This window comes from Pristiophorus japonicus, chromosome 6 (genome assembly GCF_044704955.1).
Source record: "Pristiophorus japonicus isolate sPriJap1 chromosome 6, sPriJap1.hap1, whole genome shotgun sequence".
NCBI lineage: Eukaryota > Metazoa > Chordata > Chondrichthyes > Pristiophoridae > Pristiophorus > Pristiophorus japonicus.
Window position 1 is genome coordinate 96,163,957 of NC_091982.1, and position 72,089 is coordinate 96,236,045.

Here is a 72,089-nt window from a genome sequence, read left to right on the forward strand (position 1 = left end):
AAGGAAAAATTTGCTGGGCTATGGGGAAAGACCAATGGAGTGGGACTGATTGGACAGTTCCTTCAAAGGCCTGGCACAGGCCTCCTTCTGTGCTCTCTCATTCAATGATTGATTTTATGATTCATTCTGGCCATCTATAGTCCCAAAATAGTGGATGCACCAAAAATGGTAATTACAGAACACTTAACACAAACTCTCCTGGCAAACTAGGACAGTAAAACATTAAACAACAAAACATTTCCAAATTAACCTCAAAATGCTGCTATTAAACTTCCTAAAGGTTTTTTAAAAAAAAACACTTCTATAAAGGCTCTGTGCCTCAATGCGAGGAGTATTCGGAATAAGGTGGACGAATTAACTGCGCAGATAGCAGTTAACAGGTATGATGTAATTGGCATCACGGAGACATGGCTCCAGGGTGATCAAGGCTGGGAACTCAACATCCAGAGATATTCAACATTTAGGAAGGATAGACAGAAAGGAAAAGGAGGCGGGGTGGCGTTGCTGGTTAAAGAGGAAATTAATGTAATTGTAAGGAAGGACATTAGCTTGGATGATGTGGAATCGGTATGGGTGGAGCTACGGAATAGCAAAGGGCAGAAATGCTAGTGGGAATTGTGTGCAGGCCACCAAATAGTGGTAGTGAGGTTAGGGACAGCATCAAACAAGAAATAAGGGATGTGTGCAATAAAGGTACAGCAGAAATCATGGGCGACTTCAATCTACATATTGATTGGGCTAACCTAACGGGTAGCAATGCGGTGGAGGAGGATTTCCTGGAGTGTTTTAGGGATGATTTTCTCGACCAATATGTCGAGGAACCAACCAGAGAGCTGGCCATTCTAGACTGGGTGATGTGTAATGAGAAAGGACTAATTAGCAATCTTGATGTGCGAGGGCCCTTGGGGAAGAGTGACCATAATATGATAGAATTCTTTATTAAGATGGAGAGTGACAAAGTTAATTCAGAAACTAGGGTCCTGAACTTAAGGAAAGGTAACTTTGATGGTATGAGGCGCGAATTGGCTAGGTTAGACTGGCAAATGATACTTAAAGGGTTGACAGTGGATAGAAAATGGCAAACCTTTAAAGATCATATGGACGAACTTCAACAATTGTACATCCCTGTCTGGAGTAAAAATGAAACGGCGAAGGTGGCTCAACCGTGGCTAACAAGGGAAATTAAGGATAGTGTTAAATCCAAGGAAGAGGCATACAAATTAGCCAGAAAAAGTAGCAAGCCGGAGGACTGAGCTAATGTAACACCATTTTTTTAAAAGGGAGGGAGAGAGAAAGCGGGTAATTATAGATTGGTTAGCCTGATATCAGTAGTGGGGAAAATGTTGGAATCAATCATTAAGGATGAAATAGCAGCGCATTTGAAAAGCAGTGACAGGATCGGTCCAAGTCAGCATGGATTTATGAAGGGGCAATCATGCTTGACAAACCTTCTGGAATTTTTTGAGGATGTAACTAGTAGAGTGGATAAGAGAGAACCAGTGGATGTGGTGTATTTGGATTTTCAAAAGGCTTTTGACAAGGTCCCACACAAGATTGATGTGCAAAATCAAAGCACATGGTACTGGGGGTAATATACCGACGTGGATAGAGAACTGGTAGCAGACAGGAAGCAGAGAGTCGGGATAAACGGGTCCTTTTCAGAATGGCAGGCAGCGACTATCTACATTCATGATTTAGATGAAGCAATTGAGTGTAATATCTCCAAGTTTGCAGATGACACTAAACTAGGTGGCGGTGTGAGCTGTGAGGGAGACGCTAGGAGGCTGCAGGGTGACTTGGACAGGTTAGGTGAGTGGGCAAATGCATGGATATTTTTGTGGATAAATGTCAGGTTATCCACTTTGGGGGCAAAAACGCGAAGACAGAATATTATCTGAATGGCGACAGATTAGGAAAAGGGGAGGTGCAACGAGACCTGGATGTCATGGTTCATCAGTCATTGAAAATTGGCATACAGGTACAGCAGGCGGTGAAGGCGGCAAATAGTATGTTGGCCTTCATAGCTAGGGGATTTGAGTATAGGAGCAGGGAGGTCTTACTGCAGTTGCACAGGGCCTTGGTGAGGCCTCACCTGGAATGTTGTGTTCAGTTTTGGTCTCCTAATCTGAGGAAGGACGTTCTTATTATTGAGGGAGTGCAGCAAAGGTTCACCAGATTGATTCCCAGGATGGCAGGACTGACACATGAGGAGAGACTGGATCAACTGGGCCTTGATACATTGGAGTTTAGAAGGATATGAGGGGATCTCATAGAAACATATAAGATTCTGACGGGACGGGACAGGTTAGATGTGGATAGAATGTTTCCGATGTTGGGAAAGTCCAGAACCAGGGGACACAGTCTTAGGATAAGGGGGAGACCATTTAGGACTGAGATGAGGAGAAACTTCTTCACTCAGAGAGTTGTTAACCTGTAGAATTCCCTGCCGCAGAGAGTTGTTGATGCCAGTTCATTGGATATATTCAAGAGGGAGTTAGATATTGCCCTTACGGCTAAGGGAATCAAGGGATATGGAGAGAAAGCAGGAAACAGGTACTGAGGGAATGATCAGCCATGATCTTATTGAATAGTGGTGCAGGCTCGAAGGTGCGAATGGCCTACTCCTGCACCTATTTTCTATGTTCCTATGTAAACAGTTGACTCCAATGGCTCTGTGTGGCTGTCTCAACGACATCATTGGGCCCTAATTTTAATATAAGTAACTGCAAACTGGAGGGTGCTTCTGGCAACAGTATAAAATCTCACCAGAAAATTGAATGGGACACTAAGTGGGTAGAAATCTGGTGTGACACATCTCCACCCATTTTTTGATCAGTTATGCCTACTTTATGCCCGTCTGGCTCATAAAAGGGCAGGATTAGGTTTTAAATAATACTGGATATAAGTTGTTCAGGAAAGATAGGGAAAGAAAGAAAGGAGTTGGGGTGGCAGTGTTGTTTAAGGAGAATGTTACAGTGCTGGAGAGAGAGGATGTCCTGGAGGGGTCAAGGACAGAATCTATTTGGTTAGAGTTAAGAAATAATAGAGGTGCTATTATTCCACTAAGTGTATTTTATAGGCCACCAACTCGTGGGAAGAATATAAAGGAGCAAATATGCAGGAAAATGACAGCGAGGTGCAAGAACTATAGAGTAGTAATAATGGGGGACTTCAACTATCCTAATATAGACTGGGTTAGTAATAGTGTAAAGGACAGAGAGGGGGAAGAATTTCTGAAGTGTGCTCAGGAGAACTTTTTTGATCAGTATGTTTCCGACCCAACGAGGAAGGAGGCATTGCTGGATCTGGTTCTGGGAAACGAGATGAGTCAAGTGGAGCAAGTGTTAATAGAGGAACATTTGGGGAACAATGATCATAAAGTTTAAATTAGCTATGGAAAAGGACAGGGAGCAATCTAGAGTAAAAATATTTATTTGGAGAAAGGCAGATTTCAGTGGGTTAAGAACAGATAAATTGGAATCAAAGATTGGCAGGCAAAGCTGTTATTGAAAAGTGGGCTGCTTTTAAAGAGGAGATGGTTTGAGTACAGTCGAGATACATTCCCACAAGGGGGAAAGATAGGGCAACTAAAGCCAGAGCTCCTTGGATGACGAAAGAGAGAGAGAGTGAGGTGAAGCAGAAAAAGTGCGCATATGACAGATGTCAGATTGAGATTACAAGTGGGAATCAGGCTGAATATAGAAAGTTCAAAGGGAAATGAAAAAGAAAATAGTAGGGGCAAAGAGAGAGTATGAGAATAGATTGGCAGCCAACATAAAAGGGAATTCAAAAGTCTTCTATGGGCATATCATCATCATCATAGGCAGTTCCTCGAAATGAGGATGACTTGCTTACACGCCGAAAAGGGATAAGTTCACGGGTGTTTCAATGAAGGACCTAATAAGAACTGCATCTTGAAGGGTGGAAGATGCCTGTGCGTGGATTTTTTTAACGTGTGGTGGCCATTGCACCCCAGCCACCACACGGGCTTGACAGAGCTAGGTCTTGGTCCAGTGGCAAGGATTAACCAAGACGACTGGAGACCAGCTCTGCTGCACAGACCTAGTGCGCACATATATCGCAGTGTGGGCATATAACTAATAAACAGGTGGTAAGAGGGGTGAGGTCAATTAGGGATTAGAAATCTACGCATGCAGGCAGAGGGCATGGCTGAGGCACTAAATGAGTACTTTGCATCTGTCTTCACCAAGAAAGAAGATGCTGCCAAAGTAATTGTGAAAGAGGAGGTAGTGGAGATACTGGATGAGATAAGATTTGATAAAGAGGAGGTACTAGAAAGGCTGTCTGAACTTAAATTTGATAGGTCACCAGAACCAGATGGGATGCATCCTAGGACGCAGAGCGAGGTTAAGGAGGAAAATGCGGAGGTACCCGCCATAATCTTCCAATCTTCCTTAGATACGGGGGTGGTGCTAGAGGACTGGAGAATTGCAAATGTTACACACTTGTTCAAAAAAGGGTGTAAGGATAAACCCAGCAACTACAGGTCAGTCTGTTTAACTTTGGTAGTGGGAAGCTTTAGGAAACAATATTCAGGGACAAAGTTAACTGTCACTTGGACAAATGTGGGTTAATTAAGGAAAGCCAGCACAGAGTTGTTAAAGGTAAATCATGTTTAACTTACTTGATCGTGTTTTTAATGAGGTAACAGAGAGAGTTGATGAGGGCATTGAGGTTGATGTGGTGTATATGGATTTCCAAAAGGCATTTGATAAAGTGCCACATAATAGACTTGCCAGCAAAGTTGAAGCCAAGAGAATAAAAGGGAGCATGCACACAAAATTACAGGAGGACATCAATAAACTTGTAGAATTGGCAAATAATTGGCAAATGAAGTTCAACACATATAAATGCGAGGTAGTGCATTTTGGTAGGAAGAATAGGGAGGTCACTTATTACTTGGAAGGTGCGAGTCTAGGTGGAGTAGAGGAACAAAGGGATCTTGGAGTACAAATGCACCGATCACTAAAAGTTGCACCACAAGTTAGCAAAGCCATAAAAATAGCAAACCAAGTATGAGGGTTTACTTCTAGAGGGTTAGAATTGAAAAGTAGGGAAGTTATGCTAAACCTGTATCGAACCTTGGTTAGACCAACTTGGGGCTGGATTTGGGGCTGGGCGTCCCAGCCCGGGAACAGTTTGCGACTCAGTCAGCAAAATTCATCAGCTGGGCCCTGAGTGTGGGGCGGAGTGCTAAGGGAGGTGTTCTTTTAGGGTGCAAGACCAGCTGAGCAACTGAAAGTCTGTTGCTAAAGAGCAGGCCTTGGAGTGCCATAAGATAGGCTTCTGTGGCAAAAAAAAATCGCATCTAAAAACACAACAAACATTCCCAATACTTTAAACACCCCACAATCAGCTACATCACAAAAATAAAAATAAACAAACGAATCAAACTTACCTCATTCACCAATTCATATATTAGGCACTTTTGGGCCTTAATAAAGCAAAGCCAGGGTCAGATGTCTTGGAGTTAAACAGTGCTCAGTCTCACTGCCACCGGAACAGCCACGGTGCACTAGGGGGCGCTAGAGAGTAAGCGTACCACGAATTTCACCACACAGTAGTCCCATGCTGGCTTGACGCTTCCGGACGGTGCTGCTCTGCACTCCCGCAAAGCCGGCAACAAATTTTCCGGTGCAGTGCAGGGGGCTGGCCGCCTGCCCGGAAACCAATCCTGCCGCAATTGATGCCCCTCTGGGGTGCTAATTGGGACGGCAGAAGACCGAAAATGCAACCCTTAGAGTACTGCATGCAGTTCTGGTCGCCTTATTATAAAAAGGATGTAGAGGCACTGGAGAGGGTGCAGAGAATATTTACAAGGATAATACCAGAAATGCGAGGGTATAGATATCAGGAAAGGATTTACTGGCTGGGTCTCTTTTCTCTAGAAAAAAGAAGGCTGAGGGGTGACATAACAGAGGTCTTTAAAATTAGCAAAGTTTTTGATGGAGTGGATACAAAGAGAATGTTTCCACTTGAGGGGAAGAGCATAACTAAAGGCCTTCATATAAGATAGTCACCAAGAAATCGAAGAGGGAATTCAGGAGAAAGTGGTGAGAATGTGAAACTCGCTACCACAGGGAGTGGTTGGAATGAATAGTATAGATGCATTTAAGGGGAGGCTGAACTAGCATATGAGGGAGAAAGGAATAGAGGGTTATGCTGATAGAATTAGATGTGGAAAGACAGGAGGAGGCTCGAGTGGAGCATAATCGCCAGCCTGGACGAGTTGGGTCGAACGGCCTGTTGCTGTGCTTTCTAACCTATGTAATCCTATGAAATCCTGTCTAAGTGACAGAAAGCAGAGAGTAGTGGTGAAAGGTTGTTTTTCAGACTGGAGGAAGGTATACAGTGGTGTTTGCCAGGGGTCGGTACTAAAACCACTGCTTCTTTTGATATATATTAATGACTTGGACGTAGGTGTACAGGGCACAATTTCAAAATTTTCAGGTGACACAAAACTTAGGAGCAGAGTAAACAGTGAGGAGGATAGTGATAGACTTCAAGAAGACATAGATAGACTGGTGAAATGGGCGGACGTGTGGCAAATTAAATTTAACGCAGAAAAATGCAAAATAATACACTTTGGTAGGGAGAACGAGAAGAGGCAATATAAACCAAAGGTACAATCCTAAAGTGGGTGCATGAAGAGAGAGACCTGGGGGTATATGTGCACAAATCATTGAAGGTGGCAGGGCAGGTTGAGAAAGCAGTTAAAAAAGTATATCGGATACCGGGCTTCATAAATAGAGGCATAGAGTACAAAAACAAGGAAGTTATGATGAACCTTTATAAAATAGTGGTTCGGTCTCAACTGGAATATTGTGTCCAATTCTGGGCACCGCACTTTAGGAAGGTTGTGAAGACCTGAGGGAGGGTGCAAAATGATTCCAGGGATGAGGGACTTCAGTTACGTGGATAGACTAGAGAAGTTGGAGTTGTTCTTGTCATGTATGTACTTTTGGATCACTAGCCATTAGATGGCATCACTGTTGGAGGCCATTGGGCTGCACGCACGTGTGTGCAGCACAATGATAAAAGACCAGCCATTTTGTATATTAGTCACTTTGGGCCTTAATAAAGCAGAGCCAAGATCATACCTCTTGGAGCTAACAGTGCTCAGTTTAACAGTTATTGCATACACAACATTTGGCGACAAGGCAACAAGAACCTTTGCATGCAAAAATGAGCACAATTGGATCGTTGGAGCGATTTCTGGAAGTAGAAGATTGGGCAGACTTTGTGAGTCATTTGGCCAACAAAATTGAGAAGGTCGGGGACACAGATCGGCGCCGGGCAGTGTTCCTCACGGTTTGCGTTCCAAAAATTTATGGTCTGATAAAGAATCTACTCCTGCCTGTGAGTCTAACAAAAAAGACATATGAAGAATTGTGTACACTGGTACAGGACCACTTAAGCCAGACAAAGGCATCATCATCTCGAGATACAGATTTTACACGCACGTTCGCTCAGAGGGCCAGAATACGGTGGAATTCGCTGCCGACCTGAGACGTCTAGCGGGACCGTGTAAGTTCGGGGCTGTGTTGGCAGACATGCTGCATAATCGGCATCAACCACAAGGTGATCCTGTGTAAACTATTGGCGGTGGAGACGTTGGACTTCAACAGGGCCATCACGATCGCTCAGTCATGCATGACGACGGATAGAAGTCGAAAGTAGATATCAGTGATAAATCGAAACTCGGCAAGTACTGATTCGGCGTTGGGCAGAGCGGCACATGGCAGGGCTTACCCGACTGTGTACGCGAAACCGGTGGCTGCCCTAAGTCTGCCAGCAGGAATGCATCTGATTTCTCTGTGTTGGCATTCTGGAGGAAATCACTGGCACCAGCAGTGCCGATTTAAGCAATATAGTTGCAAAGGCTGTCTGAGAGTGGGGCATCTCCAGGACAAGTGTCCGCAGATGAGCAAGCGTGCTGTGACACACCACGTGGAGGATGATGGTCAGACTAACGCAGATCTGGATACATAATCCGAGATACCAGAGGAGGAAGTGTATGGACTGTACTCGTTCCTAACTAAGAGCAAACCGATAATGATAAACGTGAAATCTAATAGGGTGCCGGTATCAATGGAACTGGACATAGAGGTGTGTCAATCAATAATGAGCCAGAGGGCATTCGACAAGCTGTGAGATACTAAGGCCGTGAGACCCAGGCTGAGTCCAGTCAATGCCAAGTTGCGCACGAACACCAAAGAACTCATTACGGTGATTGGCAGTGCCAAAAGTGTCGTATGATGGTGCGGTTCACGAGTTATTGCTGTGGATTGTCCCAGGCAATGGCCCAACGCTGTGCGGCAGGAACTGGCTTGAAAAAATCAGATGCGATTGGAACGACATCAAGACGTTGTCGTCGGAGAAAGATACATGTGCTCAAGTACTGAGCAAGATCCCCTCGCTGTTTGAACCAGGCATCGGCAACTTCACGGGAGCCAAGGTGCAGATCCACGTCGACTCGGATGCAAGACCCATCCATCATAAAGCTCGCGCAGTTCCGTATATGCTGAGGGAGAAGATCGAAATCGAACTAGACAGATTCCAGCATAAAGGGATTATATCACCGGTTGAATTTAATGAATGGGCCAGCCCCATTGTTCCTGTGCTAAAAAGTGATGGTACAGTCAGAATCTGAGAAGACTACAAGGCTCCAATCAATAGGGTTTCGAAACAGGATCAGAACCCGTTTCCAAAAGCTGATCACTTGTTTGCAACGCTAGCCGGGGGGAAGTCGTTCACCAAACTGGACTTGACGTCGGCCTACATGACACAGGAGCTGGTCGAGACGTCGAAGAGACTTACGTGCATTAACACGCATAAAGGACTGTTTATTTATCAAAGGTGCCCTTTTGGAATTCGCTCGGCAGCAGCATATTTCAGAGGAATATGGAGAGTCTACTGAAGTTCCCAGATCCGTTGTGTTCCAAGATGACATCCTGATCGCAGGTCGTGACTCCAAGGAACATCTGAACAACCTGGAAGAGGTTCTACATCGTCTGGACAAAGTGGGACTCAGGCTGAAATGCTCAAAGTGCGTCTTCATGGCACCAGAGGTCAAATTCCTGGGGAGGAAAATTGCTGCTGACGGCATCAGGCCCACAGACGCGAAAACCAAGGCCATCAAGAATGCACCCAAGCCGCAGAATGTGACGGAGCTGCTTTCATTCCTGGGTCTACTCAACTACTTCGGTAACTTTCTACCTAAATTGAGCACCGTATTAGAACCACTGCACATGCTGCTGAGAAAAGGCGAGAACTGGGTGTGGGGTGCGTCTCAAGACAGAGCTTTTGAGAAAGCCACTAATCTGCTTTGCTCTAACAAGCCGCTGGTACATTATGACCCATGTAAACGTTTAGTATTGGCCTGTGATGCTTCGTCATATGCAGTTGGTTGCGAAGTCCAACAAGCTAATGAGTCGGGTAAACTTCAACCAGTCGCTTATGCTTCAAAAAGTATGTTTAAGGTGGAAAGAGCCTACAGCAAGATAGAGAAAGAAGCACTAGCCTATGTGTATGGGGTTAAAAAGATGCATCAGTACCTGTTTGGTCTTCGGTTTGAACTGGCGACAGATCACAGGCCACTCATTTCACTGTTCTCTGAAAACAAAGGTATCAATACCAATGCTTCATCCCACATCCAGAGGTGGGTGCTGACATTATCCGCTTATGTTTCTATAGGTATGTAAAGAGAAAAAGATTAGTAAAGACAAACGTAGGTCCCCTGCAGTCAGAATTAGGGGAAGTCATAACGGGGAACAAAGAAATGGCAGACCAATTGAACAAGTACTTTGGTTCAGTATTCACTAAGGAGGACACAAACAACCTTCCGGATATAAAAGGGGTCAGAGGGTCTAGTAAGGAGGAGGAACTGAGGGAAATCTTTATTAGTCGGGAAATTGTGTTGGGGAAATTGATGGGATTGAAGGCCGATAAATCCCCAGGGCCTGATGGACTGCATCCCAGAGTACTTAAGGAGGTGGCCTTGGAAATAGCGGATGCATTGACAGTCATTTTCCAACATTCCATTGACTCTGGATCAGTTCCTATGGAGTGGAGGGTAGCCAATGTAACCCCACTTTTTTAAAAAAGGAGGGAGAGAGAAAGCAGGGAATTATAGACCGGTCAGCCTGACCTCAGTAGTGGGTAAAATGATGGAATCAATTATTAAGGATGTCATAGCAGCGCATTTGGAAAATGGTGACATGATAGGTCCAAGTCAGCATGGATTTGTGAAAGGGAGATCATGCTTGACAAATCTTCTGGAATTTTTTGAGTATGTTTCCAATAAAGTGGACAAAGGAGTACCAGTTGATGTGGTATATTTGGACTTTCAGAAGGCTTTCGACAAGGTCCCACACAGGAGATTAATGTGCAAAGTTAAAGCACATGGGATTAGGGATAGTGTGCTGACGTGGATTGAGAACTGGTTGTCAGACAGGAAGCAAAGAGTAGGAGTAAATGGGTACTTTTCGGAATGGCAGGCAGTGACTAGTGGGGTACCGCAGGGTTCTGTGCTGGGGCCCCAGCTGTTTACATTGTACATTAATGATTTAGACGAGGGGATTAAATGTAGTATCTCCAAATTTGCGGATGACACTAAGTTGGGTGGCAGTGTGAGCTGCGAGGAGGATGCTATGAGGCTGCAGAGTGACTTGGAAAGGTTAGGTGAGTGGGCAATTGCGTGGCAGATGAAGTATAATGTGGATAAATGTGAGGTTATCCACTTTGGTGGTAAAAACAGAGAGACAGACTATTATCTGAATGGTGACAGATTAGGAAAAGGGAAGGTGCAACGAGACCTGGGTGTCATGGTACATCAGTCATTGAAGGTTGGCATGCAGGTACAGCAGGCGGTTAAGAAAGCAAATGGCATGTTGGCCTTCATAGCGAGGGGATTTGAGTACAGGGTCAGGGAGGTGTTGCTACAGTTGTACAGGGCCTTGGTGAGGCCACACCTGGAGTATTGTGTACAGTTTTGGTCTCCTAACTTGAGGAAGGACATTCTTGCTATTGAGGGAGTGCAGCGAAGATTCACCAGACTGATTCCCGGGATGGTGGGACTGACATATCAAGAAAGACTGGATCAACTGGGCTTGTATTCACTGGAGTTCAGAAGAGTGAGAGGGGACTTCATAGAAACATTTAAAATTCTGACGGGTTTGGACAGGTTGGATGCAGGAAGAATGTTCCCAATGTTGGGGAAGTCCAGAACCAGGGGTCACAGTCTAAGGATAAGGGCTAAGCCATTTAGGACCGAGATAAGGAGAAACTTCTTCACCCAGAGAGTGGTGAACCTGTGGAATTCTCTACCACAGAAAGTAGTTGAGGCCAATTCACTAAATATATTCAAAAGGGAGTTAGATGAAGTCCTTACTACTCGGGGGATCAAGGGGTATGGCGTGAAAGCAGGAAGGGGGTACTGAAGTTTCATGTTCAGCCATGAACTCATTGAATGGCGGTGCAGGCTAGAAGGGCTGAATGGCCTGCTCCTGCACCTATTTTCTATGTTTTTCTATGTCATTCGCCATAGACCTGGCACCGAGAATTGTGCCGATGCTTTGAGCCGTCTGCCGTTGCCCACACCGGAGGTGGAATCGCCACAACCGGCAGACCTATTGTTAGTTATGGATGCTTTTGAGAGTGAAGGAACCCCTGTCACGGCTCAACAAGTTAAGATCTGGACCAGCCAGGACCTGATTTTATCAGTGGTGAAGAGTTGCATCCTCAAAAGTGATTGGTCTGCCATTCTCAAGCAGATGTGCGAGGAGACCAAACCTTACATTCGTCGCAAAGACGAACTGTCTATTCAGTCAGGTTTTACACTGTGGGGCAATCATGTTGTTATGCCCAAGAAAGGGAGAGAGAAATTTGTACGTGAGCTACATAGCACACATCCCGGCATTGTAATGATGAAAGCCATCGCCAGGTCTCATGTATGGTGTCCGGGAATTGACTCTGAGCTGCAATCATGTGTGCATAAGTGCAACACTTGCATGCAGCTCAGCAAACCACCAGCGGAATCGTCGCTGAGTCTGTGGTCGTGGCCGTCCAAACCATGTTCCAGGATCCACATAGTCTTTGCAGGTCCCTTCCTGGGGAAGATGTTGTTAGTTGTGGTGGATGCATATTCAAAGTGGATAGAGTGTATAATCATGTCATCCAGCACATCCACAGCTACCATTGAGAATCTCAGTGTCATGTTCGCGACACGTGGTCTGCCTGACATCGTTGTTAGCGACAACGGATCGTGCTTCACCAGTCAGGAGTTTCAAGAGTTCATGAAACTCAATGGTATCAAGCATGTCAGGTCAGCACTGTTCAAATCTGCAATCAATGGGCAAGCAGAACGTGCTGTCCAAATCATAAAGCAGAGTATGAAGCGAGTAACCCAAGGGTCACTGCAGACCCGCCTGTCATGCATACTGCTTAGTTACAGGACAAGACCACGCATTCTTACCGGGGTCTTGCCTGCTGAACTAATGATGCTATCTCTTGTATACCCTGACTTAAATAATCATGTTGAATAAAGAAGACAAAGTCAGCAAGGGTATCACGATCATCCAGCTGTGTCACATGATATCTCCATAAATGATCCTGTATATGTTCTGAATTAAGGTCAGGGTCCCAAGTGAATCGCTGGTACTATCATGACCAAGGAGCACAACAGAGTATTTATTGTCAAGCTCAAAAATGGGCAAACATACAGGAAACATATGGATCAGACAAAGCTGCGGCACACAGATGAACCGGAACAGTCGAAGGAAGAGACAATTGACGACCAACCAACCTACCCCCAGTCATCAGAGGACTCAGTGGTCATCAGTGAATCGGGACTTTCAATCACTGACATGTTCAATGAAAATGGACTTTCAATTCCTGACATGGCCATTGTCACTCCCACCAGGTCAGCCACCCAGCCACCAGTCACAACAGACTCTGAACACTCACCCAAGGCTGGAGTTGAACTGAGACGGTCAACCCAGGAGCGTAAAACACCGGACCGTCTCAATTTGTAAAAGACTGTGTTAATATCTCAGAGGGGTTTATTGTCATGTATGTACTTTTGGAATCACTATGGCCACTAGATGGTGTCATTGTTGGAGGCCAAGTATAAAAGGCCAGCCATTTTGTATATTAGGCACTTTGGGCCTTAATAAAGCAGATCCAAGATCATACCTCTTGGAGTTAAACAGTACTCAGTCTAACAGTTGTTGCATACACAACAGTTCTCCTTAGAGCAGAGAAGTTTGTGAGGAGATTTGATCGAGGTGTTCAAAATAATGGGGGGTCTGGACAGAGTAGGTAGAAGGAAAATGTTCCCATTGGCAGAAGGGTCGAGAACCAGAGAACACAGATTCAAGGTGATTGGCAAAAAAACAAAGGCGACATCAGGAAAAACTTTTTTACGCAGCGAGTGGTTGGGACCTGGAATGCTCTGCCTGAAAGGGTGGTGGAGATTTAATCGTAGCTTTCAAAATGGAATGGGATATGTACCTGAAGGAAAAAAATTTGCAGGGCTACATGGAAAGGGCGGGGGAGTGGTACTTGCTGAAGTGCTCTTGCAGAGAGCCGGCATGGGCTCGATGGGCTAAATGGCCACTGATACGTCATTACTACACAGTATAAATGCACACGAGGCCCATGCTTCAGAGAAGGTCAATCTGTGACCTGTCCTTTATTCCTTAGCACTCAAGTGATGAAGGTGGGTGGAGCTTCCCCTTTTATGCCTGAAGGTCCAGGTTAGGAGTGTCTCCCACCTAGTGGTCAGTGTTCTCACGGTGTACAACTTAGGTCAGTTTATACATGGGTTACAATGCTGGTTGAATACATGACATCACCTTCCCCCGCAAAGTCTTATTGGGATCACAGGTTGAATCTCTCTGGTGGTTTACGCTCCCTTGTAGAGCGCCTGAGTTGGGGCTCCGGTTGTTGGGCGCTGGCCTGAGTGTCTGCTGTTTGCAGTGCCTCAGGCCTGTCCGGACTGCCCACAGTGACTGGGCTCTCCTCCCTTTGGTTCCGGTGTTCGGTCACCTGTGGTGGAGTGAACTCTATATCGTGTTCTTCCTCTGCTTCTTCTATGGGGTTGCTGAACCTCCTTTTTGTTTGATCCACATGTTTGAGGCAGATTTGTCCATTGGTAAGTTTAACGACCAGAATCCTATTTCCCTCTTTGGCAACCACAGTGCCTGCAAGCCATTTGGGCCCTGCAGCGTAGTTGAGGACAAAAACAGGATCATTTACATCAATACATCGCGCCCTCGCATTCCTGTCATGGTAGTGATATTGTGACTGGCGCCTGCTCTCGACAATTTATTTCATGGTGGGGTGTATAAGGGATAATCGGGTTTTGAGCGTCCTTTTCATTAGTAGCTCTGCGGGTGGAACCCCTGTGAGCGAGTGTGGTCGGGATCTATAGGCCAACAGGAGGCGTGATAAGCGGGTTTGTAGGGAACCCCCTTGGAATCTGAGCATCCCCTGTTTGATTATCTGCACTGCTCGTTCTGCCTGGCCGGCTTGAATGGTGCCGTTCTAACATGGTTAATCCCATTGCTTGCCATGAAGTCCTGGAATTCAGTGCTTGTGAAGCACGGGCCATTGTCGCTGACCAAGATGTCCGGTACACCGTGGGCGGCGAACATTGCCCGTAGACTTTCTACCGTGGCAGAGGATGTGCTTGAATTTAAAATGTCACACTCGATCCATTTGGAGTAGGCGTCTACTACAACCAAAAACATTTTCCCCATGAAAGGACCTGCGTAGTCCACATGGATGCGTGATCAAGGCTTGGCGGGCCATGGCCAGGGGCTAAGGGGGGCTTCCCTGGGCGCATGGCCCAGCTGGGCACACGTGTTGCACCTGCGAACACAAAGTTCCAGATCTGCGTCTATCCCTGGCCACCAAACGTGTGACCTGGCAATTGCCTTCATCGTGACAATGCCTGGGTGCCCATTGTGGAGTTCTCTGATGAACACCTCTCTGCCCATCTGGGGCATGACTACGCGGTTTCCCCACAGTAGGCAATCGGCCTGAATCGAGAGTTCATCCTTGCGCCTGTGAAATGGTTTAAATTTCTCAGGGCATGCCCTGTACGTGGCTGCCCAGTCCCCATTCAGGACACATTTCTTGACTAGAGACAATAACGGGTCTCTATTTGTCCAGACTTTAATCTGACGGGCTGTCACGGGTGAGCCTTCGCTTCCGAAAACTTCAATAGTCATGACCATCTCAGCACCATGCTCGGTAGCCCCCTTAGTGGTGGCTAGTGGGAGCCTGCTGAGTGCATCGGCGCAGTTTTCGGTGCCCGGTCTGTGCCGAATTGTGTAGTCATAGGCAGCTAACGTGAGTGCCCACCTCTGTATGCGGGCCGATGCGTTTGCATTTATGGCCTTGTTGTCGACCAAAAGGGACGTTAGAGGTTTGTGATCTGTCTCCAGCTCAAATTTCCTGCCAAACAGGTACTGGTGCATTTTCTTTACCGCATATACACATTCTTTTCTACCACCCCGTAGCCCCTTTCTGCCTGGGACAGACTCCTGGAGGCATAAGCTACTGGCTGTAACTGACCCTTGGCATTGACATGCTGCAACACACACCCAACACCGTAGGACGACGCATCGCACGTTAACACAAGTTTCTTACATGGAGCATTAACAGATTGTTGGAACATAACAAATTGCGTGCTCTATTAAAAGCCCTTTCCTGGCTGTCCCCCCAGACCCATTCGCGACCTTTGCGTAGGAGCACGTGTAGCGGCTCCAGCAGTGTGCTCAATTTGGGAAGAGAGTTACCAAAATAGTTCAGGAGCTCCAGGAACGAACGCAGCTCCGTCATGTTACGGGGTCTGGGTGCTCTCTGGATCGCTTCTGTCTTGGATGCAGTAGGGCTGATCCCGTCTGCTGCTACCCTCATCCCCAGGAATTCTACCTCTGGAGCTAGGAAGATGCACTTCGCCTTTTTCAGTCGCAGACCTACCCGGTCCAGTCTGCGTAGCACCTCCTCCAGGTTGTGGAGGTGTTCTTCAGTATCGTAACCCGTAATGAGGATGTCGTCCTGAAAAACCACCGTCCCTGAAATCGACTTGAGGAGGCTTTCCATATTTCGTTGGAAGATCGCGGCGGCCGAGCGAATCCCGAACGGACATCTGTTGTACTCAAACAACCCCTTGTGTGTCGTGATGGTGGTCAGCTTCTTCGACTCACTCGCCAGCTCCTGGGTCATGTAAGCTGAGGTCAGGTCCAATTTTGAAAAAAGTTTGCCACCGGATAGTGTCGCAAAGAGGTCCTCCGCTCTTGGTAGCGGGTACTGGTCTTGGAGTGACACCCGATTGATGGTGGCCTTGTAATCGCCACATATCCTGACCGACCAATCCGCCTTGAGCACCGGCACAATCAGGCTCGACTGGCGAGATGATGCCTTCCCTCAACAGGCGGTCCAATTCGCCTTCTATCTTTTCCCGCATCACGTACGGCACCGCTCTGGCCTTGTGGTGTACTGGTCTGGCGTCCGGGTTTATGTGAATCACTACCTTGGCCCCCATGGAAGTGCCAATGTCGGGTTGAAATAATGAGTCAAATTTGTCCAGGCACCTGTGAGCATGATACTCGCTCCACAGAGGAAATTGCATTGACATCGCCCCATTTCCAGTTCATGTAAGCAAGCCAACTCCTCCCCAGTAGTGCGGGACCGTCCCCTGGGACAATCCAGAGTGGCACCCTGTTCTCCGAATCTTTGTGGGTCACGACTACCGTGGCGCTGCCCAGCACCGGAATGATCTGCTTTGTGTAAGTCCGTAGCTGTGCGTCAATCGGCGATAATTTTGGCCTCCTGGCCTTGGATGCCCATAACTTGTTGAACTGTTTGATACCCATCAGGGACTGGCTGGCACCCGTGTCTAACTCCATTGATACTGGGATGCCATTGAGGAGCACTTTCATCATTATCGGTGGCGTCCTGGCGTATGAACTGTATACGTGCTCCACATGAATTCGCTGAACTTCAACTTCCAGCGATTTCCCCCAGTGTCCATTTCTGCAATTTCTGCAGGTATTTTGCTCATCTCTGCAAACTCCGGCTAAAGGTATGCCTCCACGCCTCCAGCATGAGTTGCGGTTTGAAACAAAAGGTCCCTTGCCAGTCGATCGTCCCTGACTGCCCCTGTTATTGTCCTTGAGTGCACCATTAACAGGTGTTGATGGCCCCATTACTGGCCGCATTGTCCCTTGCAATGGCGTGAATCGCTATTCAGCTTGCCATTGTCTCTGTCAAACTCCCTCTCTGGGTTCGACTACATGTTGGGGCATGCCTGACTGCCCTTGTCTGCCTGGAGAACTGTGTGCTGCTTTAACAATGTTGAATCTCTGTCCCAACCATTCCTTATCACAGTACCTCTCGTCTGTTCTGCTAGTGGCCATGCTCGCGTGGTTTAAATCCCAGTTTCTTGTCGCCATTGATACGTCCTTACTACACAGTATAAATGTACACGAGGCCCATGCTTGAGAGAAGGTCAGTCTGTGACCTGTCCTTTATTCCTTAGCACTCAAGTGATGAAGGTGGGTGGAGCTTCCCCTTTTATACCTGAAGGTCCAGGAGTGTCTCCCACCTAGTGGTCAGTGTTCTCACGGTGCACAACTTAGGTCAATTTATACATGGGTTACAATGCTGGTTGAATACATGACAGCCTCCTTCTGTGCTGTAACCATTCTTTGATTCTGTTAATCATCCCAATAGAAAATCTGCGCAAGTGTGTCTTTCCAAAGCGGGACAAAGATTGTATGAGCACTAATGCTCATTGTGAGGGGAGGAGAAGGAGCTGCGTAGATGATGAAACTGCCTGAAATAGCAGTGTGAGAAACTCATCACATTTTTCTGAATTGAAAGTGGTAATGGTGAGGGGACATAATTCTCCCGTATAAGATACCTATGAAGGAAAATCTGCATGTTCCTGAGCACATTACACATATGGAGCACATTACAACTATCACCAATAGCTACACTTCAATCATCCTCTTCCAACCTGGTGTCATCATCATCATAGGTAGTCCCTCGAAATGAGGATGACTTGCTTCCACGTCAAAAAGGGATGAGTTCACAGGTGTTTCAATGAAGGACATAATATTCCAGATCCAGAACTATATCTTGAAAGATGGAAGATGCCTGTGGGTGGATTTTTTTAACGCGTGGTGGCTGTTGCACACCAGCCACCACACGGGCTTGACAGAGCTAGGTCTTGGTCCAGTGGCAAGGATTAATCAAGATGACTGGAGACCAGCTCTGCTGCATGGACTTAGAGCACACACATATCGCAGTGTGAGCTGGCCCATGCTGCCCCTGGGCCCTCGCCTCTTCTGGGACCCAGACTCACGCCTCTCCTGGCCCTCAGTCACTTCCTTCTACAAACTCTTGCCGCTCCTTCGCCCCTCCTGATGTGAAGACCTTCTGAATAACAGAATCTTCAGCTTATTCCAAACATGGATGCATGTAATAATAACCTGTGTCAATAAGGCAAGGCACCTAATAAGGAAGGCGCTTAACCTTCTACCTCCCTCTTGACACGGAAACTTTCTGGATTTAGCCTTATATACTTTACGATCCCCCTCCTCTTCAGGGGTGGAAGCAGCCACAACACCATCTTCCCATAACAGGGTCCTTCAGAATCATTACCCCGGATATGCCTAAATCAAACAAAGAGGAACAGCCAGAACAAACAGCTGTGGAAGGTCCGCAAGCAGCCGCCACCAGACCAAGCTGCCTGCTCTTTGCACAGGCTGCAAATAAATGCATCATTCGTACATTCTGCGATTTCAATTTATTTCTCTTTGGCATTTTAGCCAATCAGGGGATTATGCAAATATTGGTTATTGAGACCAATTTGATGGATTCAATGCCGCGAAACAAAGAACAGTGGTCTGGTGCCTGGTGGATTGGCGAAAACATGAAAAGGATATGTTGAAGCAAAACCAGGAGAAGGCAGATAAACACTCAACAGGCGCTGGAGGGGACGAGACAGATTGTCGCATTTACACATAGTGCATATTATTACATCACCTCAACAGCATCCTCCAGGTCAGCAAACTGGACAATTGCACCTCCCATAATGGGAGGACCAGATATTTTTGATGGGATGTGCTGTGTTACATGTGCTGGCAGTATTCAGTAGAGGCATCAAGATTCTCATTCACGCACTCCTCTTTCAAAAAGAGGCTGCTGTATATTTTCAGAGATAATTAAACAGACAACACTGCTCAGCAAGTTCCTTGTTTGAGCAAATCCCTGCCTGTCGTAGAATTGTGTGCAGTTAGTGTATTGTAATGTCACATGCATAAAATTAATGGATTATCTGTTCACAGTGTATATGCAATAGATATTACCATGCAGTTCAAGACATTTAAATCTGTCAAAACCAAATCTTGTGTGAGAGTATTGAGCTTTTATGTGTTGCTTTGAGCACCAGAGTTTCAAGTCAACTATCTATTATTAAGCATCACAGCGCACAAAAATGACTAAAGCATTCATAAAGCACAGCCCTTTGCAACACTTTAATTCCGTGATGTTATGTCTTTAACTTTATATGAGGTCGCCGAGCCCTCATGACCTCCCATGCTTTTTTTGACCTGGTTCTGTACATTGACATAAGGCAGTTCCAAAGTATAGGTAGGTGCAGAGACTGTAAGTACAGAGACTGTAATTCCCGTATTGGACTGTTCAGTCACCTAAGAACTCACTTTTAGAGTGGAAGCAAGTCTTCCTCGATTTCGAGGGACTGCCTATGATGATGAGGTGGAAAAAAAATCAGGGGATCATTTCTCGGCTGGGTTAATGCCCTTGTGCCCACTGAAATAGACAACTGTCACTACAGAAAGAAATGCTCCCTCAGCTCTGAACTCTTGCATGGGATTTCTTTTTGCTGGTTTCAAGCTTGTTAATGCTAATTGCAGTCTGTTTGTTTTATTACTGATTCCACTGGTGTTGTCCTTGTTCACATCTAATTAAATACCCCAGGGGTTGTTTGTCCTTACAATGAATTGCAGTAAAAGTTACACAAATACTGTTTAGTTTACAAATAAGCAGTATTGACTGTCGTGTATTGTCAGAAAATGCAGAAGGCTGAAAGGGAGTGCAGACTGCAAAGAACCCTCATAGTCCCGGCCATCACACATCTCAGGAGCAATTATCTGAATATCACTCCAGAGCAATGCTTATTCTTACTAGTGAGATAGTTAATGCCTACGTTTTTTCCTGGGGACTTGCACCATTGTAATGGGGCATCTACGGTTGAGGGGCCCTTGAATGACGCAAAAGAAGAAATTATGGAGAAAGCGACTTAAACCATTAATTACACTGCTCTATATTTTCTGGGACTTTTGCGCCCCCCTCTGGTAACCCTCACTGAAAACAAAGGCCATTATCATAACTCCACCCCCTATTAAAATCAATAGTGATCATGATTTTCAGCCAGTTTTCACCGCTGACATCTGGAGCAGGATTTTTGGCTTTTCGCATTTTTGCCCGTTTCCGGACACAATTCGCGGTGGATTCAAAAATTTAGCGGCAGGTTAATGTTAGCGTCAGAGCACACAATTTCAGCAAATGAAAGGTCACGAGGAGCGTTAGCATTAACTCCAGCATTGCACCACACAATTTGTGCGCCGGAGCTGAAAGTTCCGTTGCTAAAAAAAATCAGCCGTTCTGCGCATGCGTAAATTTTTTTTTCTTCCTGCCCTTCTGGTCTGCTGTCCAGTCGCAAACGCTAATGCAGGGCACAGCCGCGCGCATGCACAATACACCTGAGGCTGAATCAGCCATTTTACATTTGGATTTTGATGATGGGGGATGCCGATTCGAGACAGCGTGCCAGGTGATTCAGCCACGAGGCTAATGAAGCTCTAGAGCGGGCTGTGGAGAGAAGATGGCAGGAGTTACATTGTAGGGGTGGATCTAGACCACTGCCATCCATTTTTAAAAGGATTTAGAGGGAAATCACTGAGGAGGTCTCTGCCTCAGACACAGTGATCAGGATTAGCACACAGTGCTGAAAGAAGTTTAATGATCTGACAAGGGTCGTTAGAGTGAGTACAATTTCAATTCATCCACTCCTTCACTACTTCAATTATAAATCGGACACACTATTTGTTCTCATGCTGTTGGGATTTTGGTACCTCTCAGCACTCTGTGGGTTGCCTCCTAAAATGCATGACACATAGGTAGGCTTAGTTCGGCACTCTATTTGCCATGAATGATCTTTACACATTATTAAGATTGCTTTCTAATATCTCATAGGATGGCTCCGTACTTTGATGTCCTCCTGATGAACCACATGCAACTTCCAAGGCCATTAAACAGAGGACTATATAACATTCAGACAGTATGGTACAAGTGCTTTGGTGGCTATCTGTGCCACAAGAGCCGATGGACCCACTTGTAACCATTACCATTTTCACCTTTGCAGGCAAAGAAGTCTCACAATCGCTGCGAGCAGGTGCAGTCAGGCGGTGGTCCGCCTCAGACCCTGCCCCTCACAGAAATCAAGCAGAGAGTGGCAGGCCTCATCGGTGTCACAGGTCGGGCAGCTGCCACTAGGGGTGCTGACCCCCGCTCGGATACTGAGGGTAAGTCCTGCACACTCCCTGGGCTGGGTTGGGGCAATGTCCTGCAGTGTTTCTGGGCTAGGGTTGGGGCAATGTCCTGAACACTCCCAGGGCTGGGTTGGGGCAATGTCCTGCAGTGTCTCTGGATTAGATGTAATGGATTAGAGGCGGTCCTTCAAATGAGCCTGTGCTATGCAACCTTCCTCATATCACCCTGCCCCCTCCCCTGCTGCTAACCACTCGTCTGTTGCTTTCTACTTCCAGATGACCAGCCATAGGTGCAGCAACTCTCAAGGGACCACTCCACGTCAGGCCATCATGTGGAGGAGGAAGAGGAGGAGAATAGCGATGAGCCAATTCCGGCACAGCTTTAAGCCACCACAGTTCCACCACTGGCACTCAGCTCCTCTGAGGGTGACATGATGTTCTCGGGGTTTGACGGCTCCTGGGACCAGTGGTGTGCAGCAACACAGTGTTGGGGTTGAATCCCGCAGGCCAGCTCTCCCGAGGGAGAGTTAGCAAAGTCAGTCTGTTGACAGACAGATAGATGTGGAACTGGACATGGTGGGAATGACCAGGGAGAGCATCCAGGTCAGTCGTCAGCTCCTTGATGTTTTGGGTAGGATTCCCGCCAGCATCGACAGTCTCAAAGCGACCACTACAGAGGTAGGGTCGCAGATGGTCAGTGCGAGCCGTGAAACCTGCTCACACTGCCCACACGAGGCTGGTGGCCTCCAGCAGTGACACTGGAGTCCCGGAGAGTGTGGTGCGAACCCTTGCCGAATATGGCGCATCACAAGCACAAGCTCTGCTTCAGCTTGGGCAGGTGATGCAGTCCATAAACCCTCCTGCCATACTCTCTGCATTCCCCACTGTCACACCCAAACCAAAGCCACCTGTGGCAGGCAACACCGATGAAGAGGCTCGCCAGTCAGAAGCCGGGCCTTCCACCCCACGAGCTATTCAAGTGCGTCTCCAGGTGGCATCTCCATTTTTCTCTCGCCCCACAACACAGCAGCGCTCTGGCAACCTTGCTGCATGCCATCGTGGTGCCACTTTGAGTAGGAGCCGCAAGCAAGGGAGGGGGATAAGGGGAAGGGGGGCAAACGACGATGGGAAAAATAGTGAGGCAGGATATTATGTTGCTGCATTATGTTGTTGATGCTGGATGCATCGTATGTTTAATGTCACAGTATTATTATGATCTGGATTATATTGTTGATAATGTTGTTGAATGATCACACTGCTGGATGCAGCTAATTATTTAAGAACATAAGAATATAAGAAATAGGAACAGGAGTAGGCTATTTGACCCCGCAAGCCTGCTCCGCCAATTAATAAGATCATGGCTGATCTGATCATGGACTCAGCTCCACTTCCCTGCCCACTCCCCATCTCCCTTAATTCCTTTTTCGCTCAAAAATCTGTCTTTCTCCACCTTAAATATATTCAATAACCCAGCCTCCACAGCTCTCTGGGGCAGAGAATTCCACAGATTTGCAACCCTCTGAGAGAAGAAATTCTTCCTCATCTCAGTTTTAAATGGGTAGCCCCTTATTCTGAGACTATGTCCCTTAGTTTTAGTTTCCCCAATGAGTGGAAATATCTTCTCTGCATCCACCTTGTCGAGCCCTCTCATTATCTTATAAGTTTCGATAAGATCACCTCTCATTCTTCTGAACTCCAATGAGTATAGACCCAACCTACTCAACCTATCTTCATAAGTCAACCCCTTCCTCTCCGGAATCAACCTAGTGAAGCTTCTCTGAACAGCCTCCAATTAAGTGTTTCTTATGTTCTTATGTGAGGAGCACCACAGAGCATGTGTTCTGAAATATCATTGGCTTAAAAAGGTATTTGACCAATTGGTCTAGAAAAGCAGGGAGTCAAATTATTCTAAATCCTCGGTAGCAAACAGCAAAATTAATAAATTGCACAGTGGTTTCCTTGTCAGAGTTGAGGGGAGAATTTTTCTTTTCTGCTTTTTCCCCGATGTTAAGATGAACCTGATAAGCAGGGCATTATGCTCCCGGCTCTCATGCATTTTTAATCGCTGCTCTTACAATTAATGGCTCATTGTCTTTGTAAAATTTCAGTCTGTGACAGCAAGGAGAATTTTACCATGACCATGAGCAATATTGACACATCATGATATAAAAATGGACAGATTATATTTTCTTTGAAAGATAAAGGCTCAGGTGCAAGATATATACAGAAAAAGAAAATGAAAAAAACAAAAAGATGCACAGTACAGACCCAGTAGAGAGTCAGGTATTCTGAAAGTACTTGATCAGATATACCAGCTGATCAAATTCCAACTTCCCCTTCAGATCCGTTGCATTGCAAGTAACTCCCAATAATGTAAAGGTTACAGCTTGTTCCTTTCAAACCAGATACTTCGTCCAACTTTAATTAGGGTGAATGATGTCAATGGGGGCACGTTCAGATCTCAGTATTACCTCTCTGAACAGTGTAATGCAGCTTCATACCAAGAAATTACATTCCATGGGCGGACAAGAATAACTGAGACAAATGAAACCGTAAGGTCTTCAAGCAGTAATCTATGTTAGCATTTGAACAGTCGATGGGGTTAATCAGTTACTGTCCCACAAACCGTACACTGGGGGTCATTAAGTAGTTTTTGCTGACCAGTGCATGAATGATTAATTATTGCATGTGCATCATGAGGGACATTCATCCAATAACTGCATGTGCACCATTTCAAGTTCTATGCTCAATGCAGTGTATTCTAATTATTTTTCCAGCAAATTTTGGAGTTAGTTTTCAATGGCACTCTAGACAGAGAAATTTATGGTGTACATCGCCAATCTCAACATTGTAGGAAAATCTGTTTGTTGAAATGTTCCATCGCATGGACATCCAACTGGATGCCCAATCCACCATGAATATATCTCTACCATTGTCTCTTAAAGTGACCACAATCAAGTTTTGTACACTTTAGGGTCCTGTCTAGCTGCCACAGGTGATTTAATCAGGCTGAGTTATTCTGCAGTGGGCTGATGCATTGAAAATATCATCAGGGTTTTATTTACGGACACACATTACTTTGTTCTTTGCAATCAGCAACAGCAATATTAGTCCAGCCAGCAAGATTTATTTCACATAGAATTTACAGCACAGAAACAGGCCATTTGGCTCAGCTGGTCTCTGCAAGTGTTTATGCACCACATGAGCCTCCTCCCACCACACTTCATCTAACCCTCATAATAGAAATCCTTCTATTATTTTCTCCCTCGTGTACTTATCTAGCATCCCATTAAATGCATCTATGCTTTACAAAACTTGGCCATGTGGTTGTAATAGGGAAGAAAGCTGTAGACTGCAGGATATATCAATGGACTAGTCAGGTGGGAAAAAAATTGGCAAATGCAATTCAATCCGGAGAAGTGTGAGGTAATGCATTTGGGAAGGGTTAATGAGGCAAGAGAATACACAATAAATGGTAGGATTCTTTAAGTGTAGAGGAACAGCGGGACCTTGGAGTGCATGTCCACAAATCCCTGAAGATAGCAGGACAGGTAGATAAGGTGGTTAAGAAGGTATATGGGATACATTCCTTTAATAGCTGAGGCATAGAATATAAGAGCAGGGAGGGAGAACTGCATAAAACACTAGTCAGGCCACAGCTAGAGTACTGTATGCAGTTCTGGTCACCACATTATATGGAGTAGTTGAGGCAAATAGAATTATAGAATCATAGAATCATATAAAGTTACAACACAGAGGGAGACCATTTGGTCCACCATGTCCGTGCCAGCCGACAAAGAGCTATCCAGCCTAATCCCACTTTCCAGCTCTTGGTCCATAACCTTGTAGGTTACAGCTCTTCAAGTGCATATCCAGCTACTTTTCAAATGCTATGAGGGTTTCTGCCTCTACCACCCTTTCAGACAGTTTCCAGACCCCACCACCTTCTAGGTGAAAAGATTTCTCTTCAAATCCCCTCTAAACCTGCTACCACTTACATTACATCTATGCCCCTTGGTTATTGACCTCTCTGCTAAGCGAAATAGGTCCTTCCTACCCACATTATCCAGACCCCTCATAATTTTATACACCTCGATTAAATCTCCTCTCAGCCTCCTCTGTTCTGAAGAAAACAACACCAGCCTATCCAAACTTTCCTGATAGCTAAAATTCCCCAGTATAGACAATATCCTCATAAATCTCCTCTGTACCCTCTCTAGTGCAATCACTTCTTTCCTGTAATGTGACCACAAGTGCACATAATACTCTAGCTGTGGCTAACCAGTGTCTTATACAATTCAAGCATAACCTCCCTGCTCTTGTATTCTATGCCTTGGCTAATAAAGGCAAGTACCCCAAATGCTTTTTTTAACCATCTTATCTACCTGGCCGGCTATCTTCAGGGATCTGTGGACATGCACTCCATGGTCCCTCTTTACCTCTACACTTCTCAAGGCCACCTTGAAAAATCAGGGCCACCTACGGTCCAAACTCCCAAGGCCCCATCCCACTGCTGGCCAAGAACGGGGAAACACTCATCAAGGACACCGAGGCAGTCAGGGCCTGCTGGAAGGAGCACTTCGAAGCTCTCCTCAATCGAGATTCTGCCTTTGAACCAAGTGTTTTCGACTCCATCCTGCAGCATGCTACCCGCCATCACCTCAGTGAGACCCCAACTCTCCACGAGTTAGAAAAAGCCATAAGACAGCTTAAAAACAACAAGTCTATGGGTGCGGATGGAATCCATGCTGAGGCACTGAAGTATGGTGGAGGGGCACTGTTGGCGCGAATACATGACCTCATCTCTCTCATCCGGAGGGAGGAGAGCATGGCGGGAGATCGCAGAGATGCAGTGATCGTGACCATCTTTAAAAAGAGAGGACAAGTCCGACTGCGGCAACTATAGAGGAATCTCTCTGCTATCAGCCACTCGGAAAGTTGTCGCTAGAGTCCTCCTCAATCGTCTTCTCCCCGTGGCTGAGGAGCTCCTCCCGGAGTTGCAGTGCGGACTTCGTCCCCTATGGGGCACAACGGACATGATTTTTGCAGCGCGACAGCTGCAGGAAAAATGTAGGGAACAGCGCCAGCCCTTATACATGGCCTTCTTCGACCTTACAAAGGCCTTTGACACTGTCAACCACAAGGGTCTATGGAGCATCCTCCTTCGTTTCGGATGCTCCCAAAAGTTCGTCACCATCCTCCGCCTGCTCCACGACGACATGCAGGCTGTGATCCTTATTAACGGATCCATCACAGACCCAATCCACGTCCGGACCGGGGTCAAACAGGGCTGCGTCATCGCTCCAACCCTCTTTTCAATCTTCCTCGCTGTCATGCTCCACCTTACAGTCAACAAGCTCCCCGCTGGAGTGGAACTAAACTACAGAACCAGTGGGAACTTTTTCAACCTTCGCCGTCTCCAGGCCAGGTCCAAGACCACCCCAACCTCTGTCGTCGAGCTACAGTATGCGGATGACGCCTGCATCTGCACACATACTGAGGCTGAACTTCAGGACATAGTCGACGGATTTACTGAGGCGTACGAAAGCAAGGACCTTACGCTAAACATCAGTAAGACAAAGGTCCTCCACCATCCTGTCCTCACCACACAACACTGCCCCCCAGTCATCAAGATCAATGGCGTGGCCCTGGACAATGTGGACCACTTCCTTTATCTCGGGAGCCTCCTATCATCAAGAGCAGGCACTGACGACGAGATCCAGTGTGCCAGTGCAGCCTTCGGCCATCTGAGGAAATGAGTGTTTGAAGACCAGGCCCTCAAAACTACCATCAAGCTCATGGTCTACAGGGCTGTAGTAACACCCGCCCTCCTGTATGGCTCAGAAACATGGACCATGTACAGTAGATACCTCAAGTCGCTGGAGAACTACCACCAACGATGTCTCCGCAAGATCCTACAAATCCTCTGGAAGGACAGACGCACCAATGTTAGCGTCCCCATCCAGGCTAACATCCCCAGCATTGAAGCACTGACCGCACATGATCAGCTCCACTGGGCAGGCCACATAGTTCGCATGCCAGACACGAGACTCCAAAAGCAAGCGCTCTACTCAGAACTCCTTCACGGCAAACGAGCCGAAGGAGGGCAGAGAAAACATTGCAAGGACACCCTCAAAGCCTCCCTGATAAAGTGCAACGTCCCCACTGACACCTGGGAGACCCTGGCCAAAGGCCGCCCTATGTGGAGGAAGCGCATCCGGGAGGGCGCTGAGCACCTCGAATCTCATCGTCGAGAGCATGCAGAAATCAAGCGTAAGCAGCAAAAAGAGCATGCGGCAAACCTGTCCCACCCACCCTTTCCCTCGATGACTGTTTGTTGCAACTGTGACAGGGACTGTGGTTCTCGTATTGGACTGCACAGCCACCTAAGAACTCAGGCTAAGAGTGGAAGCAAGTCTTCCTCGATTCCGAGGGACTGCCTATGACGATGATGATTCCCTTGCCTTTTCAGCCCTCCCCAAATGCATTACCTCACACTTCTCTGGATTGAATTCCATTTCCTACTGTTCGGCCCACCTGACCATTCTATTGATATCTTCCTGCAATCTACAGCTATCTTCCTCATTATCAACCAGACAGACAATTTTTGTATCATCTGCAAACTTCTTAATCATACCCCCTGTTATGTAATGATGTGTGTATCGTCCCAGTACCTTAAATGTAATGTAAGTACTATGCCACACCACAGAGGGCGCTGCGGTGGGAAACCCTGGTAGTACCTGTAACAAGGACTATATAAGGCTGACCACCACAGCTGGGAGGCACTCTGGAGCTGAACAATAAAGGACGAAGGTCACAGCAGTTAGACTTACACCAGACCGTGTGGCGTCAGTGATTTGTGTGCTACATACACCACATTGGCAACGAGGAAGCGGACGAACTCCACGCAACCATGGCTACTCTGTGCTCACTAAAGGATTTTACCGTGAGCAATGATTGGGAGGCCTTTACGGAAAGGCTCGAGTACTACTTCACAGCAAATGATCTGACGGAGGACACATACGCAATGAGAGAGAAGCGTATTGCGATATTGCTCTCCAGTTGTGGAGATGAGGTTTACTGTCTCGTCAGGGATTTGCTGGCACCGGGGAGCGCCAGGGACAAGTCATACGAGGAGCTGACTGAACTCATTCGTGACCGGTTGAAACCGAAGGAGAGCATCCTCACGGCCAGATACAAATTTTACCATCACTGCAGACCCGAGGGCCAGGATGTCACCAAATATGCTGCGGACCTCAGGAGACTCGCGGCGCCGTGTGATTTTGGGGCACACCTTGACGAGGCTTTGCGGGACGTTTTCGTTATGGGGATTGGCCACGAGGGCCTCCTTCACAAGCTGCTGGCCACGGAACCCACAGTCACTCAGACAAAGGCCATCACCATCAGCCGGGCATATATGACCTCGACTTGCAGCACCAAGCAAATGATCCACACTGTCTCGAACCCGGCAGGCACTGTCCACGGGATAGCGCCCACCACGGACAAAACTGCAGAACGTGGCTCTGCCCGGGGCAGAGAGCATGGACCTCGGGATCCTGGAGCTCAGAGTCCGCCGAGGGGGGCTAATCAAGCAGCACCATGCTGGCGTTGTGGAGGAATCATGGGGCTCACCAGTGCAGGTTTGCGGAGTATACGTGCAATACCTGCCACGTTAAAGGCCACCTTCAGCGTATGTGTAAAATAAATCAGACTCACCGTGTGGCTGAGGAGATGGGGGATGATTCACTGTTCAGCGAGGAGCAGGTAGAAGAAGATGAGGTGCTTGGACTGTATACGTGCACTGACGATTCGCCCCCAGTGATAAGGGAAGTAAAAATCAACGGAGTCCCAGTGAGTATGGAAGTGGACACGGGCTCGGGTCCGTCGTTGATGAGTCAGAGAACTTTTGATAAACTGTGGATTAACCCAGCTGCACGACCCAAGCTGGTCCCAGTCACGGTGAAGCTGCGTACCTACACCAGGGAACTAATACCTGTTCTTGGCAGAGCGATGGTGCAGGTATCTCACGGGGACGAGACGCACGCTTTACCTTTGTGGGTCATTGCAGGCGATGGGCCGACGCTCCTTGGCCAGAGGTGGATGGGGAAGGTCCGTGGGAGCTGGGAAGACTTCATTCCTCCACAGGCTGCTGCTCCCCGGGGTGCTGCCGTGCCCCAAGTCCCCAGAGAGCAGCGCCGACCGAGCTGGAACTGCAGCCTCAATCCACCCACAGGCAAGTCCCAGGCCCGGATCTCACACAGAGACCCTGCAGCCCCAGCCCCCACAGGCAAGCAGCCCTGCACAGAGGGGCCTAGTGGGGGGGGGGGGGGGGGGGGGTTGAGCGGGGTGCTGAGGGATCCAGGGGCCGGCGGTTTGGAAGGGCCCCGCAGAGGAAGAGGCCGTTGGGCGGGCCCCGCAGAGGAGCTGGCAGCTGGAGGTCGGCGGCCATGGCAGCCGCAGGGGAGGCCGCTACGGAGGCCACGGGGGACGCGGCAAGTGCGGTCGCTGGAGAGGCCACGGCGGCCACAGGAGAGGCGGCAAGTCAGGTGGCAGCGGAGGGGAGCGGAGGCTGTGACGGCGGAGGGCATTCGGAGCGGCAGAGAAGAAGATGGCAGTGGCATCGTGTCGGAGCTGCAGAGCATCAAAGATGGCGGCGCCCAAGGAGAAGCCTCGTGGAATCCTCCTGCATCAAAGATGGCGCCTTAAAGAGGAAATGCATCTGGGAGTCTTAAAAGGGCCTTACAAAGAGGTGGTCCCCACAAAGGACTTCTGTTTGGCAGAGCGAGTCTAAAATGAGTTATGTTAATGTGAGATAGTGAATTTATAATAAGAATTACTTTTTTTATGCTGAATGGCCACTGTATTTGTGTAAAATAATGGATGAAGTACAATTAATGATAACGGCTAACAAGGAAATCAAGGATCCGCTACCAGTCAATAACCAGTTAATGTACCAGATAATATGTACCATGCTAACGCACTGTCTATGCCCACCTGCCTTCCGTTGGACAAGTGTGATGCTATGTAATGATGTGTGTATCGTTGTCCTGCGTCCAGGTGGGGGGGGGCAGGGAAGGTGATGTTATGTAATGATGTGTGTATCGTCCCAGTACCTTAAATGTAATGTAAGTACTATGCCACACCACAGAGGGTGCTGCGGTGGGAAACCCTGGTAGTACCTGTAACAAGGACTATATAAGGCTGACCACCACACCTGGGAGGCACTCTGGAGCTGAACAATAAAGGACGAAGGTCACAGCAGTTAGACTTACACCAGACCGTGTGGAGTCAGTGATCTGTGTGCTACATACACCACACCCCCTACATTCAAGTCCAAATCTTTGATATATACATGGCATCCCAAGCATGTCATGTACTATTGGGAGTGCCAGAATTTTAAATGAGCTCACCTCGCATTATCGTGCAAGGTCAGCTCAACCTTTTGAGCAGTGGCTGCAATGCCTCTGTGCCTTGACCACATTATCAGCCTTGTTGTGTCACCTGCTTCTACGCATATAGTTGGCATGCCTTAGTGGCTGTTTAATCCACCAGCGCAAATATTGGCTGCTGCCAAGCCTGTACTTCATTCACAAGCACAGATGCAGCGCGATCACTAAAATGCACTTTCCCGTTCCTCCTCTCTCCACAGCTGTTTCAACAGCCACAGTCACTTACTCTTGTCACAATTGTTAGGACTGCTAAGGTAGGTAATTGTTACCTAATAATCTGAGTGGGATGTGAAGGTAAGTTATCACTCAACAGAGAACTCGAGATATTGCAGGTTGCTCCAGGAGCCAGGAATTATTTACCTTATGCGTGGCAATACGGCCAGCAACTTCAGGAATGGAGGAATGGGCCCAGGTAATGATTGTTTTAGTCAGATTACATGGTGCAGTTTTTGAAGGGGAGAGTTCAGGTCTTGGTTTTCAAAGCTTCTTGCTTCTTGCTTAATTCTGTCCCTCCACACTCAATCCGGCCTCTTTTAGCGCTTTATGTCAATAGTCATAATGCTGGAGGAGTGGAGCAAAGCAAACCAGGCAAGGTCCCTCGGTGAATAGGATTGCACTGGTATGAGAGATATAAATCACATTATACCAGTGTTCAGTATAGCATGAATGTTCATTATCTATGGGACTCAGTGCATATATAGTAGAATATTGCTTTAGATATTATTTTTATTTTGGGTATGAAGTCTCAGAATACTTATTTATTTTTAAACTTTATATATTGCAGGGATGCAGAAGACCATGTAGCATGTTTCCTTTGGAGTTTAGAGAAAACAAATGAGGATACTGGATGGATTAACATTGGCAAAAGAAGTAAGAATGGTAGGAAACCTTGTGAAGCTACCCAAGAGGTTATATTAGTGAACACATAGCAGGCACTGTCCAAGATTGCTGATAGTAATAAGGTCCCAGAAGAAATGCTCATTAGAAAATCAGCCTGCATTGCAGGTCATCAAAAGAATGTAGCTGCAGGCAATTCTTTGCTGAGGAAAGAATTGCCGACAAACTTCTTAATCATAGATTGGGGAAAGATTTAATAGCATAGTGAAATGGACAGTAGGGACCCAGTAGTAGTAGTCCACATAGTGGTAAATAATATAGTGAGAAATAACATAGACATCTTAAGATCCACATATTTGAAGAGTGGCTCAAATTTCAAAAAAAGGAATGCAGAGCAGTGTTTTCTGGTTTACTTCCAGTATTAGGTAAGGAGTGGAGTTCGCAAAATAATTCAGGAGGTAAATGAGTGGCAGATGGCAATAATCCTACTCTCATAAATAACTTGGAAACTTTCTGGAATAACAAGTGCTGGTACAGGAAAGATGGGCTACACTTAAAGTAAGTATGGATAAAAAGATCTGTGAAGAACATTGAGCCAGCAATAGAAAGTAATTTAAACTAGACAGGTAAGAGTGAGAAGAGTAAGAAAAAGAAGTTTGGAGTTCAGCATCTTCACAAATATATGCTGAAGAACCAAATGAATTGCTAACACCCTCATTAGGAACCGCCTGGAATTTACTTCCTAGTGTAGGTCTAGCAGTGAGTGGTGCCTAGATCGGCTCAACAAATGGTATACTTACAGTCCGCATTAAATTTAAGCATTAGATCTGTCATGTATGTACTTTTGGGATCACTAGCCACTAGATGGCGTCACGGTTGGAGGCCATTGGGCTGCACGCACGTGTGTGTAACCCAAGTATAAAAGGCCAGCCATTTTGTATATTAGTCACTTTGGGCCTTAATAAAGCAGAGCAAAGGTCATATCTCTTGAAGTTAAATAGTACTCAGTCAACAGTTATTGCATACACAACATTTTGGCAACGAGGCATCAAGAACCTTTGCATGTGAAAATGAGCACAATTGGATTGTTGGAGTGATTTGTGGAAGGGGAAGATTGAGCAGACTTTGTGAGCCGCTTGAGCCAGTTCTTCGTGGCCAAAAAAATGGAGGAGGTCGGCGACGCAGATCGGCGCCGGGCGGTGTTCCTCACGGTTTGCGGTCCAAATATTTATGGTCTGATAAAGAATCTACTCCTGCCTGTGAGTCCAACAGAGAAGACGTGTGAAGAATTGTGTACACTGGTACAGGACCACCTTAAGCCAGACGAAGGCATCATCATCTCGAGATACAGATTTTACACACTTTCTCTCAGAGGGCCAGAATGCGGCAGAATTCGTTGCCGACCTGAGACGTCTAGTGGGACCGTGTAAGTTCGGGGCTGTGTTGGCAGACATGCTACGGGACTTCTTTGTAATCGGCATCAACCACGAGGTGATCCTGTGTAAACTACTGACGGTGGAGACGTTGGAATTGAACAGGGCCATCACGATCGTTCAGTCATGCATGACATGCAGAAGTCTAAAGCAGATATCAGTGAAAAATCGAAACTCGGCAAGTACTGTAAATATGATTGATTCGGCATTCGGCAGAGCGGCACATGGCAGGGCCTACCCGACTGTGCACACGAAACCTGTGGCTGCCCAAAGTCTGCCAGCGAGAATGCATCCGATTTCTCCGTGTTGACGTTGTGGGGGAAATCACCGGCACCTGCAATGCCAATTTAAGCAATATAGTTGCAAAGGCTGTAAAATGAGAGTGGGACATCTCCAGCGCAAGTGTCGCAGATGAGCAAGCGTGCTGCGACACACCACGTGGAGGATGATGGTCAGACTAGCGTGGATCCGGATACGCAATCCGAGATACCAGAGGAGGAAGTATATGGATTGTACTCATTCCTAACTAAGAGCAAACCGATAATGTTCAACATGTCAGTATCGATGGAACTGGAAACGGGGGCGAGTCAATCGATAATGAGCCAGAGGGCATTTGACAAGCTGTGGGATACTAAGGCTATGAGACCCAGGCTGAGTCCAGTCAATGCCAAGTTGCGCACGTACACGAAAGAACTCAGAACGGTGATTGGCAGTGCCACAATTAAAGTGTTCTATGACGGTGTGGTTCACGAGTTACCGCTATGGGTTGTCCCAGGCAATGGCCCAATGCTGTTCGGCAGGAACTGGCTTGAAAAAATCAGATGTGATTGGAACGACATCAAGGTGTTGTCGTCGGAGAAAGATACATGTGACCAAGTACTGAGCAAGTTCCCCTCGCTGTTCGAACCAGGCATCGGCAACTTCACGGGAGCCAAGGTGCAGATCCACGTGGACTCGGATGCAAGACTGCAAGACCCGTCCATCATAAAGCTCGGGCAGTTCCGTATATGATAAGGGAGAAGGTCGAAATAGAACTGGACTGACTCCAGCATGAAGGGATCATATCACCGGTTGAATTTAATGAATGGGCCAGCCCCATTGTTCCTGTGCTGAAAAGTGATGGCACAGTCAGAATCTGTGGAGACTACAAGGCGACGATCAACAGGATTTTGAAACAGGATCAGTACCCGTTACCGAAGGCTGATGACTTGTTTACAGCGCGAGCCGGGGGGAAGTCATTTATCAAACTGGACTTGACAGCGGCCTACATGACACAGGAGCTGGTCGAGACGTCGAAGAGGCTTGCGTGCATTAACATGCATAAAGTACTGTTCATTTTGGAATTCGCTTGGCTGCAGCAATATTTCAGAGGAACATGGAGAGTCCACTGAAGTCCGTTCCCAGAACCGTCTTGTTCCAAGATGACATCCTGATCACAGGTCGTGATTCCAAAGAACATCTGAACAACCTGGAAGAGGTTCTACATCGTCTGGACAAAGTGGGACTCAGACTGAAATGCTCAAAGTGCGTCTTCATGGCACCAGAGGTCGAATTCCTGGGGAGGAAATTTGCTGCTGACGGCATCAGGCCCACGGACGCGAGAACCAAAGCCATCAAGAATGCACCCAAGCCGCAGAATGTGATGGAGCTGCGTTCATTCCTGGGTAACTTCCTACCTAAATTGAGCACCTTATTAGAACCAATGCACATGCTGCTAAGAAAAGGTGACAACTGGGTGTAGGGTGCGTCTCAAGACAGAGCTTTTGAGAAAGCTACTAATCTGCTTTGCTCTAATAAGCTGCTGGTACATTATGACCAATGTAAACATTTATTATTGGCCTGTGATGCTTCGTCATATGGAATTGGTTGCATACTCCAACAAGCTAATGAGTCGGGTAAACTTCAACCAGTCGCGTATGCTTCAAAAAGTTTACCGAAAGCGGAAAGAGCCTACAGCATGGTAGAGAAAGAAACACTAGCCTGTGTGTATGGGGTTAAAAAGATGCATCAGTACCTGCTTGGTCTTCGGTTTGAACAGGAGACAGATCACAAGCCGTTCATTTCACTGTTCTCTGAAAACAAAGGTATCAATACCAATGCTTCATTCCTCATCCAGAGGGTGGGCGCTGATATTATCAGCTTTTGATTATGTCATTCGCCATAGACCTGGTATCGAGAATTGTGCTGATACTTTGAGCCGTCTGCCATTGCCCATACCGGAAATGGAAACGCCACAACCGGCGGACCTATTGTTAGTTATGGATGCTTTTGAGAGTGAAGGAACCCCTGTTACGGCTCAACAAGTTAAGACCTGGACCAGCCAGGACCCAATTTTATCGGTGGTGAAGATTATCCTCAAAGGTGATTGGTCTGCCATACCCAAGCAAATGTGTGAGGAGACCAAATCTTACATTCGTCGCAAAGACAAACTGTCTATTCAGTCAGATTGTATACTGTGGGGCAATCGAGTTGTTATGCCCAAGATAGGGGGAGAGAAATTTGTACGTGAGCTACATAGCACACATCCCGGTATTGGCATGATGAACGCCATCGCCAGGTCTCATGTATGGTGGCCGGGAATTGACTCTGAGCTGGAATTATGTGTGCATCAGTGCAACACTTGCATGCAGCTCAGCAAACCACCAGCGGAATCGTCGCTGAGTCTGTGGTCGTGGCCGTCCAAACCATGGTCCCGGATCCACAGACGTCACAGGTCCCTTCCTGGGGAAGATGTTGTTAGTTGTAGTGGATGCATATTCGAAGTGGATAGAGTGTATAATCATGTCATCCAGCACATCCACAGCTACCATTGAGAATCTCAGTGTCATGTTCGCGACACGTGGTCTGCCTGACATCATTGTTAGCGACAACAGATCATGCTTCACCAGTCAGGAGTTTCAAGAGTTCATGAAACTCAATGGTATCAAACATGTAAGGTCAGCACTGTTCAAACCTGCATTCAATGGGCAAACAGAACGTGCTGTCCAAATCATGAAGCAGAGTATGAAGCGAGTAACCCAAGGGTCACTGCAGACCTGCCTGTCATGCATACTGCTTAGTTACAGCACAAGACCACACACGCTTACAGGGGTCTCGCCTGCTGAACTAATGATGAAGAGAGGACTTAAGACCAAGCTATCTCTTGTACACACTGACTTGAATAATCACGCTGAATATTGAAGACAAAATCAGCAAGGGTATCACGATCGACAGCTCTGTAACGTGATATTTCTGTAAATGATCCTGTATATGTTCTGAATTATGGTCAGGGTCCCAAGTGGATCGCTGGTACTATCATGGCCAAGGATGGCAACAGAGTATTTATTTTCAAGCTCAAAAATGGGCAAACATGCAGGAAACATTTGGGTCAGACAAAGCTGCGGCATACAGATGAACCGGAACAGTCTGAGGAAGAGACAATCAACGACCAACCAACCAACCTACAGTCATCAGAGGACTCAGTGGTCATCAGTGAATTGGGACTTTCAATCACTGACATGTTCAATGAAAATGGACTTTCAATCCCTGACATGGCCATTGCCACTCCCATCAGGTCAGCCACCCAGCCACCAGTCACAACAGACTCTGAACACTCACCCAAGGCTGGAGTTGAACTGAGACGGTCAACCCGGGAGCGTAAAACACTGGACCGTCTCAATTTGTAAAAGACTGTGTTAATATTTCAGAGGGGGTTATTGTCATGTATGTACTTTTGGGATCACTAGCCATTAGATGGCATCACTGTTGGTGGCCATTAGGCTGCACGCACGTGTGTGCAGCTCAAGTATAAAAGGCCAGCCATTTTGTATATTAGTCACTTTGGAGTCAAACAGTACTCAGTCAACAGTTATTGCATACATAACAAGATCAATCCTCAAGTAGGGTAACTACAAGATACTGAATTAATTAATTAACCCTTTCTTGTCAAATCTTCAAGGAGGACGTCAGACAACCGGTCATGCACTACAAGACTGTTTAATGCTTACAAAATCACAACTTAAGGTTAAAGTTGGATGCAGGAAAACTTTCTAGACATGAATCGATCTCGTCAGAGTTATCTAGCAGTTGAATTGCAAATCATTAATTGTCAGAATTACACAACAAAATGAGTAATCAATGTTATGTAGGCAATTCAGTGTATCACCATGGATCAATATTAACAGATGCTGAGTATTAATTATAGTAGTGATCAGAGACTAAGATTATTACAGTTGGTGAGATTATTATATGATTGCACCCCTGGATAGCTGACAAGTTAATAGTTTTTGTCGCCAGATTATTGGATATATTATTGTCTCGATACTTATGGTTCGCAATGTTTCAGAGCTTACATGACCTCGTCTTTATGAGTGGTGTGTTTGAGCCAATCTCTTTCCTTCCCAGGGATGCAAGCATTAACTCTTGGAGCATCAGGTCAATAAGGCCCCTGTGGACTGAACTGACATTACACACGAGTGACAATATTTCAGTTGACTTCACTCTCATCTTTCACTGATGTCGGGCACTTATAAAGTTAAGTAACACTTTTCTCTGCCTAAAAATGGCAATACAGCCTCACAAAGTAACTAGGTGGTTTAATTTCTGTCCTAATTTACTTTGAGCTAGACTTTGCATTGGTGTCCACATCACCCAAAAATGGGCTATATTTCCAGCATTAGTGATAATATCTTTTCATGATCACCTGAATATCGCCCATTTTAAAACGCGCGAGTTTACACTTTTTAATTTGGGCATTAGCCGTAGCGATATGAAATGAGCGTTTGCGATTTATTCCATTGTGCAAGGCTGGCTTCCATAGCAATGGTCTTTTCCCGCATTTCATGATGTCAGGGGTCATCTGCACATGCGCAGAAGAGAGTGAGAGAGGAGAGAGAGACAGAGAGAGAGACAGAGAGAGAGAGAGGAAGTGACTGAAGAAGCTTGTATTAGTATTGTTAGTAGCAATGAAGAAAATGGAGAATATTAATTTGGTTCAAGAGGTAAATATGAGTGATGTAGAGGTGGAGGATGTGGCTGAAGTGGGTGAGGTGCGAGAGGAGATGGGCAGACGAAAGCATGCCAAGCACTTCACCGAGGAGGCCAATGCTGCCCTGGTCTCTGAGGTAGAGAACCGATGGGCCCAATTGACCCGGGGTGGTCATGGAAAACCACCCTCCAGGGTCTCCCAGAGGATCTGGTTCGACATCGTAGAATGGGTGTCATCAACCACACATGAAATCAAAGAGCTGAACCAGTGCCGCAAGTGCTGGAACAACCTTGTTGGTTCCGGCAGAGTAAGTATTACATTTATTTAATAAATTGTAAAGATGCAATGATTAATTTAAATGTAGAACTGCTGGATTGTAGTTAGGCTGATAATCTTGGTATAGTGCGTTTAATCCTAACCTCGATCTGATTCAAGTTATTCCCAGACGGTAGATATAAACATGTATTAAATTGCATATGAACCATATTAGCATATAACGTTAACGTTAAGGATGAATAGCATGGGATGACTAATTGGGGATTGTCTGTGTGTTATGTGTGTTGTGCTGTGTTGTGTAGTAAGAATAATAATAATAAGAATAATATGATATCTGTTAGTAATCTGATATCTGTTATATCTGTAATAGTACCTAGGCAATGATCTTCTGCCATGCCATGCTCTTGTTACCTTTGCAGAAGAAGCTTTCGAAGAATCGCGCTGAGCAGAGACTCACTGGTAGAGGACCAGGGGATGTCACCCTGCTGACCGACCTCGAAGAGCGGGCGTTGGTCTTGGTGAGGGTCCATAACCGGTCAGCCAACCGTGGTGGTGCTGAACCCGTTCTTGCGCCACGTGAGTAACGTATAAAGCATTGGCGATTTATAAGAACATAGGAAATAGGAGCAGGAGTAGGCCATATGGCCCCTCGAGCCTGCTCCACCATTTAATAAGATCATGGCTGATCTAATCATGGACTCAGCTCCACTTCCCCGCCCCTCCCCATAACCCCTTATTCCCTTATCGGTTCAGAAACTGTCTATCTCTGTCTTAAATTTATTCAATGACTCAGCTTCCACAACTCTCTGAGGCAGCAAATTCCACAGATTTGCAACCCTTTGCGAGAAGAAATTCCTCCTCATCTCAGTTTTAAATTGGCAGCCCCTTATTCTAAGATTATGCACCCTAGTTCGAGTTTCCTATCAGTGGAAACATCCTCTCTGCATCCACCTTGTCAAGCCCGGTCATAATCTTACATTTTTCGATAAAATCATCTCTCATTCTTCTGAATTCCAATGAGTAGAGGCCCAACCAACTCAACCTTTCCTCATAAGTCTCCGGAATTAACCTTATGAACCTTCTCTGAACTGCCTCCAAAGCAAGTATATCCTTTCTTAAATATGGAAACCAAAACTGCATGCAGTATTCCAGGTGTGGCCTCACCAATACCCTCTCTAAATGTAGCAAGACTTCCCTGCTTTTATACTCCATCCCCTTTGCAATAAAGGCCAAGATTCCATTGGCCTTCCTGATCACTTGCTGTACCTGCATACTAACCTTTTGTGTTTCATGCACCAGGACTCCAAGGTCCTGCTGTACTGCAGCACTTCACAATTTTTCTCCATTTAAATAATAACTTGCTCTTCGATTTTTTTCTGCCAAAGTGCATGACCTCACACTTTTCAACATTATACTCCATCTGCCAAATTTTTGCCCACTCACTTAGCCTGTCTATGTCCTTTTGCAGAATTTTTGTGTTCTCCTCACACAATGCTTTTCCTCCCATCTTTGTGTCATCAGCAAACTTGGCTATGTTACATTCAATCCCTTCTTCCAAGTCGTTAATATAGATTGTAAATAGTTGCGGACCCAGCACTGATTCCTGCGGCACCCCACTAGTTACTGATTGCCAACCTGAGATTGAACCATTTATCCCAACTCTCTGTTTTCAGTTAGTTAGCCAATCCTCTATCCATGCCCAATTCCATGAACTTTTATCTTGTGCAGTAACCTTTTATGTGGCATCTTGTCAAATGCCTTCTGGAAGTCCAAAAATACCACATCCACCCTGTTTGTTACATCCTCAAAGAATTCCAGAAAATTTGTCAAACATGACTTCCCCTTCATAAATCCATGCTGACTCTGCCTGACTAAATTATGCTTTTCCAAGTAATTTAATGCCATTTCAGTATAATACATGATTGATGTAATGTTATGAATGTTATGTAATAAATGATGGGATCATGAAATATCATTGTAATGCAATGCAGCTTCTGTACTATCATGATGTTAATAATATGTGATGTCTGTCAGTATATTTATAGAAGTAGTGTTGCTCCTCTTGCATATGCATGTGGAGCGTAAGCATTCTCATGTGACCCTGGCATCCCCTTCTCTTCTACTAACCTCATTTATGTTTTCTAGGTCACCAGGCCTCACAGGCTTTCCAGGTTCTCCAGGTGCCCCAGCTGCCCTAGGCTTGTCAGCCTTCACAGGATCCCCAGTTTCCCATGGTCGCACCTGTTGTCTCCAGAGGCGAGGAGGCCTCTTGTACTGCTATAGATCCTCCAATCTACCGAGGATAGTGAGGAGGTGGAGGAGGAGCCTGCAGCCCTTTCATCGTGTGTTCCTGTGGCCATGTCCTCTTCAACCAAGGAGGTAGCAGGGCCGAGCGGCTTACAGCAGGGCACGCCAAGTGGTTCCATGGCTGCGCTGACCCAGCGGAGGTTGGTTCGGGGAGGTCGGTCTGCTCCAAGACCGGCAGATTTAAGTGTGGACATAGTGAATCTGTCCAGCAGGACGAGTGTCGACATAGGTCGAGAGCTCCTCCAGGCAATGGGCTGGTTAACTAGCCACATTACCGCTCTAACCGCGATCGTCTCGCAGGAGATGTCGCGGATGGTAGCAGTGATGGAGAGACTAGCCGAATCCATGGATGCCAGAGGGCAGCACCCCAAGGTGCCGTACCGCCATTGCCACCCACACATGCGAGTCAGAAGGAAGCACTCAAGGTGCCCTGTTACAAGGCAGCTTGGAGTTGGTATGGGAAGGGGAAGAGGTGGAGTTCAGATGAGGGCGCTAAAGGAAAGGAGAAGCGTGGCGGCAGGTAGGGAGGGTGGGGATTCTTCTAATTGTTATTGTTAAAAAATGTGTTGAATGTTGGGTGTGTGGATGTTATATTTATATTTGTTTTTTAAAGTATGTTTTGTTGTTGTTGTTATTTGTCATTTAAAACATTTTCACTGTTGGGGTGGCTACATGGGTGTTAACTTTTAATGGTGTTTGTTTAAAAAATAAATTGTTTAACACTTTTATAAACATTAACATTTTTTAATTTAACTTAACACTGTTGTGCAGTGTCTTCAAATAGCAGAAACATTAAGCATATAAAAAGTTTGCAAACACTGGCGAGGCCAGGCCAGGAAAGGCAAAGATTAAATGTAACGTAAATCAACTATAACTGCAATTGTCACCAACGTAACGCAACAGTCTTGCAGCTGCTTAACTACCACGGGGCTTTTCCTGCGGTCTAGAGTGGAGGGGGGGCATGGTTTCAATGCCAGCCTGATTGTCCTCCCAAAGGTCCTTGACCACCTCCTTGTCCTTCTCTTCTGCCTCCCCTCTCTCCTGAGGTGGACCAGCAGTCCCATCTGACAATTCTTGTCCTCTCCTGATAGCTAAGTTATGCAACATGCAGCACACCACAATGAACTGAGCGACCTGCTCAGGGTGGTATTGTAATTCACCTCCTGAGTGGCCCAGGCATCTGCAGCACTGCTTAAGCACTAAAATTGTCTTCTCAGTGATATGGCATGTGGCTATGTGGCTTTCGTTGTAGCGCTTCGCGGCTTCCGTCTGGATCTTACGCAGCGGGGTCATGAGCCAGCTAGCAAGGCTATATCCTTTATTCCCCAGCATCCAACCGTGACCTTGTGGCTGACTCTTAAACAGGTCAGAGACAGTGCTCACATGCAAGATGTGCGCATCATGGATACTCCTTGGAAAATTTGCATTTACTGCCATGATTATTTGCTTGTGGTTCAACAATGAGTTGCACATTCGGGGAGTGGAATCCCTTTCAGTTCCGAAACATTTCCGCATCCTGGAAAGGTGCACATGGCGATGTGCATACAGTCTATTGCTCCCTGCACCTTGGGGAAATTTGCTATTCTCGAGAAACCCAAAGTGCTCTCACTCTGTGCTGCCCTGGCCATAGGAAAGTTTATAAAGTCCATCCTGCGAGCGTAAAGGGCTTCGGTCACCTGTCGAATGCAGCAATGTGTGGCGTGTTGAGAGATACTGCAAATGTCGCCAGCTGAGGCCTGAAAAGAGCCCGATGCATAGAAGGAAAGTGCCATAGTAACCTTGACCTTAACGGGCAGTGCGGTCGTGATGGTCATGTTAGGCAGCATCTCACTGATGACCTCCTTTCGGAAATGCAGCCTCCTAAGGCACATGTTTTCGGATAAGTTCAGGAATAACTGCCTCTCCCTGTAAGTGCGTTGGGTATAAGGTCTCCTCCTCCTCAGCAGTCAGCCACCTCTTTGATTGGGCACATAATGCTCTTCAATGAACCTTCTCTCATCTCTAGTCTGCAGCATGTGAGTAGTCATCAATACTGGCTCAGAAATTACAGGCCCCTTACTATTACTAAATGCTCTATTTATATGTATTCAGAATTATTAAATTGTCCTCTAGGAATTCAATAAAAAATGCAAATATACCACAATATGATTAGATGGTTGTCAAGAGATTTTAAAACCACCTTAAAAGCACTCATAAATTACTTCAAAGCTCCCATGAACTTGAAGCAGCCTTTTACGAAAAGTCCTCCGAATTACAAAATGGTGTCCATACCGCTGGATTAAGGTCAAGTGAGTGCAACTTTTTTTAAGCATTTTTGTGGGTGAGCGATCTTTTGGGCGGTATATGGGCAAGATGCTGAAAGTAACGCTCGGCGATATTCTGGGCGGCTTCTGGGCATTAGTTTCCATTATAAACAGTCTTCTGGGCGGTGCACAAATGCTGATGTCATCAAAAAAATTTTAAATGTGGGCGGGCGGTTCAGCTAATTCTCGGCGTTAACTGTATGCCGAAACTTACGCCGGCGATCTTAGTGGTCAAATTGGCTGTAACCAATGCATCAAGGAAGCCACGAGGGAATGCTGATCATGCTCTGGTATTCGATAATGACCCAGAAAATATACAGGAACTGGAAGACTGGGGGACAGAATTCACAGAATGATAAAGTTTAACATGATCTGGGAATCAGAAATATGTAAGAGTAGGAGCCAGATACATAACTTTAAAAGGGATAATTTCAATGAAATTAGGGGACAGCTGAAACAAATAAAATGGGGAGGTCATTCAACAACACTTTAGTAGAAACAGCAGAAGACAAGATTTTTAAAGGTATAATGCTAAGCATACAGGGTAAGTAAAATTCCCCAAACCAACAAACTCAAACGAAACAAACATGATCCTTAAAAAAACAAATTAAAAGTGAAATAAAGAGAAAAAAATGGTCTCTATCAATTCAGCAGGGTGAAAGTAGAAGGTGCTCACTGGGATGGATACAAGAACAAGTTTTACAGACTGGCAGGGTTCCATCTGGTGCACAGAGCAATGAGCCACTCATCGTCATCATAGGCAGTCCCTCCAAATCGAAGAAGACTTGCTTCCACTCTAAAATTGAGTTTTTAGATGACTGAACAGTCCAATACAGGAATTACAGTCTCTGTCACAGGTGGGACGGACAACCGTAGAAGGAAAGGGTGGCTGGGACAGGTTTGCCGCACACTCCTTCCGCTGCCTGCGCTTGTTTTCTGCATGCTCTCGGCGACGAGACTCGACTGAGCCACTCAAAGCCCCATACAACAACCTCCTCAATAGGCCAGGATTTTGTCGTAAAAATAATAGTTTTTAGAGGCTAAGTTGACCTGCACCTCCAGAAGCATTGCTATCTCGCCAAGATACTTTGCATTGAAACACATGGAAGGATGTGAAGTTCTATTACTCATGTGATAGATACCCACTAAACATGCCAGAAAAAATTCCAGTGTAAGTACATTTTTAATGGCGTGTTAAGTCTTAATTACTGCCGAACAACCTCTGTGGCATTGAAAGTTAACTTTTACAAGTGTGGAGTTTCATTTCTTCTTGCACTGTTCACACAAGTCCAGATCCCCTGTAGAGGGTGCTGCGCCGAAATGGATTTCTAATCACTTCAAATTCCAGTGCAAAAGCCCATAGAAAGTTTGTGGGTAATTGTGAGTGTGCTGAATGGGCGCCGTTCATTCGCCACTGACCGCAAAATCCGGGCCAATGAATAGGAAAGGCTTGCATGTTCAGCTGATGTGCATTGTCAATCACTTTAACTTGCACGTCAATGTCAGGTATTAAGGAAGCTGCCATGACGCTTTCATCATGTGACAATCTAATGTGCCAGCCCTCATGACAGAGAGCCCTGTATCCAGGTGGCTGATTGGCGATCAGATCTATCCCCTGCAGTGATAGCTTATGACTCTAGTAAGACTTCACAGACAGAAATAACAAACAGTGAGTCCCACGCCATTAAAAGAAATGTCATAGACCAGACCATTAAATTTCTTAAGTTCCATTTTAGGTGCCTGGAAAAAGTCTGAAAGCAACCTGCAATACAGCCCAGGGAGAATCTCAACAATCATTGTAGCTTGTTGTATTCTGCAAAATATCGCAATGAAAAATGTTTGCTGCGTCCAGAGGCTGAAAGTGATTTTGATGAAGTGGGTGGGAGTAGAAGGACATCTTGTCCTCCCAAATGAGTATGGTGCACAGCAAGGAGAAGATCTGGGGCAGGAGAGAAAGGAGGACACAACAGATGGCCAGTACTTCACAAAAGAATGACTTACCAAGTAAAATCCCATCACATCTGCTTGTTCTATCCACACACCCTCACAAAGACCTTTACTGTCAAAGACTTCTGCCATGTTCCTTCATAAGACAGAATTCTGTATTCCCCTGACATAATCCAAATACCCAAAAGAGAAAGTATGCACAGAAATGAGCTCAGAACTCTATGTGCACAAACAGTTTTACTGTGCAGAACAACATATTTTCCAAAAAGTTTTACAACTACTTCTTAACACTGTGTCCACCCGTTGTGCCAGATAACTTACTTGCTCGCTCTTGGAATTTAGTTGTGTTACAAGATGCTCCCTGAGTGAGATGAGGTTGAGAAGTGGCTGGCTGGGATGCTTCTCTAGTGCATTACTCTGCTTTTAGAAACAATCTGTTGCCACGTTACATCAAACCTTGTCATCTCCCACAGGGTCTCCTGTCTGCCCTTGATACACGGCGCTTTCTCTTCATGAGCACTCTGGGTATCGGGGACCATTCTCCTCCCTAGTTGTATTTCTGTGGTTATAATTATGGACCATTTTTTCCTGTGGAGGGAGAAAAGGTAATGTTAAGAACATGTAGGTGACATGGACTGAGATCCAAGGTTTATTGTAAGCACTTTGCAAAATTGTGTGCTCAGTCATCATATTGCAAGGTAAACCTTTCAATTTGCTCCACAGAGGCAGGTGAGGATGACTATCGAGACATCACCCAATGACCCTTTGCCCGACGTGTCAATTCAACCTGAAGGCATCTAGAAGTTATCGCAATGAAGGATTCCTCCCTAAGCTCCTTAGATAGATAATGAAATGTGAAATCTGTAAATAGACACGACTGCAATGCTCCAGCAGTCTAACTTTGAAAATGTTGTAATTTATCTATCTTGCAGTTCATCTTACACCGTAACATTCAAAGTTGCATTTTTATCTCTTGGATGCTGTCCTAATTTGAAGTGCATTTCCTAGCATTTATCTATTTGTCATTCTGTAGCCCACATTCTTCATTTATCCAGATTGCTTTCAAATGCTATCAACTTCCTTTACAAATCTTCTGGACATGTAGCTTAGTTTGAGCCTCAGATTTTACAACATGAATAGAAACGTCGCCTCCAGCTCATTGATCTTCTTCTTAGGCAGTCCCCCAGAGTCGAGGATGAATTGCTTCCACATTAAAATGAGTTCTGAGGTGACTGATGAGACCAATGCGGGATCAAAAGTCTCTCACAGGTGGGACAGATGGTGGTTGGAGGGACAGGTGGGTGGGGTGCTTGATTTGTCATACATTCCTTCCGCTGTTTGTACTTGGCTTCCGCGTGCTCCCGGTGAAGAGACTCGAGGTGTTCAGTGCCTTCTCAGATGTTCTCCTCCACTTTGAGTGGTCTTGGGCCAGGGATTCCCAAGAGTCGGTGGAGATGCTAAATTTTTTCAAGAAAGCTTTAAGGGTGTCTTTGAAACGTTTTCTCTGCCCTCCTGGAGCTCGCCTGCCGTGACGTAGCTCAGACTAGAGTGCTTGTTTCTGGAGACTAGTATCAGGTATGCGGACAATGTGGCCCACCTATCGAAGCTGATCGAGCGTGGTCAATGCCACAATGCTGGGGATGTTGGCCTGAAAGAGAACGCTGACGTTGGTGCGCCTATCCTACCAATGAATTTGCAGGATTTTGTGGAGACAGCATTGGTGGTACTTCTCCAGTGCTTTGAGGTGCCTACTGTACATTGTCCATGTCTCTGAAGCATATAGGAGGGCAGGTATCACTACTGCTCTGTAGACCATGAGCTTGGTGCCGGGTTTGAGATCCTGATCTTCGAACACTCTTTTCCTCAGGCGGCCGAAGGATGCACTGGCGCACTGGAGGCAGTGTTGGACTTCGTCATCGATGTCTGTCCTTGCTGATAGTAGGCTCCTAAAGTATGGGAAGTGGTCCACATTGTCTAATGTCTCGTCATGGATCTTGATAATCGGGGAGCAATGCTGTGTGGCGGGGGCAAGTTGGTCGAGAACCTTTGTCTTCCGGATGTTTAATGTAAGGCCCAGACTCTCATACGCTTCAGTGAAGGTGTCAACGATGGTTTGAAGTTCGAACTCCGAGTGTGCACAAACACAAGTGACATCTGCATATTGTAATTCAAAGTTGCATTTTTGCCTCTTGGATGTTGTCCTAATTTGAAGTGCATTTGCTATCATTTATCTATTTGTCATTCTGTAGCCCACCTTCTTCATTTATCCACATTGCTTTCAAATGCTATCAACCTCCTTTACAAATCTTCTGGATGTGTAGCTTAGTTTGAGCTTCAAATTTTGCAACATGAATAGAAATGCCCACCTCCAGCTCATTGATACAATGCAAAGGGAGCTCAGACAACGTAAGATACATTAAACCTTTGACAAGTCAAATGAAGAATGTGAAAGTTGTTGCATGTAACTTCAAACTCTTGTGTGCATTTTCGATTTTTGGTGGAACACGCCTAGTTTTGAAAGGAAAGGAGATTTTGCTGCTGGGAAGTTATGTAGTAAATTTGGTGCTTGTGATTGAAAGACTGATATTGTTGTTTTCCATGTGATCTTTTGGCTGGTTTCGAACACCTGAGGGGGTTGAAGACAAATTTTCCAGAGTATTTTTTCCCTATTAGTCATTGTTTTTTTTCTCTGTTTTTTTGCCTCTCCCAGCAGATAACATGGCTGGAAGGAGGGGGAAGAGCAGAGGGGGAGGGTGGGAGGGCTTGTTTAGTCAGGATGCTCCAGTCATTGTGAGTGTGGGCAGCTTAATGAGCCAGCTGCTCGCTTCTTGCCCGTCAAATTTGTTGTTCGTATGTTTTAAATAATAATTTGGAAATCCATCTTGGGCTTGCTTACCTTTGACATGGAATGAGAACATGGTCATGTGAAGTCAGATATGAAATTTAGTGCAATGACCAAATGATTTCAATCTAACCATGGCCACAGAAATTCTTACTATTTCTATATGTCACACTATATTGATTAGATAATAAACATTAAGATTTCATGAGATTTTTCCTTTTCGAGGCCATTTGCCAAATGTAATGATTGGCTGAGTGGTTTCAAAGCTTTTGGGATTACAAAATATAAAACACTAGTGACCTTCTTGAATTTCATTTGATCGGTGGAAACGCAGGTGGAAACAGTAACTGGTAGTACGTGGCTTGTACAGTCTAATAATGATAAAAACATGGTTTCACAGTTATGATCACAACAAAATAGGAATGCTATGGATCAGCAGAGAGCATAATCAGCTGCTCAGTGCAAACACATTCATATTGCTACACAGAGTGATGTGTACATTTACTGCAAGTATCTATGTGCAGATTACAGTGGTGCACACCACAATTTTAAATTTCAATTCCAGGAACAGCCAAATATAATGTTGAAATAACCTCAGGTGAACACACTGGTAACCTAGATTGATCAGAAACAAAGACCCCTCTATCATCAGAGTAGTCCCCTATTTATCCTGTGTCTCTTCCAATGCCATATGCTGTGAAACACACATTATGCTAATATAGACTGGGAAAATAACAGTGTTAACGGCAAAGAGGGAGAGGTAATTCCTGAAATGTGTACAAGAAAAGTTTCTTGATCAGTATGTTTCCAGCTCAACGAGGACGGTTCTGGGAATGAAGAAGGGCAAGTGGAGCATGTTTCAGTGGGGGAGCATTTGGGAAACAGTGATCATAATAACATTAGGTTTAGAGTAGTTATGGAAAAGGACAAGGAACAAACAAACATGAAAATACTCAACTGGATGAGGGCTAATGTCAGTGAGTGGAAAGGGGATCTAGTCTAGGTGGATTGGAAACAAAGGTTGGCAGGTGAAACAGTAAATGAGCAATGGGAGGCTTTCAAATAGAAGATAGTTCAGGTACAGACTAGACATATTCTTATGAGGTGGAAAGGAAGGGCAATCAAAGCTAGAGCTCTCTTGATGACTAAAGATATAGGGGGAGAAATTTGGGACATTTGCACCTCCCATTAATGCCCCCCGGGGGCTCTAACGGGGCCCAAACAACTTTTCGCCTGGGCGCAGTGCTGCTAACGACTCCAGCGAAATTCCTCGGGAGTTTAGCGGCAACGGTAACTGGTAGCGCCCCACTCCACTGTGCTGGCGATGACAACATCATCAACGTGCGCAGTGACCCTTTTTTGCCCCAGAGTGAGATTTCGGGAGCGCCATGTGAAGCAATACCAGCGAAAACTTCAGGGAACATGTACCGGGCTGTCGGCTGCTCGTAAGTTGAAATTTAAAGGGGAGGTGACACTTTGAAAAAGAAAATTGACCTGCTGCATGTTAGATCCTTGCAGCGATCTGGCAGCCCAGCGCTCTGCTTGGTGCCCGGCTGATGGCAGGGCACCCCATTCCCCGGTGCTCCAGGTAGGGACCTGCAGAGTCGGCAGCTTGGCCCTCCCCTTTAATGAAGGGGAGAGCCATATCTACGCGGCAGCACTACACATCCCAACGCATAGCGTTGTGCCTCTCACTGATCCCTTCCGCCCTTCTCGCGCGCCACAGAGCAAATGGAGTGCGTTATTTTGCACTCCACTTACTCTCGGGGGCAGTAACCCAAATTTAGGTCACATGGCGGGAGATCCATGCCTGCCGTGGGAAATCCCGCCTTATGGCTGTTACCGGCCCCAAACAGGATGCTACGCAATTCCCCCACCTCCCGTAGAGATTAAAATAGAAAAGAAAAATGAGACGTATGATAAATGTCAGGTTCATAATACAGTAGGTAACCAAGCTGAATATAGAAAGTACAAAGGAAAATTGAAAAAGAAATAAGAAGGGCAAAGAGAATATGAGAATAGATTCGTGGGTAGCATGAAAGGGAACCCAAAGGTATTTTATAAATATATAAATAGTTAAAGGAAGCGTGGGGCCGAAATAGGGATCAAAAATTATAACCTCTTGTGGAGGCAGAGGCTGAGGTACTAAATGAGTACTTTGAATCTGTCTTCACTAACGAAGAGGATGCTGCCAATGTCACAGTAAAGGAGGAGGTAGAAGAGAAATTGGATGGGATAAAAATAGGTCATGGGGAAGCCCTTAAACGGTTGGCAGTGCTCAAAGTAGAAAAGTCATCCAATTTGGATGGGTTTCTGAGGGAAGTAAAGATAGAGATAGCACAGGCTCTGGCCATAATCTTCCAATTCTCCTTGGATATGGGAGCGATACCAGAGTACTGGAGGATTGCAAATGTTACACCCCTGTTAAAAAACAGGGGGAGGGATAAACCTGGTAACTACAGACCAGTCAACCTAACATCGGTGGTGAGGAAACTTTTAGAGACAGTAATCCGAAGCGAAATTAATTGTCACTTGGAAAAATATAGGTTAATAAAAGACAACTGGCATGGATTTGCTGAAGGCAAAGCGAATTTCTCTAACTTGATTGAGTTCTTTGATAAAGTAATGGAGATGATTGATGAAGGTAATGCAGTTGACATTGTATATATGGATATTTAAAAGGCATTTGTTGAAGTACCACATAATAGACTTGTTAGCAAAATTGATTCTTGTGGGCTTAAAGGGGCAGTGGTAGATATAAAATTGGCTAAGAGACAGACAGCAGAGATTAGTCATAAACGGTTGGTTTTCAGACTGGAGGAAAGTATAGAGTGTTATCCCCAGAGGTCGGTATTAGGACCACTGCTCTTCCTGATAAATATTTCTGACCTAGACTTGGATATACAGGGCATAATTTCAAAGTTTGCAGATGAGAAGAAACTCGGAAATGTAGTAAACGGCAAGGAGGATAGAAACAGACTTCAGGAGGATATAGACAGAATAGTGAAATAGATAGACATATGACAGATGCAATTTAACGCAGAGAAGTGTGAAGTAATTCATTTTGGTCAGAAGAATGAGGAGATGCAACATAAAGTAAAGGGTACAATTTAAAGGGGGTGCAGGAACAGAGTGACCTGAGGGTGTACGTACACAATTCTTTGAAGGTGGCAGGACATGGTGTTAAAAAATCATACGGATCCATGGCTTTATAAATAGAGGCACAGAATACAAAAGCAAGGAACTTATGCTAAGCCTTTATAAATCACTGGTTATGCCTCAGTTGGTGTATTGTGTCCAAATCTGGGCACCGCACTTTGGGAAGCATGTCAAGGCCTTGGAAATGGGGCCAAAGAGACTTACTACAACTTCAAGGGAAAAGGGACTTCAGTTATGTTGAGTGACAAGAAAAGTTGGGATGGAGAAGATTACAGGGAGATTTCACAGAGTTGTTCAAAGTTATGAGGTGTTTTGATAGAGCAGATAGTTAGAAATTGTTTCCACTGGCAGGGGTGTCAGTAACCAAAGGACACAGATTTAAGATCATTGACAAAAGAATCAGGGGGAGGTAAGGAGAGATTTTTTTATGCAGCGAGTATTTATGATCTGGAATATATTGCTTGAAAGGGTGGTGGAAGTTGATTCAACAATAATTTTAAAAAGGGAATTGGATAAATTCCTGATGGGTAAAGTTTTGCCTGACTACGAGGAAAGGGCAGGAGAGTGATACTAATTGGATAGCTCTTTCAAAGAGCCGTCACAGGCACGATGGGCTGTTTGGCCACCGCTGTACTCTGATTCTATAAATAGCAGGCTGATATTTTATAATGAAGGAGGGGATGTTACAGTTTCTCCATTGCAATCATGGCATCCTGAACTGAGTGTGTTTATATGTTTAGTGGCAATGTGAACTGACAAACAAATAAATGGCTGTCAGGAAATTTCAGCAGAATTTTCACCTACTGTTCAGAAAAATGAAAAACAAATACTGTCAAACAACACTGGAGTTAAAGCACTATTGAGATATGTGTGAAATATTCAGAGCCTATAAATATCTTTATAATGTTTTGGCAATATGCTGACTTTATTCCAGAACAGCGATCTGTATTGAATTTTTCAACAAGCTTTCACAAATGTTCACAATTTTAGGCAGTTTGGGTCCTGCCAGGACCACTCGGCTCCAGACTTCATTACGGCCTTGGTTCAAACATGGACCAAAGAGCTGAATTTCAGAGGTGAGGTGAGAGTGACTACCCTTGACATCAGGTAGCATTTGACTGAGTGTGACATCAAGAAGCCCTAGTAAAATTGAAATCATTGTGAATCAGGGGGAAAACTCTCCACAGGCTGGAGTCATACTGAGCACAAAGGAAGATGGTTGTTGTTGGCGGTCAATCATCTCAGCTCCAGGGTAAAGCTGCAGGAGTTCCTCAGGGCAGTGTCCTTGGCCCAACCATATTCAGCTGCTTCATCACTGACCTTGCCTCCATCATAAGGTCAGAAGTGGGGTTGTTTGCTGATGATTGTACAATGTCAATCAAACGGCGCCGACCGCCCCCCCACCCCGACCTGTGTTGGAACACCAGAGGAGCAGCGGGCAGTTAAAAGTGTGAGCAGCCAGCCACTGCAGGGAGCAGCGCGAGCAGCTCAGAGAAAGCGACAAAGGCAAAGAGGGCGACTGCATTCGACATCACAGGAAAGCAGGGAAGGGATTGATTGGTGAGTTTCTCTTTCCTTTCTTGGTCATCGCTTTAAATTAAGGGCCAGGATTAAAAACTAAATCTAATTAATTAAATACATCAGTGATGGCAGGGCAGGCGATGTGTTACTGCTGCAACATGTGGGAGCTGATGGACACCATTGAGGTCCATCGCGACCACATCTGCAGCAAGTGTCTGCAACTCGAGGAACCTGCGTTCCAGGAGGCAGTCGTACCAATTAGATTAATTAATTCAAATTCGATCCGTGGTCAGGGATAGGAAGGTGTGACTACAAGTGAGGAAGGTTTGGGGACCCAGGATGTAGTGATGGAAGAGCCACAGCCCTTCCTCTTGTCCAACAGGTTTGAGACTCTTACTCCCTATGGACGAGAGCAGGGGCTGCTGGGAGGATGAGCAAACTGACCACAGTACCATGGTACAGGGGGCCATTCAAATGGGGGGAGTAAAAAGAAACATTGTAGTGGCAGGGGACAGTATCATTAAGGGGATAGATAAGGTTCTCTGCAGCCGAGAGCGTGAGTCGTGAAGGCTGTGTTGCCAGGGTTATGGACATCTCCACTGAGCTGGAGAGGAACTTGGAGTGGTAGGGGAAAGATCCAGCTGTCGTGGTCCACATCATTACCAACGACATAGGTAGGACAAACAAAGAGGTTCTGCTGAGGGATTATGAGCAGCTAGGGGCCAAATTAAAAAGCAGAACCACAAAAGTAATAATCTCTGGATTACTACCTGAGCCACGAGCAAATTTGCATAGGCTAATAAGATCAGAGAGTTAAACACATGGCTCAAAGACTGATGTAGGAGAAATGGGTTTTGGTTCATGGGACACTGGCACCAGTACTGGGGTAAGAGGAAGCTGTCCCATTGGGACGGGCTCCACTTGAACCATGCTGGGACTATTGTCCTGGCAAATCAAATAACTAGGGCTGTAGATAGGGCTAACTAGTGGGGCAGAGGGTTCACGTGAGTGGGAATTAAAAAAGTCAAAGAGCAAAGAAAAGACAATAGGGCAGGGTAGCACTGGAGGAAATGAAAACCACAACGTGACAGGAAGGGAACATAAGAGTGTATCAGAAAGTGGGATCAAAGCAGGGAAAAATGGTAAAAAAAACAAATTTAAAAGCTCTTTATCTGAATGCACGCAGTATTCGTTACAAAATAGATGAGTTGACGGCACAAATACATGCAATGGGTATGATCTGATAGCCATTACAGAGATGTGGTTGCAAGGTAACCAAGGCTGGGAACTAAATATTGAGGGGTATTTGACAATTCGGAAGGATAGACAGAAAGGAAAAGGAGGTGGGGTAGCTCTGTTAATAAAGGATGAGATTGGTGCGCTAGTGAGAAATTATATTGGCTCAGAAGATCAAGATGTTGAATCAGTTTGGGTGTCGATAAGGAATAATAAAGGGGAAAAGTCATTGGTTGGCATAGTCTATAGGTCCCCTAACAGTAGCTACACTGTTGAATGGCAGATAAATCAAGAAATAATTGAGGCTTGTAAAAAAGGAACGGCAATAATCATGGGCGATTTTAATCTTCATCTTGATTGGACAAATCAAATTGGCCAAGGTAGCCTTGAGGAAGAGTTCATAGAGTGTATGCGGGATAGTTTACAAAAGGATATACTTGCTTTAGAAGCAGCTCAGAAAAGGTTCACTGGTTGATTCCGGAGACGAGGGGGTTGATTTATGAGGAAAGGTTGAGTAGGTTGAGTCTCCACTCATTGGAATTCAGAAGAATGAAAGGTGATCTTATCGAAACATATAAGATTATGAGGGGGCTTAACAAGGTGGATGCAGAGAGGATGTTTCCACTGATAGGGGAGACTAGAACTAGAGGGCATAATCTTAGAATAAGGGGCCACCCATTTAAAACTGAGATGAGAAATTTATTCTCAGAGAGTTGTGGATCTATGGAAGTCGCTGCCTCAGAGAGCTGTGGAAGCAAGAACATTGAATAAATTTAAGATAGAGATAGACAGTTTCTTAATTGATAAGGGAATAAGGGGTTATGGGGAGCGGGCAGGAAAGTGGACCTGAGTTCATGATCGGATCAGCCAAGATCGTATCAAATGGCGGAACAGGCTCGAGGGGCCGTATGGCCTATTCCTGCTCCTATTTCTTAAGTTCTTATGTTTTTATAGTTTCTTTGAACAGTACATTGCAGAACCAATCAGGGAGCAGGTTATCTTAGATCTGGTACTGTGTAATGAGAGAGGATTAATAAATGATTTCCTAGTAAAGGATCCTATAGGAAAGAGTGATCATAGCATGGTTGAGTTTCAAATTCGGTTGGAGGGTGAGAAAGTTAGATCTCAAACCAGTGTCCCAAGCTTAAATAAAGGAGATTACAAAGGTATGAAGACAGAGTTGGCTAAAGTGGACCGGGACAATAGATTAAAGTGTGAGACAGTTGGTGAGCAGTGGCGGACAGTTAAGGAGATATTCCATAACTCGCAACAAAAATATATCCCAATGAGAAGGAAAGAATTTAAGAGAAGGGATAACCATCTGTGACTAACTAAGGAAATAAAGGATGGTATCAACTTGAAAACAATGACCAAGATTAGTGGGAGGCCAGAGGATTGCGAAACTTTTTAAAACCAGCAAAGAATGACAAAAAAAATAAAGAGAGGGAATATAGATTATGAAAGTAAACTAGCAAGAAATCTAAAAACAGATAGTAAGAGTTTCGAAAGGTATATAAAAAGGAAAAGGGTGGCTAAGGTAAATGTTGGTCCCTTAGAGGATGAGACTGGGGAATTAATAATGGGGAACAGGAAAATGGCAGAGACTTTGAACAAATATTTTGTATCAGTCTTCACGATAATAACATCCCAATAATAGATAATCAAGGGGCTATAGGTAGGGAGGAACTTAATACAATCACTATCACTAATGAAGTAGTACTTGGTAAAATAATGAGACTAAAGGCAGACAAGTCCCCTGGACCTGCTGGCTTGCATCCTAGGGTCTTAAAAGAAGTGGCTGCAGAGATAGTGACTGCCTTGGTTGTAATCTACCAAAATTCCCTGGATTCTGGGGAGGTCCCAGCGGATTATAAAATCGCAAATGTAATGCCCTTATTTAAAAAAGAAGGCAGACAGAAACCAGGAAACTATAGACCAGTTAGCCTAACTTCTGTCATTGGGAAAATGCTGGAGTCTATTATTAAGGAATCAGTAGCAGGGCATTTGGAAAAGTATAATACAATCAAGCAGAGTCTGCATGGTTTTATGTAAGGGAAATCATGTTTGGCAAATTTTCTGGAGTTCTTTGAGGATGTAACAAGCAGGGTGGATAAGGGGGAACCAGTGGATGTGGTCTATTTGGATTTCCAGAAGGCATTCGAGAAGGTGCCACATAAAAGGTTACTACACAAGATAAAAGTTCACAGGATTGGATGGATTAGCATGGACAGAGGATTGGCTAATTAACAGAAAACAGAGAGTCGGGATAAATGGGTCATTTTCCGGTTAGCAAACAGTAACTAATGGGGTGCCACAGGGATTGGGGCTAGGGTCTCAACTATTTATAATCTATTTTAATGACTTGGATGAAGAGACCGAGTGTAATATAGCCAAGTTTGCTGACGATACAAAGATGGGCGGGAAAGCAAATTGTGAGGAGGACACAAAAAATCTGCAAAGGTATATAGACAGGCTGAGTGGACAAACATTTGGCAGACAGAGTATAATGTGGGAAAGGGTGAGGTTATCCACTTGGGCAGAAAAAATAAGAAAGCAAATTATTATTTAAATTGAGAAAAATTACAAAATGCTGCAGTAAAGAGGGACCTGCATGAAACACAAAAAGTTAGTATGCGGGTACAGCAAGTAATCAGGAAGGCAAATGGAATGTTGGCCTTTATTGCAAGGGGGATGGAGTATAAACGCAGAGAAGTCCTGCTACAACTGTACAGTGTATTGGTGAGGCCACACCCTTATTTAAGAAAAGATATACTTGCATTGGAGGCAGTTCAGAGATGGTGCACTAGGTTGATTCCGGAGATGATGGGGTTGACATATGAAGATAGGTTGAGTAGTTTGGGCCTATACTCTTTGGAGTTCAGAAGAATGAGAGGTGATCTTATTGAAACATATAAGATAATGAGGGGACTCGACAAGGTAGATGCAGAGAGGATATTTCCATTCATAGGGGAATCTAGAACAAGGGGCATAGTTTCAGAATAAGGGGTCGCCCATTCAAAACTGAGGTGAGGAGGAATTTCTTCTCTCAGAGAAGAAATCTATAGAATTATCTACCCCAGAGAGCCGTGGAGGCTGGGTCATTGAATATATATAAGGCGGAGATAGACAGACTTTTGAGCAATAAGGGAATAAAGGGTTATGGGGAGCAGGCAGGCAAATAGAGCTGAGTCCATCAGATCAGCCATGATCTTATTAAATGGTGGAGCAGGCTCGAGGAGCCAAATGCCCCTACTCCTCCTCCTATTTCTTACATTTTTATGTTCTGATGTTCAGTTCCATTTGCCACTCATCAGAAAATGGAGCAGCCCATGCCCACATGCAACAAGACCTGGACGACATTCAGACTTGGGTTGATAAGTGGCAAGTAACATTTGCGTCACACAAGTGCCAGGCAATGACTATCTCCAACAATCGAGAACCTAACCACCTCCCCTTGATATTCAAAGATATTACCATCGTCAAATCCCCCACCTTAAACATCCTGGGGGTCACCATTGATCAGAAACTTAACTGGACCAGCCGCATAAATACTGTGGCAATAAGAGCAGATCAGATGCTGGGTATTCTGCAATGAGCATCTCACCTCCTGACTCCCCAAAGCCTTTCCACCATCTACAAGGAACAAATCAGGAGTGTGATGGAGTACTCTCCACTTGCCTGGATAAGTGCAGCTCCAACAACACTCAAGAAGCTCGACACCATCCAGGAAAAAGCAGCTCACTTGATTGGCACCCCATCCACCACCTTTAACATTCACTCCCTCCACCACCGGCGCACCGTGGCTGCAGTGTGTACCATCTACAAGATGTACTGCAGCAACTCAACAAGGCTTCTTTAGCAGTACCTCCCAAACCCGCAACATCTACCACCTAGAAGGACAAGAACACCAGGATACCAGGTTCATGGGAGCACCATCACCTGCAAGTTCCCCTCCAAGTTATACACCATCCTGACTTGGACATATATCACCGTTCATTCATCGTCACTGGATCAAAATCCTGCAACTCCCTCCACAACTGCATTGTGGGAGTACCTTCATCACAAGGACTGTAGTGGTTCAAGAAGGCAGCTCATCACCACCTTTAAACTAATATGGCAGGGGGATGGGAACCTATGTTGCGAGATAGGGCGAAGTGATATGGAGTCAGAAACAAATGGTAGAAAGGTAAAAAGCAATAGTGGAAGGCCGAATAAACAAAGGCAAGAAACAAAAAGGGCCACACTACATCATAATTCTAAAAGGACAAAGGGTGGTAAAAAAACAAGCCTGAAGGTTTTGTGTCTTAATGCAAGGAGTATCCGTAATAAGGTGGATGAATTAACTGTGCGAATAGATGTTAACGGATATGATGTGATTGGGATTACGGAGACGTGGCTCCAGGATGATCAGGGCTAGGAACTCAACATCCATGGGTATTCAACATTCAGGAAGGATAGAATAAAAGGAAAAGGAGGTGGGGTAGCATTGCTGGTTAAAGAGGAGATTAATGCAATAGCTAGGAAGGACATTAGCTTGGATGATGTGGAATCTACATGGGTAGAGCTGCAGAACACCAAAGGGCAAAAAACGTTAGTGGGAGTTGTGTACAGACCTCCAAGTGGTGATGTTGGGGAGGGCACCAAACAGGAAATTAGGGGTGCATGCAATAAAGGTGCAGCAGTTATCATGGGTGACTTTAATATGCATATAGATTGGGCTAACCAAACTGGAAGCAATACGGTGGAGGAGGATTTCCTGGAGTGCATAAGGGATGGTTTTCTAGACCAATATGTCGAGGAACCAACTAGGGGGGAAGCCATCTTAGACTGGGTGTTGTGTAATGAGAGAGGATTAATTAGCAATCTCGTTGTGCGAGGCCCCTGGGGAAGAGTGACCATAATATGGTGGAATTCTACATTAGGATGGAGAATGAAACAGTTAATTCAGAGACCATGGTCCAGAACTTAAAGAAGGGTAACTTTGAAGGTATGAGGCGTGAATTGGCTAGGATAGATTGGCGAATGATACTTAAAGGGTTGACAGTGGATGAGCAATGGCAGACATTTAGAGACTGCATGGATGAACTACAACAATTGTACATCCCTGTCTGGCGTAAAAATAAAAAAGGGAAGGTGGCTCAACCGTGGCTATCAATGGAAATCAGGGATAGTATTAAAGCCAAGAAAGTGGCATACAAATTGGCCAGAAATAGCAGTGAACCTGGGGACTGAGAGAAATTTAGAACTCAGCAGAGGAGGGCAAAGGGTTTGATTAGGGCAGGGAAAATAGAGTACGAGAGGAAGCTTGCAGAGAACATTAAGACAGACTGCAAAAGTTTCGATAGATATGTAAAGAGAAAAAGGTTAGTAAAGACAAATGTAGGTCCCCTGCAGTCAGAATCAGGGGAAGTCATGACGGGGAACAAAGAAATGGCAGACCAATTGAACAAGTACTTTGGTTCGGTATTCACTAAGGAGGACACTAACAACCTTCCGGATATAAAAGGGGTCAGAAGGTCTAGTAAGAAGGAGGAACTGAGAGAAATCCTTAGTAGTCGGGAAATTATGTTGGGGAAATTGATGGGATTGAAGGCCGATAAATCCCCAGGGCCTGATGGACTGCATCCCAGAGTACTTAAGGAGGTGGCCTTGGAAATAGCGGATGCATTGACAGTCATTTTCCAACATTCCATTGACTCTGGATCAGTTCCTATGGAGTGGAGGGTAGCCAATGTAACCCCACTTTTTAAAAAAGGAGGGAGAGAGAAAACATGGAATTATAGACCGGTCAGCCTGACATCAGTCGTGGGTAAAATGATGGAATCAATTATTAAGGATGTCATACCAGCGCATTTTGAAAGAGGTGACATGATAGGTCCAAGTCAGCATGGATTTGTGAAAGGGAAATCATGCTAGACAAATCTTCTGGAATTTTTTGAGGATGTTTCCAGTAGAGTGGACAAGGGAGAACCAGTTGATGTGGTATATTTGGACTTTTGGAAGACTTTTGACAAGGTCCCACACAAGAGATTAATGTGCAAAGTTAAAGCACATGGGATTGGGGGTAGTGTGCTGACATGGATTGAGAACTGGTTGTCAGACAGGAAGCAAAGAGTAGGAGTAAATGGGTACATTTCAGAATGGCAGGCAGTGACTAGTGGGGTACCGCAAGGTTCTGTGCTGGGGCCCCAGCTGTTTACATTGTACATTCATGATTTAGACGAGGGGATTAAATTTGCGGATGACACTAAGTTGGGTGGCTGTGTAAGCTGCGAGGAGGATGCTATGAGGCTGCAGAGTGACTTGGATAGGTTAGATGAGTGGGCAAATGCATGGCAGATGAAGTATAATGTGGATAAATGTGAGGTTATCCACTTTGGTGGTAAAAACAGAGAGACAGACTATTATCTGAATGGTGACAGATTAGGAAAAGGGGAGGTGCAACGAGACCTCGGTGTCATGGTACATCAGTCATTGAAGGTTGGCATGCAGGTACAGCAGGCGTTTAAGAAAGCAAATGGCATGTTGGCCTTCATAGCGAGGGGATTTGAGTACAGGGGCAGGGAGGTGTTGCTACAGTTGTACAGGGCCTTGGTGAGGCCACACCTGGAGTATTGTGTACAGTTTTTGTCTCCTAACTTGAGGAAGGACATTCTTGCTATTGAGGGAGTACAGCGAAGGTTCACCAGACTGATTCCCGGGATAGCGGGACTGACATATCAAGAAAGACTGGATCAATTGGGCTTGTATTCACTGGAGTTCAGAAGAATGAGAGGGGATCTCATAGAAACGTTTAAAATTCTGATGGGTTTAGGCAGGTTAGATGCAGGAAGAATGTTCCCAATGTTGGGGAAGTCCAGAACCAGGGGTCACAGTGTCAGGATAAGAGGTAAGCCATTTAGGACCGAGATGAGGAGAAACTTCTTCACCCAGAGAGTGGTGAACCTGGGGAATTCTCTACCACAGAAAGTTGTTGAGGCCAATTCACTAAATATATTCAAAAAGGAATTAGATGTAGTCCTTACTACTAGGGGGATCAAGGGGTATGGCGAGAAAGCAGGAATGGGGTACTGAAGTTGCATGTTCAGCCATGAACTCATTGAATGGCGGTGCAGGCTCGAAGGGCCGAATGGCCTACTCCTGCACCCATTTTCTATGTTTCTATGTTTCTCAAGGGCAATTAGGGATGGGCAATAAATGCTGGCCTTGCCACCGATGCCCGCATCCCGGAACAAATTTTTTAACAAGCTACTGAATTCATACGAAAAGTTCAAATACCCTATCAAAGTTTTTGCATTTGTTGCTTTGTGCATCTTTTGAGTTTAATTTTGTGGGCCGACCCATAGCGATTCAGACTAATTGCTAGTATTAACTTGAAAGTACATACTTAAATGAGTGTAGTACTCAGAACTTTAATTTTTATGACAGATAACAGAAGGGTATTGAGGCTGGATAATCTTAACCAATAAATATGAACAGCATGAAATTAAACAGTCAGTAAATTTTAAGTTGACAGTAATTGTTTTAAATTGTTTTGTACCCTTGTTGGGGTTTCTACTCACATAATCAAGGCCTTATTGTCTTGTCATAATATACTGTGAAGAACTTTGCAATGCTCGGCTGCAAAAGCAGCAATTGTAAGTCGGTGTAATGCCTTGTCTATAACAATTAACCAGCTGTTATTCCTCTCATAAATTACTCAACTTGAAACATTGTATGAAGTACAACCAAATAATGGAGAAATACATTGGGAATTCATCAAATTTCTCTGAGAGGACGCTCAATCTGGTAGTGGTAAGCAATATGCCCCCCAGGTCAGAAGACTGTGAGCTAAAAATTTGATTGGGTTGCGCCCATTATTTCGGACCAATGAGTCTCAGCCACACATGCACACTTCTGGCGGAGGGGTGGGGGGCAAATTGGTGAGGGCATTAGCATTGATGCTGGAAGTGTGCACCAGAAGTATGTAGAGTAGACAGATTATGACATCAATCAGTATGTAATGATGATTTGGCGCCAACGCTGCCATTTTTGTCCTCAACGCTGGAACTAAAGCCCTTTGTTCAGCAGTTGCAAGGATCCCCTGATAACGATATTTCTTCGTAAAGTGCAGGCACCTCACACACTGCTCCCGGCCAGGTTGAGGTAAGAAAATTGCTCTCAAAAGACCCTGGGTGGGTAGGGCCTCCTGCTGAGAGCCCTTTTCCCCCCTCCTCCTCTCTCTTTGAGCAGCTTGTCCTCTACTTCACTGCCCCTGCTCTATCTCTCATGCAATTATATAGGGCCTTGGTGGGACCTCACCTGGAGTATGTTTTGGTCTCCTTACCTAAGGAAGGATATACTCGTCTCAGAGGGAGTGCAACAAAGGTTCACCAGGCTGATTCCTGGGATGGGGGAATTGTCCTATGAGGAGAGATTGAGGAGACTAGGCCTATATTCCATAGAATTTAGAATGAGAGGTGATCTCATTTAAACATGTAAAATTCTTACAAGGCTTGAGAGGGTAGATGCTGGAAAGTTGTTTCCCCTGGCTAGAGAGTCTAGAACTAGGGGGTCACAGTCTCAGAATTAGGGGTCGGCCATTTAGGACTGAGATGAGGAGAAATTTGAGGAGAATGCAGCATGTCAAGGAGATGGAGCAGCGTCAGCGAAGAAGAGGACAAGCTGCTCGAAGAAGGAGGAGCAGGAGAGGGAGAAGGACTCTCAGAAGGAGGCATTATCAACCTAGGGTCTTCTGAGAGCAATTGTCTTCGAACATAAAAAGTAGGAGCAGGAGTAGATCATTTAGCCCCTCGAGCCTGCTCGGCCATTCAATAAGGTCATAGCTGATTTGATCTTGGCTCCACTTCCCTGCCCGCTTCCCATAACCTTTGACTCCCTTATCATTCAAAAATCTGTCTATTTCCACCTTAAATATATTCAATGACCCAGCCTCCACACCTCTCTGGGGTAGAGAATTCCACAAATTCACAACCCTCTGAGAGATGAAATTCTTCCTCATCTCAGTTTTAAATGGGCACCCTCTTATTCTGAAACTATGCCCCCTTATTCTAGATTCCCCCACGAGGGGAAACATCCTCTCTGCATCTACACTGTTAAGCCCCCTTATTATCTTATAGGTTTCAATAAGATCACCTCTCATTCTCAGTCTTACCTTAACCTGAGGCAGGAGGACCATGTGAGATGTCTGCGCTTTACGAATAGGTGCTCACAGAACTCTGCCACCTCTTGCAACCAGACCTGCAGACTCACACCAGGGCAAGGACAGTGCTGCCAGTGGCTCTGAAGGTGATCGTGGCCCTGAATTTCATCACATTGGGATCCTTCTAGACTTGAGCAGGCAACATCTGTAGCATCTCATAATTCACCTTTCACAATTCACAGTTATTTGTCAGTTGTAGGGGCTAGGAGTGAGCAGGTGCTGCTGATTACTGCAGGATTTGGAGTGTGTTTGTAAAAAGTTGGTGGTGGGTTTTTATTTTATTTTCAAATTTTAGGGCCTTTTTGGCCCATAAACATCAGCCAGGTGGCTGCTGAGGGGTCTGGAGTGCCAGGCCCCTCAGAGCACAATGCTCCCAGTGTGAATTTAATCAGGGGAGAGAGTGTCGTGAGAAGGGAGAATAAAAGGCCCAAAGATTTGGGCCGGGACCCCAGGAGGTTTGGATCAGAAAACACAGTGGTGGTTCACTGCCAGGATAAGGAGATGCGAGCTTAGGATATTATCCAGGCAGTACATGAAGACTGCGGTGAGGGAAGTTGCTTTGCTTGCCGATCAAAGCCGAATGTTGGATTCGAAGTGAGGGTCAGTGGCCAAGAGGAGGTGGAAAGACTTTTACTGAGCCTGAGGGTTGGTGAGAAGTACTTGGATGTATCTTTGCTGTGTTCCCAAGAGGTGGTGGTTTCATTCTTAAACCTGCTCGCTGATGTTGAGGACGATGTGCTGATAAAAAAGCTGGAGTCATGGGACATTAAACTTTGCTCAGTAATAAAGAGGAGATACTATTCAGGAACACGGATAGCCGATGGAACCCGTTATGTAAAAGTGCGGTTCCCAGAGGGGGTGAAGTCATTACCCTACAGCATGAAATTCGAGACAATGGAAGGAGTGCAGTAATTCCAGGTTCTGCATGACAAACAGGTGAAGGTTTGCTATTACTGTTTTGGATTCGACCATTTAGTAAGAAGCTGTCCAGACCTGTACTGTGATAACTGTGGCAAGTCTGGACACATCGCTCGGAAATGCAAAGCAGAGAGCTGTGTGGTTTGTCGCAAAGGCCTCATCCACTGTGAGTGTGAGATAGAAGGAAACTCCTTGAGCGAGGAGGAGCACAAGGTGTGAGTGGAGTGGCCAGAAGAGCAGAGCAGGCGGAGGACACAGCCGCCAAACGGAATGAGAAAACAGCGCAAGAAAAGGCAGAACATTGCAGAGCAGAAAACAGGATGGAGATGGTGGAAAACACAGCAAGTATGGTGGAAAAGAACAAAGTCAGCGGAGGACATCACGGGTCAGGGACAGAGTCAAGCCATAATAGAGGCGGGTGCGGGCTAAGTGTAAGTCCTCCAAAGAGAGATGGGGAGCTGTACATCTTGGGGAGGGTGCAAGAGGCAGGAGCCTTAAAGGGGCAGCAGGATGGGAGCGGGAAGACTAAGACGCCAAAAGGGAGCAAGATGGGTGGAGACACTCCATTGTCCCAGAGAGAGAAGAAACGGGGAGCAACGGTTAGCAGTGGCAGTGAAGCCGAAGGGATTGGCACTGTTGGAGAAACCATGTTTGCAGGAGGACTATCTAAGGGAGATTCTGTATCTGACGGGGAACAGGAACGGGAGAGTACAGAAGAGCTCAAGAGTGAGGAGTCAGAGGAGGATGGAGACATGGAATTGGGGTTCGGGGGGCATCATGTTGAAAGGGAAAGATTAGTGAGGGGCAGAAGGAGGGAGAAGAGGCCTAAATTTAATGTAAGGAAGAGGCTGAAACTGCAGAGAAAGTTCAAACAGGAGGTGAAAAAGAGTCGGAGGCTGCAGGAGAAAGCAACAGCTGCCCAAAAGGTTGGGAAGGAGCATGAGAGGAGGGAAGGGCCAGAGATTTAATGATGATAGGGGGATTATCAGGCACACTTCTTTTATTAGGAGCAATCATTACATTGGGACGATTAATGTGAATGGACTGGGGGGGGGGCGGGGGGGGAAGAAATTGCAGCAGTTGTTGCAGTATTTTAAAGGCATTGACCTGTTGTGTCTGCAAGAATCCTTTTTTGATGAGGATATCCCAGAAAGAGTTCAGAAGGTTTGGAAGGGAGAAGTGTTTGAAAATTGCACAAATAATAACCGTAGAGGGGTGGCTGTTTTAGTGAGTTCGTCCATAAAAGAGAACATTGCATTGGTGGACAAGGATATTGAGGGGAGATTTTTACAGCTAAAGGGACAAATGGATGAATTGAATTGTGATTTCTTTAATATCTATGCGCCGAATGACCATTGCAAGCGTCGTGATTTTTTCGGTGGTTATTCACAGAAGTGGCAGAGGCGGAAAACCCTTGTATTTTTATCTCGGATGGGCATTTCAGCCCAGATGACCTTCAAGGATAATAACTCCAGAGAGATGATTGTAAAAATGATGGTAAGTTTAAATTTGAGAGAATTATGGAGGGATCGGAATCTCATAAAAAGGGAGTTCTCCAGAAGAGGTTGTGTGAGTGATGTTCTAAAGGAGCCGAATAGATTTTGTGTTAATGCAGGAAGAGTTAAGTTCTGAGGTGATGGAGATTTATTAGAAAAAGTGGTTCTTAAAATTAGGAACAGCAGAGTTAAGATCGGTCCAGGAGTGTGGATTTTAAACAATCAGTAACTGAAAGAAATTGCTTTTAAAGAAGGGATTTTAAATATAATAAAGAATGCGCGGAAGGAACCTTTATTCTTGAAAGAAAAAAGAGTTTGATGGGACAATTTCAAATATGAGGTAAAAGTTTTTTCGGTATGTTATGGGAAAGAAAGAGCAACAGCTAACCGGTGTCAGTCAAGAAGAGAATATAAACAGAAGGTTTACAGATATCTGTAAAGCAGTTAACGGAGGGGATAAAGGAGCAGAGACTAAGTGGAAGGTTTTAAAGGAAGAGTGGGAATTATTACAAGCTGAAAAATGCAAGGGGGCCATTCTCCGCGCAAAGGCTAAATAAAGATGCATTGGAGGGAGAAAGATGCACTAGATATTTTCTAGGGCAAGGGAAGTTGCGGCAAAGGTTATCATTAATTGGAGAGTTGAAGGTTGGGGAAAAGATCATTAATGAAAGTGGGGAGATTATAGTGGCAGCTTGTAGCTTTTCTCAAGAGTTATATACAAAAGAAGACATTTCCAAATTGGCAATGGAGAAGGTTAGTACTTTTATTGAAGTGGGTTTAAAGGAGGATGAGAGAAGTATGTGTGACAAAGAAGTATGATTAGTGGAAATAAAAGTAGCAATAAGTGGAATGAAGGGGGGAAAAGCCCAGGGTCCGATGGACTAAGTGCAGAATTTTATAAAGAATTTTTAGAGATTTTAAGTCCATTGGTCCTAGAGGTTTTTAAGGAAATTAAAACTGAGAGAAGCCTGTCCCCATCCATGAGGATAGGTATCATTAGCTTAGCTTATAAAAATAAAGGGGATAGAAGGGATCTGAAGAATTGGAGGCCCATCTCATTATTAATTGTGGATTATAAGATTTTGGCGAGTTTTATGGCAAATCGTATGAAGGAGATGATGCCGCAAGTAGTTTTGCCCTCTCAGTCCTATGGAGTCATAGGCCGGGACATCGCTTCTCTGTGGTCTCAATCCGAGATGCAATAGAACTCATGGAAGGAAGCTTATATGCTAAAAATGGATCAAGAGAAAGCCTTTGATAGAATCTGTCATGAGTTTTTATTGATGGTTTTGGAAGCATTTCGTTTTGGGAAAAATTTCATTGAGTGGATAAGGATTTTTTTATTCAAACACATTTAGCTGTGTTAAATGTAATGGTTTTTTATCCAAGTATTTTCCAATACAGAGATCAGTGAGACAGGGTTGTCTCTTATCCCCGTTGTTGTACACATTGGTAGCAGAATCATTAGGTTGCCTGATGCGAAAGGAACAAGGTGGAGTCGGGATTGCAGTTCCCAGTTCCGGGCAGGTGTCGGTGATATACCAACATGCAGATGATATGACCTTAATGTTGAGAGATGGGGAGTCAGTGAGGAAAGCTATGGGACTAGTGGAAGAGTATTGTAAAGTTTCAGGAGCCAGAGCAAATTATCATAAGTCCCAATGCCTGGTTGTGGGAAGGATTAGGAGGGAATGTTTGGAGGAAAGCCCTTTTATAGTAGTGGAGGTTTTAGAAGTTCTGGGGTGCATATGGGTGCAAGAAGGATAGGGATGAAGTGGATCAACTAAATTTGGAACTAAATTATGAAATTTAAAAAGATTTTGGAAAGATGGGAAAGAAGGTGGTTGAAAGTGCACAGAAGAGCGACAGTGGTGTCAGCTCCCCTTTATCTAAACTATGGTACTTATTGACGGTGGAGGATATTCCTGAGTGGGCGGAAAAGTCTATCCGAGAGGCTTGTGTAAAGTTTCTGTAAAGTCCTTACTCGACAGCATGAAACCACATGAGGCACATTCCAGGAACAAGGTCACTCTGTGACCTTAACTCTTTATTCACAGGACTCTAAAGACGATGACCCTGCGTGGGACCTCCCTTTTTATACCTGTGTGATCAGGTAAGGAGTATCTCCCACAAGTTCACCCCTAGTGGTCAAGGTGTGCATCTAGGTTGTGTGTATACAGTAATACAGTGGTGTTACATTGTGGTTACATACATGACATCACCCCCCCCCTGCCCCCGCAAAGTCTTATTTGGATCATAGGTTTAGTCTTTCAGGTGGTCTACGCTTCCTCGTGGAGCGCCGCAGTTGGGGCTCTGGTTGTTGGACACTGACGTGAGTGTCTGTCACCTGTGGTGATTCCAGCCTGTCCGGGCTGACCTCAGGGACTGTGCATTCTTCTGATTGCTCTTGTTGCTTGTTCACTGGCGGTGTTGTGAGCTCTATCTCATGGTCTTCTTCAGGTTCCTCCGTGTTGATGCTGAACTTTTTTTTTACTTGGTCCAGATGCTTTCGGCATATATGACCATTGTTGAGTTTTACCACGATGACCCTATTCCCCTTTTTGTCAATTACAGTGCCCTCAAGCCATTTGGGCCCCCGGCGTGATTGAGGACGAATACAGGATTATTCATTTCGATACATCTCCCCGTCGAATTACGGTCATGGTACTCATTTTGTGACTTGCGCTTGCCCTCAACTATGTCACTCAGGCTGGGTGAATGAGGGACAACCGAGTTTTGAGTGTCCGTTTCATTAGTAGCTCTGCGGGCGGGACCCCCGTGAGCGAGTGCGGTCGGGATCTATAGATCAGCAGAAGACCAGCTTGAACGGCACAGTCCTGACATGGTTGATGCCATTACACGACATAAACTCTCGGAATTCGTAGCTTGTGAAACATGGGCCATTAATACTAACCAAGATGTCCGGCAAGCCATGGGTTGCAAAGATCACACGTAGGCTTTCCACGGTGGTGGATGACGTGCATGAATTCAGAATGATGCACTCGATCCATTTCGAGTACACATCTACCAAAATAAGAAACATCTTACCCATGAACGGGCCCATGTAGTCAACATGAATGCGTGACCATGGCCTGGTGGGCCAGGGCCACGGGCTCAGGGGGCCTCCCTGGGGGCACTACCCAGCTGGGCACACGTCGTGCACCTGCGAACACAGTGTTCCAGGTCTGAATCAATTCCAGGCCACCAAATGTGTGACCGGGCAATGGCCTTCTTCAGCACGATGCCTGGGTGCTCGCTGTGGAGTACCCTGATGAATGCCTCCCTGCCCTTCTGGGGCTTAACTACCCGGCAGTCGGCTTGGATGGAGAGCTCATCCATCCGTCTGTGGAACGGTCTGACCTCCTCAGGGCATGCTCCATGTGCGGGCGCCCAATCCCCAGTCAGTACACATTTCTTAATCAGGGATAGGAGGGGATCTCTGTTTGTCCAGATTTTGATCTGGCGGGCTGTGATGGGGGAGCCTGCGCTGTCAAAGGCATCGACAGCCATGACCATCTCGTCGCTTTGCTCCGCTGCCCGCTCAGTGGTGGCCAGTGGAAGCCTGCTGAGCGCGTCAGCACAATTTTCAGTGCTGGGCTGGTGCCGGATGGAGTAGTCATAAGCAGCCAGCTTAGAGAACCCATTGCTGTATGCGGGCTGATGTGTTGGCATTGATAGCCTTGCTGTCTGACAACAGGGATGTTAATGGCTTGCGGTTCGTCTCTAATTCAAACTTCCTACCAAAGAGGTACTGATGCATTGTTTTTACACCATAAACACATGCAAGCGCTTCCTTCTCGGCCATCCCATATCCCCGTTCTGCTTGAGAGAGCGGCCTGGAGGCATAAGCCACAGGTTGTAGTTGACCCTCAGCATTGCCCTGCTGCAACACGCACCCAACCCCATAGGACGATGCATCACATTTCAGAACCAATTTTTTACAGGGGTCATACAGGGTCAACAACGTATTTGAACAAAGTAGGTTTCGCGCCCGATCAAAAGCTCGATCCTGACAGCCCCCCCAAAACCAATCGCAACCCTTACACAGGAGCACATGTAGCAGCTCCAACAATGTGCTCAAGTTCGGCAGGAAGTTCCCGAAATAGTTCAACAGTCCCAGGAATGAACGCAACTCCGATGTGTTGCAGGGCCTGGGTGCTCATCGAATCGCCTCTGTTTTGGATTCGGTGGGCCGAATCCCATCTGCAGCAACCCTCCTGCCCAGAAACTCAACCTCAGGAGCTAAGAACACACATTTAGACTTCTTGAGTCGCAGCCCTACCCGGTCCAGTTGGCGTAGCACCTCCTCCAGGTTGTGGAGGTGTTCCTCGGTGTCTCGAGCCGTGATGAGGATGTCGTCCTGGAATACTATCGTTCCAGAAATGGATTTAAGCAGGCTTTCCATGTTTCGTTGTAAAATCGCGGCCGCTGATCGAATGCCAAACGGGCACCTGTTATAAACGAACAGTCCCTTGTGTGTGGTGATGGTGGGCAGTAGTTTAGATTTGTCGGCAAATTCCTGGGTCATATAGGCTGAAGTGAGGTCCAACTTGGTGAACAGCTTGCCACCTGCCAGCGTGGCGAAGAGGTCCTCCGCTCTCGGGAGCAGGTATTGATCTTATAGGGACACCTGATTGATGGGTGGCCTTGTAGTCGCCACAGATCCTGACAGAGCCATCCACTTTTAGGATGGGAACGATGGGGCTCGTCCAGTCGCTGAATTCAACAGGTGAGATGATGCCCTCTCTCAACAGCCGGTCCAATTCGCTCTCGATCTTTTCCCGCATCATATACGGCACCACGCTGGCTTTGTGCTGTACTGGCCTGGCGTCCGCGGTGATGTGTATCATTACTTTAATGCCTTTGAAAGTCCCGACACCAGGTTGGAATAGTGAATCGAATTGTTGTATGACTTGTGAGCACGAACTTCGCTCCACAGATGACATTGCGTGAACATCCCCCCATTTCCAGTTCATCTCGGCTAACCAGCTCCTCCCCAACAGTGCGGGACCATTGCCTGGGACAATCCAGAGCGGCAGCCGATTCACTAACCCATTGTGTGTGACAGCCAACATTGCACTGCCTAGCACCGGAATGATTTCTTTCGTGTAAGTCCGTAATTGTGTCTCAATACGTGCTAATTTGGGTCTATTGACTTTAAGTGGCCAGCGCTTCTCAAATTGCTGAACGCCCATGAGTGACTGGCTGGCCCCAGTGTCTAGCTCCATGCGTACAGGGATATCATTTAATAAAACCCTCATCATCATTGGTGGCGTTCTGGTGTATGAACTCTGAATATTCGCCACATGGACCCGCTGAACCTCGGCATCCATCGATTTGCCCCAAAAGTCATCCTGCCTCAAAGAACACTCTTCTGGTCCATTCGCCTCATATATTAGTCTGGTTGCAGACTTCCTGCACATTTGAGCTAAGTGGCCACTGAGATTACAGTTCCTGCAGGTAAACTGTTGAAATCTGCAAGATCTAGCTGAGTGTTTTCCCCCACACCTCCAGCATGAGTTAAAGTTTCCATTGTTAGGAACAAAGGGACTATGGCCAGGCATTCTGTGCTGACTGTCCCTTTGACTGCTCTTAAGTACCCTATTAGTGGGTGTCAATGGCCCCATCTTGGGCCGATTTGTCCACTGTGATGGCGTGAATGTCCGTTCAGCCTACCATTGTCTCTGTTGAAGTCCTACTCTGAGGTCTATAGCTGCCTGGGGAGTGTCGGACTGCCCCTGCCTGCCTGTGGGGCTCTGAGTCGCATTGATGATGTTGACTCCCTGATCCATCGCCATGTTAGAGGCGGAATTCCGCGCGTATATTATTTTCGTCTCTTCCTCCCCCACCATGAAAGTTTGAGCCATCAACGCCGCCACTTCCAAGGTCAAATCCTCGGTTTCAATTAATTTGCGGAAAATTCCCGCATGACCGATTCCCTCGATAAAGAAGTCCCTTAGCATCTCCCCCCTGCAGGCATCTGTGAACTTACAAAGGCGGGCCAAACGCCAGAGGTCCGCTACGAAATCCGGTATGCTCTGTCCTTCACAACGTCGGTGGGTGTAGAATCTGTGTCGGGCCATATGTATGCTACTCGCCGGTTTGAGGTGCTCCCCGACCAATTTGCTAAGTTCCTCAAAGGTTTTGTCCACCGGCTTTTCGGGTGCTAGTCAGTCCTTCATGAGCCCGTAAGTCTTTGGTCCACAGCTGGTCAAAAGATGAGCTCTTCGCTTGTCGGCCGCTGCACCCCCAGTCATTCTTTCATAACGAAGCTTTGCTGAAGCCTCTCGACAAAATCATCCCAGTCTTCCCCAACACAGTTCCGTTCCTCTGTGCTACCGGTGGCCATTCTCGTGGGTCATGAATTCCCATTTCTCGTCGTCAATGTAAAGTCCTTACTCTGCAACATGAAACCACACAAGGCACATTCTTGGGACAAGGTCACTCTGTGACCTTAACTCTTTATTCACAGGACTCCAAAGACGATGACCCTGCTAGGTCCTCCCTTTTTATACCCGTGTGATCAGGTAAGGAGTGTCTCCCACAAGTTCACCCCTCGTGGTCAAGGTGTGCATCTAGGTTGAGT